The sequence below is a fragment of the Impatiens glandulifera genome, chromosome 6 (assembly GCF_907164915.1).
Source record: "Impatiens glandulifera chromosome 6, dImpGla2.1, whole genome shotgun sequence".
In the NCBI taxonomy this organism is placed as follows: Eukaryota; Viridiplantae; Streptophyta; class Magnoliopsida; order Ericales; family Balsaminaceae; genus Impatiens; species Impatiens glandulifera.
In genome coordinates this window covers 56,337,560-56,409,648 of record NC_061867.1, presented here as the reverse complement: position 1 = coordinate 56,409,648, position 72,089 = coordinate 56,337,560, and the positions used below count along the sequence as shown (strand labels likewise).

The following is a 72,089-nucleotide window of genomic DNA, read 5'->3' as shown; positions in this document are numbered from 1 at the left end:
CCCAACCCATGTTGTTGTTGTTAACGCTCTCAACAGACGAAGAACCACCCTCGCTCTTACGACTACTTTCGCTTATAGACGAACTAACAACCTTCACACTACTACTTTCGCTTATAGACGAACTAACAACCTTCACACTACTCCTCAATCGCGATCCTGCTGCTGCTGTCTACTATGAATAAGTTTCTTATCACCTAAAATCAGGACAGTTGGGGGGTTTAGGCATTGATGTTGCTTGGTCAGAGCCCTTTGATCCAGAAGATCCAATTCTTAAGCACCCTCCCCATGTTGCAGGAGTAACTGAATATTCTTACAGATCAATGGCTAAGGTTTTGTCCCTTACAAACTCAGTCCTGTCTTATTTACATTATAGTTTTTAGGCATGATTTGTATGTTAGACCCGATTCTTGTAGAAAAATCATATTCTTCATGTCTCTATCTTTCGAAGTTGGATGAGCAATCGAAAATGATTAACATTTAAACTCAATATGGGCTAATTTGCAAAACATTCTCTCAAGCATGAAATCTGAACCACACAAGATAAGATAAAGAGAGTTTAGCTTCAAATGGAAAGTGGTTTCTTTCTTATACTCTACATAAACATTATATCCTATCTCTCTTCCACCCAATTCTGAAATATAAGAAAAAAGCCAATTCCAATCTTCACTACTCTTGAACGGCGCGTCAACAAAATTTCCTCTCTTCCCATGGAAATGTATGATGTCCAAACCTCGTCTTCCTCCTAAAGACAGGATTAACACAGTAGTCACCTTCATCTCATCCCAACAGCCAATAGAACAAAACACATAAGAAGCTAAAGTGGAAGTAAAGTGAACATGAATACTTAAAAAAAAAAAATTTAAAATGACATTTATGATAGATACACTATGAGGCTGTGCTCACCTCCCTCATATATTTATGACCCAATCTCACCTTCAGAACCCCATCCATCTATATTTTAAGCTTTCCTGAAAAACACAAATATTTGCATGACAATAGGATCATCTCACAAGTAAATGAGCATACACGTTCTCCTCTCAAATGACTAAAATAAATCTTTGTTAAATCTTTTTCACCTTTATCCTTTGTAGAGTTCTTGATAAGATGGGTCTGTATATCCATATTTGAACTCATTTGCTTGCCAAACCTCAGATTGCATAATGTCTCATTTTCCCATAATGTATCAGGAGACACATTTAGGAACATGACTGATATGCTTCTCGGTGAATTTAAATATGGCTGAAACATGAGTGATATGCATAATGTCTCATATATACAAATAAATTTATTTATTTAGAAGATTCAATTTAATAACGATAATAATTTATATAAAATACCTGAAGCAGAGTTGTCAACTTAGATTCTCTAAATGGTATACATTTATCACCATTTTTAATGCCCAAGAGAACTCTATTCAAAGTGGATAAACTTTTGTTTATGTGCTGTAAACATTCAACAATTAAAAATATTATAAATTGAAGGACAATAGAATAAAATCATATTAAAAAATTGTTACCAAGGTTTCTTTCATTGTTTCTCCTATTACGCCACTTTTTTCTAATCGCTCACTTCCAGCGAGATCAATTAAGTTCAAAATTACACATGCTTGTGGTACAACAGTCTGAAAAATGAAAGTTTTAATAAATTTATATAACTATATTTTTCATAATTTAAAATAAATCATACCTCATTAACTTTATAAACATAAAGTTTTACAATGAGATGACTTCTTGAAGAGTTTTCATTGATCAGAGTCTTAGCCATTGATCAGAGTCTTAGCCATTGATCTGAAAAGATAAATATATATATATTAGTCAAAATAATGATATTTCTAACCAATTTTTTTTGGGAAGAATGCCAATTTTACACACCAAGTTATAAGAAGGTGTCAAATTTACTTATTAAGTATCAAAATTCCATTTATATGTATCAACTTGTCAAAAAGTGTCAAATACATTTAAAATAACAGAAAGATTAAACGGTGTTAAAAATTTTGCCACATGTAATATCCACATATTTTTTATTTTTTTAAATTGACATTACTTTAATTATTTTTTATTCAAACAAAATATTAAAATCTTTTCTTATTTATTTTATCTTTCTTTACCCTCACAACTTACCATTTTCTTTAAATATTTCTCTCTTCATTTCTTCATCTATGAGTAATTTTATTATTAATTGTATTACCTTGATTCGACATTGTCCGCTAATGGCGACAATAATTTAGGGTTCGACTAATGAAGATTTTGGCCACAACGTCTATGATTTAGAATCGGCCAACAAAAACTTCCACCAACGATGATGACTATTTAAAGTTCAGTTAGGGAGCATTTGGAGGTTAGAAGAAGGTAAAAATCCAAAAGAACTTGAGTTAATCAAAGAGAGAAAAATTAGAAAAAAAATGGAGAGTTGTGGAGGGATGAGAGAGAAAGTAAAAATAAGTTTTGTTTAAATGGAAAAATAATTAAAATAATGTCAATTTAAAAAAATAAAAAATAGGTGGATATTACATGTGGCAAAATTTTTAACACCGTTTAACATTTCTGTTATTTTAAATATATTTGACACTTTTTGACAAGTTCATACATATAAATGAAATTTTGATACTTAATAAGTAAATTTGACACCTTCTTACAACTTGGTGTATAAAATTGGCATTCTTCCCATTTTTTTTCCTTTTTAATAATGATATTTAAAGTAAGATGAATACCTATTTTTTAAAGCTTCGTGTACTATAGATAGCATTTCTTCCTTGTCTTTAATCAAAGACAAGTGGTCAACCGTACATATATTCTGATCAATGGCTCGAGACACTATATCTCTTACCCGATCATTATATACTTCTAATATTAAAGCCTGTAAAAGAAACGCATTAAACACAAAATTAAAAAAATGTTACTATAAAACATATGATTACCTTCAATGAATATTTATAACTATTTTGCCCGTGGGCATCGAATATTAAATCAATAGCCCGGGGAATCAGTCCCTCCTGGTTCACACTTCCCATCATGGTGTGAGTTTTCCCGGAACCTGTCTGTCCGTATGAAAAGATACAGACCTGAAATACAAAAGAAAAATTAGTTGAATGAAATAATTTAAAGTCTTTAAATTTAAATTATTCTAAAGTTATTAAAAATATTTAGACCTTGTACCTTATAACTGTCCAACGAACATCTGATTAAATCAGAAATTTCTACAAAAACTTCTTCTTGAGAAGCTTCGGGCAGGAAGACATGGTCAAAAGAGAACGAATTCTTGCGTCCTGATTAGGAAAAGATTAGCAAAACATTTAAAAACAAAATAATATTTTAAAAAAAATACAAACATAAATAAGACGAATATAGAAGAAATACCATTATTGGAATGGACTATGGTATTTACAACTGAAGTTTCAGTTGACGGAAATGTTAAGCACGATTCAGTAGAAAACATCGGCCTCACCCGACAAAACACTCTCACCTTTCCTTTCAAATTCTACATCCATAAATTAACTAAACATTAATACATTATTAATCACAAAAAAAAGAATGATAAAATTTAGAGGTATGATAAACCCAACGAAGGGTTAGCGAAAGCAAGGCCACGAATCCTACGTGGCCTTGCCAACTAGGAGAGAGAAAAAGAAAAAAAAATTCTACATTTCTGCATATCCTCTTTCACCCAATAGGGTTTCATATTTCTGCATTTCTTTCTCTCTCTGAAACGCATCATTTATTTCTCTTCTCCGGCTCCGGCTGCATTTATTTCTCTTCTCCGGCTGCATTTATTTCTCTTCTCCGGCTGCATTTATTTCTTTCTACGACAGCATTTACTTCTCCATGGTATCCTTTTTAAGGATCTTTATTTTTTTTGAATAGATCTAGGGTTTAGATTTTATAGATCTAGGGTTTAGATTTTATATAAGTATTTATGGATTTAAACTGTTTGAATTTTCAGGAAACCGAAGCACCGAACTTGAACAACCCAGTAGATGAAGAACTTAACCTGAACAGATCCACCCCTGTTGAACCCGAAAGGTACCCTGAACAGATCTAATGGTTTCGGGACAAGAAATGGTCCTTCCTTGTCCCGAAATGGTTGGTTTCGGGACAAGAAAGGGTCCTTCCTTGTCCCGAAATGGTTGGTTTCGGGACAAGAAAGGGTCCTTCCTTGTCCCGAAATGGTTGGTTTCGGGACAAGAAAGGGTCCTTCCTTGTCCCGAAATGGTTGGTTTCGGGACAAGAAAGGGTCCTTCCTTGTCCCGAAATGGTTGGTTTCGGGACAAGAAAGGGTCCTTCCTTGTCCCGAAATGGTTGGTTTCGGGACCCGAAAGGGTCCTTATATTTCCCGAAATGGGTTGTTTCGGGACCCGAAAGGTGGTTTCGGGACCCAAAATGGGTGGTTTCGGGACCCAAAATGGGTGGTTTCGGGACCCGAAATGGGTGGTTTCGGGACCCGAAATGAGTGGTTTATGGACTTTTTTTTTACGGTTTCACTTAATTTTTGCAGTCACATTCCTAATGTTGGAATAACATTTTCCTCCGAAGAACAACTTCTTGAATTCTACACATCATATGCCCACTTAACGGGATTCGGCATTATCAAATTAGGGAGAAAAAATGTAGGTGGTAAGAGGAAATACTTCAGCGTTGGTTGTGCCAAGAGTTTTCTGAAAGAATCGAAGTCAAAAAACAAGTTTCATCAGCCTAGACCAATAACGAAGACAGATTGTAAAGCAAAGATTAATGTTGTTGTTCGAAATGAAGGGGAATATGTGATAACAAGTATTTCTCTTGAGCACAACCATTCTTTAAGCCCTAAGAGAATACGTCATGTTAGATCCTACAAAGTAATTGACGAAAATGTAAAGAGAAGATTGGATACAAACGATGAAGCTGGAATAACTGTGGCCAAAACATTTCAATCACTTTTAGTTGAAGCTGGAGGGTATGAAAACATGTCTTTCGATGAGAGGACATGTAGAAATTACGTTACAGAAGCACGACGGTTGAGGTTAGGGATTGGGGATGCTGAAGCACTCACTAATTATTTCTTAAGAATGCAAACTATGAACTCAAACTTCTTCTACCTTATTGATTTGGACGAGGAATCCCGAATTAAAAACGTGTTTTGGGCAGATGGTAGGTGCAGGGCTGCCTTTGAAGATTTTCATGATGTTATCTCTTTCGATACAACATATTTGACAAATCGTTATGACATGCCTTTCGCTCCGTTTGTTGGTGTTAATCATCATGGTCAATCCATTTTGCTTGGATGTGGGTTATTGTCAAGTGAAGATTCAAATTCTTTCACATGGTTGTTTAGAACTTGGTTGGAATGTATGCATGATAGACCTCCCAATGCCATAATCACAGACCAATGTCGGTCCATGGCGATTGCAATTGAGAAGGTATTTCCTAAGACGCATCATCGATTTTGTTTGTGGCATATAATGAAGAAACTTCCTATAAAACTTGGAAGCCATACTGAATACCATCTAATAAAGAAGAGGCTGAAAAACATTGTATACAATTCTATAAATATTCAACAATGCGAAGAGGATTGGAATAGACTAATTGAAGATTATCAGTTGGAAGATAATGTTTGGTTGAAATCTTTGTATTTGGAAAGATCTAAATGGATACATGTTTATGTCAAAGGACAATTTTGGGCCGGGATGTCAACATCTCAACGGAGTGAAAGTATGAACACATTCTTTGATGACTACGTGCAGTCCAAAACATCCCTCAAACAATTTGTCGAGCAATATGATAGGGCTCTGTTGAGAAATATCGAGAGAGAAAAGAAATTGGATTTCCAATCGTTTAATTCTTTGATACCAACTGTTAGTGGATTTGCCTTCGAAAGGCAATACCAAAACTTATACACTCCAGATATATTTAGATTGGTTCAAGTAGAAGTTAGAGGTTTGATGTTGTGCGACATCTCAGCCATTGAAGAGGAAGGTTCAGTTTCTATCATGGCAGTGTTGTGTAGACATATCATGGCTGTGTTGAAAAAAATGAGGGTGAATGAGGTACCAATGTATTATATAATGGACCGGTGGCGTAAAGATATTAAGCGTGGGTATCAAAATATCACCAACATTTATGATTCAGATATGTCCGTGGAAGAAAAAAAACGTCACAATAGTCTAACTCGATTGATGCAAGAGGTTCAACAAGTTGGAGTAAAATCTGAAGTAACTTGTTCTTTTTGGATGAACGGAATAAAAAGCTTGATGGAACAGTTTATGTCACTTAATCATGGAAGCACTGAAGCATCTAAAGACCAAAGCACAGAAGCATCTCCATCTCCATTTCAATCTCCCGCTACATCCATTTTGATACACTCTCCTAAGAAAGTTAGAAGTCGAGGACGACCACCAACAAAGAGGAAACAATCTTTAATTAAAAAAATCCCCAAGACTTCGAGATCAAAAAAGAAGGGAAATTCGACCACAACATCTACAGTTTTGGATTCAACACAACAACAACAATGGAATGATCCACTTTCAACTCAATTATCCTTCACATCACTTTTGTCCTCTCAAGTATATGTCGAAGATCATGCGTGTGGTGATAACATTCAACGAAGATAGTACTTATTTTGATCATGTTATAACTTTGAATATTTTTACATTTTTATCATTCTTGTCCTTTCATTTTTAACGAAGATAGTCTAATCAAGTTAAAGCAAGTTAAAAACCAAGAGAAAACAACTTAAAAATCTAAATTTCGGGTCCCGAAACACCTTATTTCGGGTCCCGAAACCACCTTTCAGGTCCCGAAACCACATATTTCAGGTCCCGAAACCACCTTTCGGGTCCCGAAACCACATATTTCGGGTCCCGAAATCACCTTTTGGGTCTCGAAACCACATATTTCGGGTCTCGAAACCACCTTTCGGGTCTCGAAACCACCTTTCAGGTCCCGAAACACCTTATTTCGGGTCCCGAAACACCTTATATCGGGTCCCGAATAGTCAAAAAGCACACTCTGCCCAATAACCTTGGAAATATAAAGATTCTCTTCTCTAAAGAAGACAAAACTACCATTCAATGCAAACATTTTCCCTCGAGATCCACAAATAGTCAAAAAGCACACTCTGCCCAATAACCTTGGAAATATAAAGATTCTCTTCTCTAAAGAAGACAAAACTACCATTCAATGCAAACATTTTCCCTCCAAAACCGGCTCTATATAAAGAGAGCTTTCCTAATCAAAATAACACACCTCATATCTTAAACTCTCTCTCTATCTACTATCAAAATCATGCCTAGCAGAACTCTAGGAAATTTTTTGAGCATCGATTTCGAATCATGTATGGAAGAGTGGGACGGAAATCACGGAAAGAGGTTCATGTTTGAATCTTTAATTGACACCGGCCTTCGAACCTTTCTCGAAGAATCCGGTCCCATTCTCGAAGAATCCGGTCCCATTCTCATTGATGATGTCAAGACGTTCTTCAGAGCGTTTGCGTCAGGGGCAACTACATCGTCTCTACGGTAAGAGACCATACTTTCTGGCTTGATGAAGCCGAATTTGCCTCCATGTTTAACTTGCCCACAGAAGGGTTCTCTGACTTTCCAACCATGATGGGAAATGCGGAATATTATTACACACTACTCCTCTCTGGAACCACTGATCCGGTGGAAAGCTATGGGTTAAAAACCCGCCTCGCTTCTCACTTTCAACTTCTTCTTGAGATTGTGACCCGGTCCATCCTTTGCCAATCTCCAAATCAGCGGTATTCCCAGAATACTTACAATCTGATGACCCACATTGTTGGCAAATCCACCATCAATTGGTCAACAGTCATTTTCCAACACCTGAAGAATATGGTGCTAACCAAGAAACGTCTCGGTTATGCACCTCATATAAGTAAGCTAATCCTAAAGTACCGGCCAAAGTTCGGACCGGGCATACCTGCATCCTCTTCAAACATTCTTGACATGGATGCGGTGGAAGAAAGACTCTCCAACATAGTTATTACATTTTAAGTCCTTCCGTCTTATGTATGTTAGTTTTCACGTCGATTTTATCCTTTGACAATGTTCTTTCAATATTTTTACATTTTTATCATTCTTGTCCTTTCATTTTTAACGAAGATAGTCTAACCAAGTTAAAGCAAGTTAAAAACCAAGAGAAAACAAGTTAAAAATCTAAATTTCGGGTCCCGAAACACCTTATATCGGGTCCCGAAACCACATTTTCGGGTCCCGAAACACCTTATTTCGGGCTCCGAAACAACCTTTCGGGTCCCGAAACCGCCCATTTCGGGTCCCGAAACCACTTATTTTATACTTGGTTTTTAACTTGTTTTAACTTAGTTTATACTTGGTTTTTAACTTAGTTTATACTTGGTTTTTAACTAGTTTTAACTTAGTTTATACGTGGTTTTAACTAGTTTTAACTTACTTTATACAAAAAAATGTACTAAATTAATTAAGAGTTGCTCTTTTCATACAATACAACTTATATGTTTTAGGACATTCTACTTTTAAAATGTCTACAAACTTCTGTAAGATGTTCTTGATATTTTTGTTTAAGTTTGAACGGATGATCATTGTAGTGTATTTGACTCGCAATGCTTCAGGCATTCCCCTTGCCTGTAGGAAATTATAATTCAGCGGTTATTAAAGATTTGTAAAACAAATAAAATGTGAAAATATGTAACTTACATTTTCTATCGTTATACCACAATTCCAATTTGTTGTATCGCCCGTGTACCAATGAATATGTCTCATACAGTATATTCCGCAATCCGTTTTATTTGAACTGTCTTGCCAAGGTAATTTCAAAACATTGAACGGGAATTGGGCAATTTTATCCGCGATCCCTTGGTCGATAGTTTGGAAGTAGTCCACAACGTTCTGTACCTGTTTTACCAAAGAAGTTAATAAACACTTTCAAAGAAGTCAATACATTATGTGTAAAAAAGACTTCAACGTTACCAGTTGCCGAGTCGTGACATATTTATCATCCCATTCAATATCTGGGTCCAGTGGGAGGTTGTCGAGGACTTCAATTGCTTGGTTTCGCATATTGATGACAACCACATAATAGTGATTTTCATACAAAATTGGGAAAAATATCTGCAAGAATATCACCAAGATTCAGATGACACATATAATCAAAAATCAGATAATATAAAAAAGGACTTACCAGCTTAGCAGTTTTCATGTGTTCGGGAGTTAATTCGAAAATTCTCATTTCTTCAATCATTCTTTCAATGAAAAGGTCTTTCGTTCTCCAAAAGTCCTGCAAATAAAATCAACATCACAATAAGAGATAATTGGTTTAAACAACAATGAAAGATATAGAGACTTACAGAAACGACTGTCGAAAAAACTATTTTCGAGTCGGAAGTTGATTTGCAGTGAAGAGTGATCATGTTTGCCCACGCATCAATTATCCCACTTTCAACATGGCATTCATTTTTCATTGATTGAAATTGCTCTATGTTGATATTAGTAAGCTCGGATACATAGAATACTTCCTTGCTGAAACCAGATAACAAGTTAAAAATCAAACTTTCAGGTCCCGAAACCACCCTTTTCGGGTCCCGAAACACCTTATTTTGGGTCCCGAAACCACCCTTTTCGGGTCCCGAAACACCTTATTTCGGGTCCTGAAACCACCATTTTCGGGTCCCGAAACCAGATTTCGGGTCCCGAAACCACCCTTTTCGGGTCCCGAAACCACCCTTTTCGGGTCCTAAAACCAGATTTCGGGTCCCGAATCCACCTAATTCGGGTCCCGAAACCACACTTTCGGGACCATTAATTCAGCCAAACAAACATGATTTAACAAACTATGAAATCTTGATTTACCTCGCATTCGAATCAACTGCATAATTGAATCCCACAACGACTTCATCTCGGTATTCCATATTGACAAAATGATAGAACTCTATATTTCTTTGCTTGTTCTTCTTCATATATTGAGATTGAAGGCGTGCTGGAAGTTCCATCATATGTATGGGAGATTTCTTCTGTTTTTTGGAAGCAACCAATTCTTTTCCCGCGACATCATGAGTTTGAGGGGCAGGCTCGATGATCTTCGTCGGCTTGTTCTGCGTCATGTATGGAGATTTAAGGCGTGCTGGAATTTTCATATGTCGCACTTGTTTTCTCCTTCTTTTTCTTAGAGATCCATCTTTTTCAGGTACTTCATCTTCATCTTCCTCTTCGAGAACACCCTTTTGACCCACCTCAGTGTGAGCCACCTCAGTTTGTGCCACCTCAGTTTGAGCCCCCTCACTGTGAGCACGCTCAGTTTGAGCCCCCTCACTGTGAGCACGCTCAGTGTGAGCCCCCTCAGTGTGAGCGTCCTGATCGTTTACCCCATCATCCTCAGTGGGTGTTCGATCTTTGAAGTATCTGTGCATGGCATCCCTAAAAGGTTTATTACTGTCAATTGCTCTATAAATTACGTGGATGGCGTTGTCATACATTGGCGTTGCATCCCAGTCTGAAGTTAAAGATTCCAGTCTTCTCGTGGCTTTTTCAATAAACAACGTACATTTAGAAATCCACGCCAAATTCTCTGTAAAACTCAGTTTATCAACGTCCGGACCTGCCGTGTTAATAGGTGTTATATTCATAGGTGGTAGGCCTTGATTCATAGGTGTTGATTCTGACCTCCTCATTGGTGGCCTCTTCCGAGGTGGTGACCTATTCCTATGTGGTGACCTATTCCTAGGTTCTGCTGCTGCTGCCGCTGCCGCCGCCGCCTTTGGGGTCTCAGACACCACCTCCTCATCATTATCCCCCACATCATTATCCTCCTCATCGTTCTCCCCCCACATCCCCGGTAGTGGAATTCGTCCCACAACGCTTCCGCGTCCGAATCCTCCATTTTCAAACTCCGTATCCAGTCTAAACTTCAAAGTCGTGTCATTCCAACATGACAGTATTGGAAATCGACGGTCATTAACTCCTCCCAGTTGTGGGTTGCTCACCCTATACACGTAGCACAACTGAAAACAAACATATGTTAATTAAAACCAATTATTTTTGCAAACAGAGAAATTAATTAACGGATAACTTACAATAAGGAACGTCTGTGGTCCTTGGAAATGTCGTTTTTCATTCTCCTTCACTTTTGCGCATGATTGAACTAATCCTTCAAGTACAAATTTGCACCAATTGAACTTCTTGATATTATGAATATCTGAAATAGATTTCAGAATTCTATACCTGGAAGGGGAAAAAACATATTTGAGGATTTATTAACATGTCATATAAGTTGTCATGCAAATTAAATAACAAAAATGATAGTACCTTGATAGTTGACCTAGGTGATCACACCAGAGAAAGCAGCTGACAACAAATAATACGAAGTCTATCTTAAAATTGTTGTCAGCAGCTTTGTTCTCAATCATTTTCGTCGGCATAGCAGTCACTAAAGAAGCGCCATTAATAGGGTTACCCCATCGAGTCATAAATGCCTTCAGCTTGTCATCAGTCTCGTTATTCTGATATTCTACAATGTCCAACTCCCCTCTGGGGAGACCCAATACCATTTCAACATCTTCTTCTTCGATTTTCACTTCCTCGCCATTCTCTAGAGTGAAAGAACATTTATCACAGTCAAACTGCCTCACTAGATAACGAGATATCTCCCCGGGGCATTTTGAAAGTGATAATGAAAGTAGATGGCCAAAGCATATTGACTTCACAGCCTCCTTTTGATCATTAGACAGTAGTTGCAGAAGATTGAAAAGGCCAAAAGAAGATGTCCTAGTTAAAAAAAGGTTGTGTGGGGCTGCTTTGGGAGCTGCTGCTCTAGGGGATTTCGGAACTAATTTGGGAGCTGCTGCTTTTGTGGATTTGTGAACTGCTTTGGGAGATGCTGCTTCTTGGGCATTCCTTTTACGTTTATTTGCCCTACAAAAACAAAAGATAAACCTTTAAAAAACATGAAACAGATAATCAGATAAAGATAAACATTTAAAATCAAATATTTACTCATTTCGGGTCCCGAAACCACCCATTTCGGGTCCCGAAACACCTTATTTCGGGCCCCAAAACAACCTTTCAGGTCCCGAAACAACATTTCGGGTCCCGAAACCACACTTTCGGGACCCATAACAGCCAAACATTACAAAATCCGATTTATGGGTCCCGAAACCACCCATTTCGGGTCCCGAAACAACATTTCGGGTCCCGAAACCACACCCATAACAGCCAAACATTACAAAATCCGATTTATGGGTCCCGAAACCACCCATTCCGGGTCCCGAAACAACATTTCGGGTCCCGAAACCACACTTTCGGGACCCATTATAGCTAAACATTACAAAATCCGATTTATGGGTCTCGAAACCACCCATTTCGGGTCCCGAAACCACACTTTCGGGACTCATAACAGCCAAACATATCAACATTCAATTTTAGGGTCCCGAAACAACACATTTCGGGTCCCGAAACAACACTTTCGGGTCCCGAAACCACACTTTCGGGACCGTTCATCCAAAAAACATATCAAAATCAAATTTCTGGACTATATAATCATACTTTCGGGTCCCCGAAACAACACTTTCGGGACCCATAACAGCCAAACATATCAAAAATCACATAAATCATCACATAGAAGCAAATAAACACAAAATAATCAACCATTTCTATCGTTAAAATCATTAGAATCATAAAAATCCATAACCCTAACCCTAACCCTAACCGCAAAAACCTAAACGGTCTTCAAATCATCAAAATGTTTTAGGATTCTAAAGGAGATGTTATTTACCTTGTCCTTGGAGATTTTGGAGTCTTGCTTGGAGATGTACCTGGACCACCAGCCTGAAAAAGAGAAAAGATATTCACGAATGCAGACAGTGAAGTGAATGGAAATACCCGAAGGAGAAGACCTACCATTTTCGATCGAAAGAAAGAAGATGATTAAAGTTGAAGAAGTCGGGGATGCCGCCGCCGGAGAGAAAAATCGCCAGAGAAGAGAAAAATCGCCGGAAAGAATAAATGAAAAGAAGAAAGACAGAGTAAAGAAGAAGGGGGAAACTAAAAGGTTTTTCTTTTTTTCTTTTTTTTTCTTTTTTTTCTCTCTCCTAGCTGGCAAGGCCACGTAGATTCGTGGTCTTGCTTTCGCTACTCATTCGTTGAAAATATCATTTCTCTAAAATTTAATATGAAGTTGTGTACCTGAATGATGCTATTTAGTTTCTTCTTTAGATCTTCTTCTTGTTTGATCTTGACTTTTGCTTCTTCAAGTTCTTTTTTTAAATTTTGAATTGTGAGAGTATCTTCTTCTATTTTTAATTCAGCAGCCTAAAACAGACAAAAACAAAAAAAAAGTAAAAAAAGAAGAAACTAGAAGGACATAATAATTAAAAATGAAATATATATAAAAAATTACCTGAAGCTTCTTCTCGCAATTTTGAAGATTCTCTTCGCTGATTTGCAGTTTTTTCTCGCACTCCTTTATATTCTCCTCGGAGACCTTTATATTTTCCTCGATGGAGACTTGTAATTTATCTTTGAAGCTAGTGCTGAGATCCGGACTCTCTTGATTTATACTCCAGCTTAGAGCGGTTTTTAACCGCTCTATATAGTCTAATCTCTTCTCACATTTTTCCTACAAACAAACATAATTATATAATCAAAATTATTAAGAGTTTAAACTTAAAAAATCATTTATATTAAATTAGTACCGTCAAAGTGAGTTTGTTGTCGACTCGAACTTTTTCGTTTAAAAGCTGCAAAAGCTGTTCTTTGGTAAAAGAAGTGGACGTTTTAGGAGTGGCACGACTCCTAGTGTTATAAGCCATTTTACCTGTAAAAGAAAAAGAAACAAATTTCAAATAAATTATAGTTACATACAATAAAATATATCTCATCTTATTCATGTAAAAAGGAGATTAGGATAAATAATAAATATGAATGATTAAAGAGATAAGATGGTCTAGTGATTAAAGAGATGAGTTGTTTTTGTTAAAGAGATAAGGTGGTCTAGTCAAGCTGCAGGGTATCCAAGTTTTCCTTTACATTGTTTCCTTTCTTTATCATGTGTTTTCATGCAATTATAAGTTTCCCTCATGATGAGCAGGACATTTGAGGAGGAGGAACAGAAGATAGGGGATGGCGGTGGAAGCTGGACAACGGTGCAGAGGAAAGGAAAACAGTTTGTGTTGAATGGCGGGGGACAACCTTTCTACATTAATGGGTTTAACACTTATTGGCTGATGGTATTTGCAGATGATTTATCCACTAGATGGACGGTCAGTGAGACATTTCAGCAGGCATCTTCTTTGGGTCTAACCTATTTCTAAAGCATCTTGGATTCTGCAAAGGCCGGAGGCCCTGGTCAGTGAGACATTTCAGCAGGCATCTTCTTTGGGTCTAACCTATTTCTAAAGCATCTTGGATTCTGCAAAGGCCGGAGGCCCTGGGGCTACTGGACAATCTGATCACAACCTATTTCTAAAGCGGTCCAATGACAAGCTAGATGTACTATACTACTATAGTTTATGACTTTATGTTGATTCACATTATTCACACAAAATTCTGCTGCAGTTCATACTAAAAATAAAATACAAGCACAAAAGTACTAGTTCAGATAATGATGACAGTTAATCCATATTACCTTGCATATAAGTTCGCCTAAGAATCCACCAGCAACCAGTAAATTATCTTTCACAACAAGGGTGCTAACTTGGGTTTGAGTGAATCCTTCTAGCAAGCTTCCAGGATGTTTCTGGAGTATATAAATTGATAATCAGTTTATTTAAGAGGAAAAAAGAGATTTCAAGAATTTACTTGGAGAAAATGAAGACGAAATCGGGGCGGCGAGTTCTAAGCCAAATCCTCCGCTGCCTTCAGTTAGGGTTGCTAAAGATCTAATCTAAGGAGCTCGTAGGTGGGGAGTAGGCGCTGGTTTAAAACATTCAATCCCTGTGAAAAACTAGTAAATATTGGTGGTTTTTGAGCTCGCAGGTGGTGGAGACTGGTGGAGACTGGAGACTAGCTTCAATGTCGCTGCTTGTTTGAAATCCAAGTATGCATGAATGTGGGTTTATGAATGTGGGTTTTGTTTGACTAAAAAAAAATTAAAACATAGTATATAATAATTAGACCTTATTTTTTTTGTTTTATTTTTAATTAAAAATAACTATCTTAATTATTACTACTAATTTTAGAAAAAATAAATAAATTAATTTGGAAAAACAAATCTTATTTATTGTTAGATAAAATCAGACCGGTTTTAAATAAACCTAACTTAAATAAACTTTCCATGCAGGAACAAGGAACCGGACCGGATAAACCAAAAGAACCGGCTAAGAAAACCAACCGGTCAAGCTACCAAACCGATCAAGAATACTTGGAACGTGAACGCACAGAGAAAGGATCGGCCAAAGCTTAAAACCGGAATCATCAAACAGCCGATCAGCCACAAGGAAGAGAAATAACCAGAAGAAGTCCGGCTACATTACTCATACCAAAAGTCACTCGGCTAAGTCAAGCGGCCGACCAGTACAAGAAGACAATTTGGGTATCTGTTGAGAATGATACCAAAGGAACAGACTGAATACTTCCATATCCATGCAAGTCTGAGGAAAGACTGTAGGCTGCAGAAAACAGTACTACCGGATCCTTCCACTTCGGGATAAGCCAGAAAGGAAATCTTCCAAGTACAGACAACTGTCCAACAGACAGTGCCTACATCAAGTAAAAGACAAACCCGGCAGGCTTGTCTTACAAACCGGAAGAACAGACCGGCAGGTCTGAGACAGAATACCAGGTCTGAGTTTGACCATCAGGTCTGAGGAAACGACCGCAGGTCTGAAACACTGAAACACTGAATCACTGCACCTCTGCTCAGCCAATCAGATTCAAGGCAATGAAATATGACCGTTGGCATATTTCACCTATAAATGGGGCAGTTGAAGAAGAGTAAATGCGGGACATTAAGAGACACTCAGTGAGATAAGTGAAACGTTAAGAGCATTTACTACAAGTGATAAAACTGTGTTATTCTAAGAAAGCCTAAGTGCTAAATTCAAAGTGTGTATTACAATTTCGGTGTGAATTGTAAGAGTATTATCGAGCAGGAAATAAGTCTCGATCGGATTGTACTTGTATTCCTTAGTGAATATCCTTCTCGCGGTTTCGAGAGGAAGGGGTGACGTAGGAGTTTTATCTCCGAACATCCATAAAATCTGTCTTGTTATTTACTTTCTGCCGGCTTCATCATCTAACCGACTAACTTAACCACACCGCTCTAAACCGACTCTATACTAACCATACCGAATTTCCAGATTACCGAAACCGACCCACCATTCTCAAATCTCCATCATCCGAAACCGGCCTTGTTTATCAAACAAGTGTGCTGCTTCAACCTGAAAGCAAACCTCTTCCGCGCTTGAACCTAGTTCAAGGGTTTGTGACAGGTTGTGTAGTATTGAAACCCCGGTGTTAATCTCTAACCGGATTAACCACCACCCTACGAGTAAGAACCGCTAACCGGTCCAACCCCCGGTCCTCTAGCGGCTACCTAGATCCTAACATTTATATTCTATAAAAATTATTTTTAACATTATTTTAAACCAATCATATGCAACATAACAATAATAATAGTCTCAAAATTACTATTAATATAAATTCATTTATATTACTATAATTGTTATGATTACGTGAACTTGGAGTTCAAATAAATAGAACAAGCCTTCCTAAATTGCAAGGGCGGAGAGACAATTTCAAAAATTAGTTACTTGATTAATACAAGTTTAGTTTGAAAACACCAAATTGATGTATAGATTGGTTTATCTAATTCATATTCTCATAAAAAAATAAAATAAAAAAAATGTACATTTGAATAAAGAGAAACTTGAACCAAGGACACATAGATATTTCTTCATTATATTAATTTGTAGACGATGTCAAAGTGTATAAAGTTTAACTTGAAAAATGTGGAGATAATGTTAAGCTAAGTCTATACGTGACGTTTGACAAAGTTGGAACACACAATTGAGACACAACTTAAGTGATTCAAAATGAATCACAACTCGAGGTGGAGATATGTAATTAGAAATGTACACTACCAAGGGAGAATAGTCATGAGACCATTGAGATTTTTTCTAATGTTAGGGAGGAAGATGACATTATTGAAAATGTATAATTGGTCATGGATGAAGGAAAAAATGCCAGCTCAATGGTGTGACTATTGTTGTTTCAGATTCTAGTATTATTATGCTTTTTCTATCGTAGTTGTTGGAGTGAACTAATATTATTTTTTATACACGACAACTATAATATTATTTTAGCATGATTGATGTTAATTATGTTCCTATTTCAGAGTGAGATGTCATGTGAGCCTTTCCCATTGTTAACGTAGTTGATGTTTCATATGTTGGCAGCATTTAACATTGTAATGGATGTAAATGACACTTCGTCCGATCAAAACTTGACTGGAAAGGCCTAAACTAGATGTCAAGATGGGTTTGATTATTTCTCATCCATAAAATTTCAATGGATATCTTGTAATCCACCATAAGATTCTAATATCTGATACTGAATGTTTGATTATTTTCTCTTGTTCCAAGAGTTTGCAGCCTCTTCCAGTTCTACTCTAGTTATTTCAACACTAACAGATGCAATTTCCATTTATTTATAACTTTCCCTAGTCATGTGCTGCAAACTACAGGTTAGGCATAGCAGGACTTCTTCATCTTCATATGGAAATGACTTCCGTGAATTGATAGACATGTATACCCAAAAAACAATACCTGGCAAAAAGAGAGTCCTATCAGAAAATCTAGATCACGGTCTATATGACAATTCAGTCATTGTCGACAAAGAATTGGAAAGTGATGTAAATGAAGATGAATACTCAAGTTCTGATAGTGAAGATGAAGCATGTTTGATGCGTGCATCTGGATCAACTGCTTCAACTGAGAAAAAATTAACAGTTGATTTTCTTGAAGATGAATATGATATCTTTGACTGTGCAGATGATCTTGATGGTACGCTTTTGAAACTTGCAGTATGAGTCTTGTTATCCATCAGTCATTAGTTTTAGTTTTTTTGGTAAATATTTAATGTAAAGTACAAATAAGAATTGTGGCAGGATGACATTGGATTTGGTTTACCAGATTATGGATTAATAAATAAATTAAAAGAGCAGCTATTGGTAATATGGTGCATCACAAGTATTATCGATTCAAGTAATTATAGAGTATACATGATAATAGGAGATCACATGCTCATTCATTTTGTGAACGCTACTAACTCATAATTTTTGTAGTTCCCTGCAGTGAATTTGTTGCACAACCACCTCTTCCAAAGTTAGATTCCAGTGAATTGTTGGTGTACGGAACAAAGAGGAGGAGGATTTTGAAAAATGTCATATTGGACCAACAATTATTTATGTGCCCACCAGAAAGGAAACTGTAATCATTTCCAAGTTTCTTTGTAAATCCGGTTTAAAGGCAGCTCCATATAATGCAAAGGTATCCCTTTTTTTTGGAGCCGTGGGCCTTAATTTACTATACCTAAAGTGTTAGAGAGGATCTTCTTCACTTTGTTAGGTTTTCAATCTTTGATGTACTGCAGATTTATTGATTGTGGTTCATACAATACACGTCCCAATTTAAATGATCCATTTTTCCTTCATTTTCCACTTTTCAGTTATCCAAGCAACACCTTAGACGAGTACATGCGGAATTTCGCGACAACACATTGGAGGTAATGCAATTGAAATCTCGTATCCATGCCTAGCATTTCTAAAGGTTACTTTAGGAAATCCTGACCTGACATACCATCCTTTTCAGCTGCATCACAGCCTATCTTTCTCTCTTATGCTTATATTCATTGTTCTAGAAGTTGATTTGACTTAATCTCTGGTACACCTAGGTTGTCGTATCAACAATAGCTTTTGGGATGGGGATTGACAAGTCGAATGTACGAAGAATCATTCACTATGGCTGGCCACAGGTGCACTTCTTATGCCTTGTTGATGTGCTCAACTAGAAATACTTAAGAAGGCACCTGTTTAATTCTCATGAATGTTTATGTTGTTTCCACTCGCCTTTACCAAGCACAATTTTTTCCATCTCTGTTTTCTTGACTGGCATAACACAATCTTCATTTGCAAACACCTTTTCTGTGGATCCAGATGGGATCACGTTTGGTATTGAATTTAGTTTAACATAAATTCAGAAATTTATTGGCCTCTCATATTATTCAGATCTATATACAAAATCAAAAGTGTTTTCAAATAGATCCACTATTGCCTGAATACAAAAACCTTAAAGCATCATGGGAGGAAAATAGGAGATTAATTTCAATGAGGGAGAGGATTATGCAAGGAAATATATTCCTGTAAAAGTAGATATAATGCTAGTATGCTACCAGAAGTTCGGTTGTAACAGGGGACAACATGATAAGGGCGTGACCTCATATTCTATCAGTGCAAGAGGGCTACTATAGATCTAGCTCTCATGTCAACCTCCGCAGTTATGTTACATGATGACTTATGATTTTGCAATATTCTCACCACTATTTGTCATTGATAGAGCTTGGAAGCATATTACCAAGAAGCAGGCCGAGCCGGAAGGGATGGAAAATTAGCAGATTGCAGTAAGTTCAATCTATTTATTATGAAGAAAACAAATTTGGTGTTTACACATTTTTTTGAATGTTTGTATCAAATATGAATCTTTGAGTCCTTCTCAAGAAAGTGAGGGAGATCATTTAATTCATTAAAACAATAATTTTAGACTTCAGATTTTTCAAAAAAATAATTTTAGACTTCAGTTCTTAGGAGTTAGCAAAGGCTGCATCTTTTAACTTCTTTGGTTTTTCGAAGCAATTCTGTATGCAAATTTATCAAGAACTCCAACTCTTTTGCCAAGTAGAAGAAGTCAAGATCAGACAAGGAAAGCATATGAAATATTGTCTGAGTGCTTCAGGTTGGTCTAGTGTGTATGCATGTCGATGCAGTATTTCCTATCCTTTTGCTGTTTTATTTTAACTTACTATCCTCCTGCTTTTTGCAGATATGGAATGAAAAATTCTATATGTAGATCTAAACTGCTGGTAGAATACTTTGGAGAGGAGTTTAATCAAGAGTGCCACGTGTATGTTGTCATTCACTCTTTGAACCTACACTTTCTTGTAGCTATTATTGGAACCTCAACCCGTGTATATATGAATGCAAAGGCATTTGTAGGGGTGAGCAAACGGGTAAACCCAACCCGTATTACCCAACCCATATTCAACCCAAATTAAATTTACCCAACCCATAATTTAACCCATATTATTTACTAATATGGGTTGGGTATGGGTTGGGTTGAGTATGGGTTGGGTAACCCAAATTATTTTTTTTTAATTTTTTTATTTAACATGTATTTGACTCGTTTAACACATTTTTATTCGTTTAACACGTTTTTCACGTTTTTGATATTTTTAATACGTTTTTCACACGTTTAATACGTTTTTGACACGTTTAACACGTTTTTTGCACGTTTAACACGTTTTTCATGTTTTTGGCATGTTTAACACGTTTTTAACACGATTTTGACACGTTTGACACGTTTTTTTCACGTTTTCGACACGTTTAACACATTTGACACATTTTTACCACGTTTTGACACGTTCACCATATCTTTCACATTTTTGACACGTTTCACACGTTTTTGGCACGTTTTGACACGTTTAACACGTTTTCCACGTTTTTGACACGTTTTGACACATTTTCCACGTTTTTGACACGTTTTGACACGTTTAACACGTTTTCGACATGTTTAATATGTTTCTCACATTATTGACACGTTTCACACGTTTTTCACATTTTTGCCACGTTTAACACGTTTTGACACGTTTAACACGTTTTGACACGTTTAACACGTTTTGACACGTTTAACACGTTTTGACACGTTTTGTCACGTTTAACATGTTTTTACACGTTTTTCACATTTTTGGCACGTTTAACACGTTTTGACTTTTGACACATATTCCACGTTTTTGGCACGTTTTCCTCGTTTTTGGCACATTTTGATACGTTTAACGCGTTTTTGACACGTTTAACTTGTTTTTCACATTTTGACACGTTTAATACGTTTTCACACGTTTAATGTCAAACGTGTGAAAAATATATTAAACGTGTGAAAAATGCCAAAAACGTGTTAAACGTGACAAAACGTGTTAAAACTTATCAAAACGTGTTAACGTTCAAAAAAATATGTTAAACATGTCAAAAATATGTTAAATGTGTAAAACGTGTTAAAATGTCAAAAACGTGTTAAATGTGCCAAAATGTGAAAAACGTGTTAAACATGTTACAAACGTATTAAATATGTTACAAACATGTTAAACGTGTTAAGAATGTGAAAAACATGTTAAACATGTCAAAAACGTATTAAACGTACCAAAATGTGAAAAACGTGTTAATGTGTGAAAAATGTGTCAAATATGTCAAAAATGTGTTTAATATGCAAAAAACGTGAAAAACATATTAAATGTGTGAAACATGTGTTAAACATGTGAAAAACGTGTGAAAATGTGTTAAACATATCAAAAACGTGTTAAAATGTTAAAAATGTGTTAAACGTGTCAAAAACGTGAAAACCGTGTTAAACTTATCAAAAACGTGTTAACGTGTTAGTTATGTTAAAAACGTGTTAAACGTGCCAAAAACGTAAAAAAAAGACGTGTTTAATTTGTCAAAAACGCGTTAAACGTATTAAACATGTCAAAAACGTGTTAAACATGACAAAAACGTGTTATTAGTATGAAAACGTGTTAAACATGTCAAAAACTTGTCAAACGTGCCAAAAACATAAAAACGTGTTAAATGTGTGAAAAACATGTTTTAAGTTTGAAAACGTGATAAAAATATTAAAAACGTGTTAAACGTGTGAAAAACGTGTTAAACATGTCAAAAACGTGTTAAAATGTCAAAAATGTGTTAAACTCGTCAAAAACGTGAAAATTGTGTTAAACTTATCAAAAACGTGTTAAATACGTTTAAAACATGTTAAACGTGCCAAAAACGTGAAAATCGTGTTAAACTTATCAAAAACGTGTTAACATGTTAATTATGTTAAAAACGTGTTAAACGTGTCAAAAACGTAAAAAACGTAAAAAACGTGTTAAACTTGTCAAAAACGCGTTAAACGTATTAAACATGTCAAAAACGTGTTCAACGTGACAAAAACGTGTTATTAGTGTGAAAATGTGTTAAACATGTCAAAAACGTGTTAAACGTGTCAAAAACGTGAAAACGTGTCAAAAATATGAAAATGTGTGAAAAACGTGTTAAACATATTAAAAACGTGTTAAACGTGTGAAAAACGTGTTAAACGTGTGAAAAACGTGGTAAACGTGTGAAAAACATGTTATAAGTGAAACGTGTTAAAAATATTAAAAACGTGTTAAATGTGTGCAAAACGTGTTAAACGTATGAAAAATATATTAAACATGTCAAAAACGTGTTCGACATAAAGTTGGAAGATGATTAGTTTATATTGGATTAATAATAGAGAATTAAACTAAATTTATATAATTTGGGTAACCCTAATCCAACCCAAATTAAACTCAACCCATACTCAACTCAACCCATACTCAACCCAACCCAACCCATATTAACCAACCCAAATTAATATTTTGGGTTTGGGTTAGGGTTGAGTTTGGGTAAACCCATATTATGCTCACCCCTAAATTTATTTGGTCACTAAAGTAGCTGAAAATTAATATTTGAAAGTTTGAGTAGACAATTAAATGATTTAAAAGTTTGAGGGCATAATATGAATGAAAGTTGTATAAAGGAATACATTTTTTTTTTCTTCTTATTTTGTTAAAATATCTTTTCAGTAGTCTTTCTTTGTGCTTTCATTCTTTTGTTGGAACCTGGGTTCAGCCAAGGGGGACGCTATTAGCCTAGACCGACCGCCCGCCCGCCGCATGCCCACACTCTACCCATCTCCCCCAAGGACCGGAGTCCTTCCTAAGGTACGATTTCGATTTTATCTCTCTCATGACTCACGTTGAATTTTGATTCCTGTAATGACTTTCATCCTTTGATTGATCGCCTGATTGGATACAGAGCGATTTCTCTTTATGTCTATTTGGGAATTCAGTAAATTGACACTTCCCTCCTAGGGTTTTTTCGGTTCTCTGTGTAAATATGGTTGAATCGACACAGAAAGAGAGAGAGAGAGAGAGAGAGAGAGAGAGAGAGAGAGAGAGAGAGAGAGAGAGGGAACACATGGGTTGTGGGCTTTTTGGGTAATGATACTGTTCAAGATCACATCAACACTAATAGAATAGCAACTCAAACACTATAGGGCAACTTTGAGGGCCTATTAGGGTTGTCCTGTCACCCTATATGCTCGTCACCTATTGTGGTTGGTTAATTGCATTCATATCATTTGATTAGTTATGTCTCTTTTATGGGGGAAGAGGCTGATCGCTTGTTAGCTCATATACTTCAATTTGAATCTGACTAGTTAACTAAAAGTTTCTTTCATAAACATGTCTCAGTGTTAAACTCTTCAACTTTGATGAATCTCCAATGGTGTATTGTCTGTAATTTTTCACACCAAAGGCTAACCTTGATTTTAGATATATGCATTTGGCTAAGAAGAATATTTCTTTGCAATAGGATACATTTGCAGTTGCTTCTTTTGTTCCATAAACTTTCTTGATGATCTAGCCTCTAGATTGGTGTGTGCTTTGGGACATGCATACCATGAATACTGCATTTTTCATTTATTACAATGAGGCGTATTCTTCTAATAATGGTTGCAAACTGCATGTCTGGCTTGTGTGTACTAAATAATACATGTAATGATCTTAGTATTTTGTTCTTATTCTTGCTTATTGCTGCTGGGATAGCCTTTTCGACCTCAGGCCACAAGTTTTCTTGAACATCCTCAAGGCAATTCTTCCATGTCAATGCAGGTTCCAAAATTTCTTTTCAGGTTCAGTTTGCTTAATATTTTGAATTCATTTTGAAATGATGAGTGAGTAAATTTTTATTGCAGTTTCGACCTGCAGTACCCCATGCTCCTGCTATTCCACCATCCATGACTGCACAGGAAGTTGCACCTCCTGCAATTCTAACAACTCCAGTTCTATCATCTGCAGTTCCAACTCAATTAAACAATCCTTACCAATTTCAGCATGTTGGCCATGCAAACAATGGCTTACCTTCTCAGCATGGCCAGCATTTTCAATTTTCACACTCTGTGCATCAGCTCCCTGCAAGACCAGGCCAGGTGGGGCATAGTATACAGACATCAAAAGCAGCATTACCAGTTCCAGAATTCCATCCACACCCAGTTATAGCCTTGTTACCAAGGCCATTGACGAATAATCCAATTCCTAATACTAATTATGCGGCAGACCTTGGTGCTCCACATATACCTCTTTCATCATCTTATACGGTATGTCTGACAACTTATGCATTCCTTTTCTTATCATGGCAGAGAAAGTGTTTTCGTCCCTAATTGAGTACATATGCATGCATAGTTTGATTCATCAGCTGGAGCACAACTCCAAGTAAATGATGATGCATCACCCCATTACCAACCAACAACCCCTCTACAGGACTCCAGTTCCTCTATAGTGGGCCAGCCTTGGGTGCCAGCTGCAAGCCAGAGCATAACCTCCTTGACACCTGTACAGCACAGTAATGGACAATCTCCTGCCATTGCTACAGCTGCCCCAGTAATGATCTTCTCTTATGTGTTCAAATATTTTGCAATATTATCTCATAAAAAATAATGTCTCCAATGTGGCCTAGAGATATACTGATTGGAGTTCTGGAATAGATTTATACCCACATTATTCTTTCCAATTTTCAGGCAGGAATTCTGCAGCCTAGTACAAATGAAAAGCTTCAAACAGATTGGATAGAACATACGCGTAATGGAAAAAGGTACATCTTTTTACTTGTCTTTTCCTTTTTATTTATTTTGTTATTGTTTATTATGACGATAGCTTTTTACCCTTGTTTTTTATATGGCAACTTCTCTTTTAGCAGATATTAGACCCGGGACTTTGTGCAACCTATTATACAAGAACACTCATAGTTGTTTCTTGATTAAAAACCTAGTTCTGTTGAAAAGGTCTACTATGTTATTAAATTACAATTGCTTACTCTTAGAGCCTGCTTGATACAACTGAAACTAATTTTTAAAAACAAATACTAAACATGAATAACCATCAATTTTGTTTTATGATCGGGGCATAGGCTTACCGATAGACAGTGTCAAGAACGACGTTGTATCTGAGGGGGACGATTAATGGTTCCATAGGGTTTGTGGAGAGAAGTCAAAGAGGAAAGGGTGTGGCTGATAGAATTTTCGGACTGAATCACTGATAATATAACCTCAGACTTGTGTGCGAGGCACGGGACGGAACCCTAATTTTCGGACAAGAGGAGCCGCATAGGCTCCGATCCACAATTAGCGGATTAATGTCTTATTTTATGTAGTAATGGGCCCGAGGCATATTTGCCCATTTATGTAATTTCAACACTAAAACCCCATCTTGTTGTAGTCCAGAACCCAGAAATAGGTAGTATTAGTAGAGCTATGTCAAAGGAGATTAGTGTGTGTAATTTTGATTAGTCTTTGACTGGGTTCTAGTTTCTCACCCCATTCTGGTTATATCTTCTCATCCTCTTTCTGGGGCTTGGCCACTAAATTGGTTAATCTTTCCACAATTCTTGTCAATCTTTATATCATGTCTATCAGATTGTTACCTTCGAACTTGCATGTCTTTGTTGGTTAACTGCTGCTATGGAGACAGGAGGAATTATCTTCCTTCACATTGTAGTTAGTCCAAGATTATTGGGGTGTAACTCACGTTCCCTTTGTGATTTCTTGGTTTTTTTCTTGAAAGTGGATATCCTTTTTCTTAGCTGTTCTTGTTGGAGAGATTTTTTTGGATGTGCAAGAACCTACTCAGAAAGTCTGAGATCAACATCTGTTTGTTGGGGAGAATTAGTTCAGATGTCAGGTCTGGCCAATCTTTATTTGGTTTTGAATATTGAATATATTTTCCCACTCTTCTTGTTAATGATTCCACAAGCATTGGATAGTTCTTGGAGATGAATGATTCATGAATATAATTAGAATTCATAATTTATATGACTCTTCATAATTTATATATTTTTTTAAATTATGACTTCAAAATTGGAAAGTTTATAAACAAATCATGATATTCATTTTCTTCATCACTTTTTCTATTTCGTTGCCTCATTTCTCAGATATTATTACAACAAAATGACACGATTGTCTACTTGGGAGAAGCCCCATGAATTAATGACAGCTATTGAGGTGAGACTTCTTTTGGTTTCTTTATTTCCATCTAACATTGTAGACACCATCAAATCGAAATAGTACAATTTATGTAAACTTTCTGCATATATTTTCTTTGGACTAAGAATTTTGTTGCCAATTATTTTGACCCATATGTTCACATGTGTCATTTTGTTGAGTGTATGCATACTTCTTAGTCACTTTCTGCATTCTCATAATTATTGACACATCTATAGAAGAGCCCATTCTACTTGAGGCCTGAATCATTGTGTAGATGTAAGAAATCTGGAGTTTGTTTGCAACGTGTTATTCCACCTAAATGACTTCTTACTTTGGAGGTGCTTCCAGATCCCTGTTGTGCTTCCCTATAGACAGGCTGGAGATTTCATGGCTATATGCTGTTTATGATTTTATATCAGTAGAACTTATCCTTTTTTTCTTCTGAAAAGGTCAACTTTTATTATAAAGAAGAGGGTGGAGAGGAGGGAGAAAAATAAAAAAACCAGAAAACAAAGAAGAGTTAGAGGCCAATAAGATCAGAGAATTCTCAATCCGGACAAAACCCTCTTTTTCTAATAGAAGCAAAAACTTGAAATATGAAACCCTTGATTCTTCAAATGCTGAAGTTTTTTCCATGGAAAGTTTTACGGTTCCTTTCTTTCCAAATCGTCCCCCACATGATAAGAGGGATAAGTTTCCAATCGTCTGTGATGCTATTGTTCGCTCCCCAAGTAATCCATTTGTCCCAGAATTCTGCTATTTTGAACGGCATGTCCCACTGGAAATTAAGAATCTTCTGAAGAAGAGCCCACATGTCTCTGGCAAGGTCGCAGTGGAGAAAGATGTGTTGTTGCTTTCCTTGCTCTTCATGCAAAGACAACATCCGCTAGCCAAATGTATCCCCTTCCTTTTCATTTTAATCAAAACTCCCTCTTGAATAGCTTCCCAGGCAAAGAAATACATCTTAAAAGGAATTTTAGCTTTCCAGAACTTTATCCTGTGATATGAGTTTCTCGAATTCTCAATTTCTCATATATTGGGATGTATTCACTCAAGCTAGGACTATTTGTTGCTGTTCTTAATGTCATAATACATGCCTGCAAGGGTAGTTTCTCTTGCTATGGCAAGCTAAACGCCCTTCTTAACTTTAAGGTTGACAAAAGAGATACCATGTCGCGTGTCAAGAAAATCAAAATTATTTAGACATATTGTGTAACCATATAATGTTTTGTTAATGAAACTATCTTATTTCTTGACTTCATTTGATTTTATAAGTATATGATTTTATACTAACTAAAACTAATTGATCAACTAATTACTAGGCTAACTAATAGAGCTGAATAGATAAGAAACTGAATCCTATTCTGAAACCATGTTTAAAGGAAGTTGATAATTAAATTAATTTATTAATTAATTACTCTTTATCACCCTCTTCAAGCGAAACGGTGAGACACAAACCGTGAGCTTGCCACGTAAAAGAGCAAAACATATGAATGGTCACTCTTTTTGTAAGAATATCAGCAACTTGATTTTCTATAGAGATGTATTGTACGTGTAGTTGTTTACGAGAGACAGTTTCTCAATAAATTTTGTACCGGCATGAAATACTGGCTTTGCTGATAAAAAACAGCACCAATATTTTTCACACCATAGTATGAGAGCTGAAGGTAGCGAGACTCGAACTTCACTGGTAGAGATTGAATCCAACATAGATAAGCAGTTGCATCTGCATGAGCATAATCATTTATTTGTATTTAAATTTGCACTGGTTTGAGATCAAACAAAGGAAACATTTTAATATTTTCTGGTCCTTATTTGGGGATTCAGCTAATTTATTACATTAGTAGCCATGATTTCACACTCGCTAAAATGAATATCTTTAAGGACCTTTGTCTTGGAATTTTTATGTATGCACAGAAAGCTGATGCATCAACTCATTGGAAAGAATATACAAGCCCTGGTGGGAAGAAGTATGTAACTTGGCCAGATCTTTTCTTGTTTTTTTTGTTTGTTTTTTTAATGTATATTTTGTATTTTGTGTTTTATTTTCTTGGATAATGGGATAAATGTGCAGGTATTATTATAATAGGGTGACTAAGCAATCAAAGTGGCTAATCCCTGATGAACTCAAGGTTTAATTTTACTAGAATAAGTCAACTTATCCTTGCTAGTCTACTTATCATGTTCTATTTTCTAATGAATCTGCTCTGGTATTTATTCATCCAGATAGCGCGTGAGAAAGTGATATTTATGGAATTACAGCTAGGAGATAACATTGATTCTCTTTCACCTGCGTCTTTTGTGGGGGCACTATCAGTTGATGAAACAAAATTAACTTACTTATCTGATGGCGTAACATCAAGTCCTATACCTGACACAATGGATTCTGTTGGTACTGCATCAGAGCCTGCACAAACTTCTACTTTGCCAGAATTACCTCTTGAACTTTCAAGCCAAAGTAAAGACCAAATGCCATTGAGGGCTGCCACACCAATCCTTGCTTCTTCAGAGGGTGCCGAAGCTTCTGTTGCTTTTTCCAATACCAATACAGTGGAAATGTATTGCCTGCTTGATATTTTATATCATTATTTTTTATGTTATTATGTTTTTGTAATGCTAAATTGAGTTCGACTATCTTGATAGAGATTCTTCTAGGAATGATGATATTCTGGCCCCAAAAGAGGTTAACACTATTGATAGATTGTCATCAGGACAGGTTGAGGTATTTCTGAACAACTCTACTCATTGAAGACTGAGCTTTTTAAGTCTTACATGCTATAGCGATGTTGTTCATGGTAGGGTCCACAGGAAGCTCTGAAAGAGATGGCAAGTGCTGGAAATATAAAAGTTACTTCTTTGGATCATAAACCAATTATGGCTGAGCCTTTGGTGTTTGAGAATAAACGGGTATTTCAGTTTTACTCTTAGTTTCTGTTGTTACCTATGTTCTTGCAAGTTTTATTCATCTTCTTATGACTGCAAAGCTCTACTTTATTATTTGGACTCTGCTTGTTTTAGGAGGCAGTACATGCATTTAAAGCACTGCTGGAGTCTGCAAATGTGGGGTTTGATTGGACATGGGACCAGGTAACTTACTACAGACTGTAATTTTTTTTATCTTGCTGTTAGTAATTTAACAGAAATGTAATCTGTTAGGCAATGAGAGTAATTATCAACGATCCAAGATATGGTGCTCTGAGAACACTTGGAGAGAGGAAGCATGCTTTTAATGAGGTAACTCTTAGTGTGAATTGTAAAGGGCTGGCACCACATATTTCCTATATGGCAAGATGATACATTTTTTACTGCTCCAAGGCTTTCCTTGTCGTTTCAAATGTTTGTTGTGAAGTTCTCTAGAAATTCAATGATGCAGTTTGTAGGACAAAAGAAGAAACAGGAAGCAGATGACAGACGTGCCAGAAAAAAAGAAAACCAGGAAAACTTTCGGAAAATGTTGGAGGCATGCTATTATACACTCATTGACTTTGACATGGATTTTATTTTCTCTTGCATGACATTTACCTTTTCCTATATTTAATTTTTTAGGAGTCTAAAGAACTGACATCATTCCCTAGATGGAGGTTTGTGACTAATCATTTCTGATTTTGAATGAAATGTTCGAAATGCCATTTGTGCTATTTTGGCTTCTCTAATAATCGTTGAATTTTCATATGAACTCATTTCTCGACAATCTTGTAGCAAAGCTGTAGTTTTCTTTGAGAATGATGAACGCTTCAAAGCTGTAGAATGGGCTGGTGACCGTGAGGACATTTTTGAAGGTTACATGGCAGAAGTCAAGAAGAGGGTAAAAGTTTCCCCTAAAATAACACACTTAAAATCTAATTATTTCCTATTATCATGACCGATGCATTTGCTCGCATACTCTTTTTACTCAATGCACTTTTGGATTTTAAAGGTAAATTTTCAGGTTCATAGAATTCTATACAACTGCATATTTTTACATGCCGAATTATAGAATTATGTTAAACGATGGTTTGGTTTAATTCAGCGACTTATCCATTTGGTTCCACTATGGAGTGCGTTTGTGAGTAGAATTTCTAGCATATTGAATGAATGTTGTAGCAAAGAAATATTTTTTTTAAAGGTATGCCCTATATACAAATCATTCTACTCTTTATGAATAAGGAGACGATAAATAATCAAATAAAAATATTTACAGTTAATCCAATTTCCATTAATTGAAAGGATCTCGTATATCTTCTGGAATAATCCATATTTGGAATTTCAACCTCCATATTTGACACACGGGAATCTTCAACCTCCCATTTTTTCCCTATGATATTAGATTCTCTTAATTCGATTTTCGTTGTGGCGCTGAATGGAGCATATTTAGAAGTAGTTCTTAAAGCTTCATTTGCGACTGTACCATATGCTAACTCGTCCTTAAAATAGGACTGCTAATAGAAACAAGAGGAAGACAGATTTTGCTAACTTGGTTTTGTTAAACCTTGTTAGGAAAAAGAAAAGGCATTAGAAGAAAATAGGCGGAACAAAATGGAGTATTTGAACTATTTGAAATCTTGTGACTTCATTAAGGTATGTTTGCAGTTTCTGGTTGTTTTTTTATAAATCTATTAGCACACTATGAGCTTTCTTTCTGTTTCTTCAGGCCAGCAGCCAGTGGAGAAAAGTACAAGACCGCTTAGAGGCTGATGAACGATGTTCACGTCTTGAGAAAATAGACCGCTTGGATATCTTTCAGGTAATATTTCTGAGTTGGTTAAAATATCTTGTTAGGTTCTCCTAACTATCTGCTGCTATTCAGGAGTATATACGTGATCTTGAAAAAGAGGAGGATGAGCAGATAAAGATAAGAATGGTACCTGAAATGATAATTCTTTGTGGTTCAATGCTGCTTCACCAACTCGCTTTATTCTGAATTCGTGTAAATGATTCCAGGAAGAATTGAGAAGACTAGAGCGTAGAAATCGCGACGAGTTCCGGATGTTGATGGAAGAACATGTTGCTGCTGGAATTCTTACTCCTAAAACTCACTGGAGAGATTACTTTATGAAGGTAGGTTTTAGTTTTCTACACTAGATGGCTCACATCCATTGATATTACATCATTTGTAACTCTACCAAATATCTTTAGGTGAAAGACTTGCAGGAATTTCAAGCAGTATCATCAAACACGTCAGGTTCAACTGCAATGGAGCTGTTTGAAGATGTGTCCGAGGAGCTACAGAAGCAGGTAAATTCCTGAATGATCTTACATAATATAAAACATATGGTTTATTTTTATACTTTTATGAGGTATTAGACAGTTGATGTCATGTGGCTTTACTTCTGAAGTAGACAGATATAACCTTTGTGACAATATGTTATTTAGTTTAGTCATTTGATAGTTTATTTAAAAGGAGTTTCCTTTTTTTTATCACTATATCCTTATCGAACTGGTTCCTAGCCATCAGAACTCTGTTTCAGAAGGAAGTCCTTTTCAATATTGCAAAAGCCTAGATGATTCACCAATAACATTCTCTGGCAATGTACATCCACAACTGCGAAGGCCCACCAGAACCCTGAGTTAGGTTCTCCAACCAGTAGAGGTGTTAGTAGGGGTAGAGTCTTAATAGGAGTGATCAATGACTGAGGAGGTAACCAATCATAATAGAATCCATATCATGACACTATGAAGTATAAATTGAAAATTTGAAGTACAATTACAGAAACCTAGTTCTTTCTCCTCTCACTCATCTCTAATAATCTAAATCCTAGTTCTACTACCCAACTGTCACATAAAATTTCTTTTAGTATGTTCCTCAGCATAGATTCTGCTGTGTTGACAATACCTATTATGACCTATATTCTATTTCTTCTTTTCTATGAGCTGGTTCACAAGCCAATTTTGTGAATGCGTTCTTGACAATTCAAACCTGTATCTGTAAGCAGGTTGTTGATTTTCTTATAACTATTTAAGATAGAGCGCATTGTAACTTTTCTAGTGATGTTTCTAGCTGTCCATTCATAGACCAATATAAACTTCCTAGCTCCTTTGTTGGAGTTACAGGATTGTTGGGGCTAAAGCCATGATAATGCCACATTCAGAGTCCAACACTCAATAGTGAGAAGGAATGTATTGTTATTAGTTGAACTGTAAAATCTTAACTTTTTATCTTCTATTTACTTAAGTTGTGCTGGACTTGTTGCAGAATTACCCCTTACATGTTTCTATTGCAGTATCATGAAGACAAAGCACGTATCAAGAGTGCAATCAAATCAAGAAAGGTGTCATGTAGTTATTATTTAGTCTTGAACTTGAAGACCTTCTGAGAAATTTAGTAGCTTAAGCCTTTGTCTCTTCAGATCACTTTGTCATCAAATTGGACATTTGAAGACCTTAAGGCTGCAATTAACGAAAATACAAGTTCTCCACCATTGGTAGATATCAACTTGAAGGTTTGATTTCTCTCCGTCTGTTCCCTAACCCTTTTAACTTTTCTGACCTTAGTTCAAAATCTGACTTGTTAAACAATATTTTTAACCCGTTTAACCTTTTTGATATTTTCACCGTTTAACTTATTTTTTGTCGTTTAATATATATTTTTATTCATTTAATATGTTAATGACTTGACATTTTTTTTTTTGAAAAATTGACTTTTCATATTTATATATATAATAAAATAAAAAACTAGAAAACCAATAACTTTATCATAAGAATTACACTTATCCTTTGACAGTCCACATAAAGTCTAACTGAATGATATATTAAGAACAATGACTGAAAAAATTAAAAGAATAGGGTATCGGTTCGGTTCCGGTTATTTTTTCCGGCGACCCGAAATGGCCCCGAACCTAAATCCAAACTATACCCGAACCAAACGGTTCGGTTCCTTCGGGGCCCCATTGCCTTGCCTAATCTCAGTATTGATCTGAGACCAGCTTAGCTTAATTCAAGATGCTTAATGGCTTTGCTGATCCTGCATTCTTCCCCCCTCGGACCTCCCCTTGCATTAGGGTTGTAAACGAATCGAACCGAAGCGAATATTAATGTATTCGATTCGTATTCGTGAAACTATTCGAATATTCGTATTCGTATTTGAATTTTTTTCGAATAATTATTGTGATTCGTATTCGATTCGAAATTGATATTCGTATTATTCGATCCGATTCGAGTATTCGATTCGATTTTTTTTAATGTGGATTTCAAGTTTTCAATCGAAGAAATATGTATATGTACTAGAGTTTTAGAATAAATAATATTTATAAAATTAAAATTAATAAAACGGTATATATATAATCGAATATTAGCGAATACCGAATCGAATATCTTGATTTTGTATTCGTATTCGTTTATTAGTCGAACTGAATCGAATATTTTTATTCAAATTCGAATCGCAAAATTACGAATACGAATATCAAAATTCGAATACGAATACCGAATCGAATCAAAAGTATTTGATTCATTTACAACCCTACCTTGCATTCTAGCTTGGTCTATTTAGATATTTACTCTACTCTTTTTTGCAGCTTGTATTTGGGGAATTACTAAATCGAGTTAAAGACAAAGAGAAAGAAGCTAAAAGGAGGAAACATCTTGCTGATGATTTCTATGATCTTTTGTGTTCCTTAAAGGTGCCAAAACTTTTTGTTTATGAAAGTTTATTGATGCTTCAATGTCTCCATATTTGGGAAAGAAAATAACTATAGTCTGTTCCACCTTGATTGTGAACATGTTGGTTTAATGTAGGATGTAACGTCAAATTCAAAATGGGAGGAGTGGAAGCAACTCCTTGAAGATAGACAAGGGGGCTGGTATGTCTTGTTAAACCAACATCCTTGCATAGCTTTTATCTTTCTTTTTTTTTTCATTCCACTTGTGGTGTTCTCTTAAGATGTTGAGCCCCATGGTGGTTCTACCTGCACTAACATTATGAATATTCTTAACTAATGTCATCTATGCATTTTATTGCATGCTCTACTACATGGAATATCAACATAAAAATATAAAATGGTTGTCATGTTCTCTATGTGATATCATATATCCCATGTTAGAGGATGATAATTTTTTTGTGTGTAAACTAGAGTAGCATTGATCTCGTAATCCTGATTATGCTTCATCGTTCAATTGCACACCTCTTTACAGGTACAAAGGCGAGGATTCCGTCTGCAAGGAGATTTTTGAGATGTATATAACTGAACTGAGGGAGAAGGCAAAAGACAAGGAACGTGAATGGAGGGAGGATAAGGTATATGCATTAATGGACTTTTTTCACAAACATTGGCCTTCAGTTATTTCAAAGATTATCTCGATGGTTGTCTATCTTAGTTTTGGGTTCAGCAAAATTCTTGATTAAGATGCTAGTGACTACTTTTCACTTTGATCATCATTTCATACTTTAGAGTTCTCTTTTGAAACCAGTACTATTTCATCAACATTAACCTAAAGGCCCCAAACCAACTCCAGGATGACAACCTGTGAAGCTAATATATAAAATCTTGCAAAATATTTGAGATTTTCTTGTACAAGCAGTCATTTCTGGTGAATAATAAAATCCCATGAGCTAGTTCGCTTCCCCAGAAAAGAAACTGGTCTACACTTATGGTTGACTTCATTTGCTTATATCATTCAGCTTTGCACTCATGCACAATCGTTGTTGCATGTCAAAATCGTATAACCTACCTTTTGGGGGTAATAGTATAAATTCACATGTTACAGGCCAAACGAGACAGAGAGTTGAAGGAAAGAGAGAGGAAGAAGCGAAGAAGGGATAAAGAAAGAGATTATGAGGGAAAAACTTGGAGGGGACAACATAGAAAGGATGGACCACATGGAGAACGTGACAGGGCAGAACCATTTATACTTGAAGAGGAAAATAGATCTAAAAGCAAGAGTACTGAGAAACATACAAAGGAGCAGAGTTCTATGGACAATTTTAGTGCAGATGAAAATGACAAAGACCGGTCCAAGAACTCACATAGTAGGCGTAGCCATGATCGAAAGAGATCCAAAAGGGTATGGCAACTTTGTGTTTGCTGGATTTGTGTGGCATTTGTTTTTTTATAAAGAGAAAACTATATTCCTATCTATGATATTGTTGGGGGTACTAAACGAAAGTTTTGTTTTTTTGTTTTTTTTCCCTGATAGAACGATCATTGAGCAAGCAAGCAAGCAAGCCCATGTAGTTACTGAGAATAGGCACAAGAGACACAGGAGAGATCGATCATGGAAATGGGTTCCGAAAGGGATGAAATCTAGGAGGAGCTTACAGAAAGGGAACCAGATGAAGAAGAGTGAGAGAGTTTGGTAGTTTCACATGAACTGATTCCTGTTTTGTGTTCCCATCATCATAATATATAGATGATTTATTATTGGTTGATAATTTACCATGTGGTGGTCACTAGTGTGAATTTTGTACACAAGCTGAGATTTTGATGTTTTAACTAACTATTGCTAATTAAACACTGCTTGCTCAAGTTGTTCAATGTTGTCAAAATTGGAATAGTAAAACTGATTTAAACCTAAGTTTTTAGTCATATGAAAGAGACTGTAAAATATGTACACACCACACCTAGTAGACATTTAGAGAGGTATGGTTTGATAATAATAATAATAATAATAATAATAATAATAAAGCTGTATTCATAGCTGCTCCAGGATTTTATGAGCCAAGAATCTGAGATGCTCTTTTCTCCATTCCTACTCAAATATTTCTTTTGTAAATTTCAATCCAGTACATATTTCTTTTCCCTTATTTTGTGGTTGTCTTCTTAAAAAAGAAATGTACAATTTAGACTTTCTCTACTTACTTACTAAACAACGGGTTTAATAATATTTCAATTTAATAAATCATAAATTTTGTTGATTTAGGGTTGAAATGTAAGTCTAGTAGTAGTAGTAGCGTGCATTTGATAAATAAACAAAACATCACAAATTAAAAAAATATAAATATCTATATGTGGTGTGGTGGTGAAACGGCGGCCCGTCGAGGGATGATGATGCGAGCCCTATCACATCTTGTACATGTCCGACGACCGTGTCTTTTGAATCATAATCATCATAATCATCGTTCATGGCGTCGACGACGACTCACATGTTTCAGGGCATTCTCCTCCTCCTCTTCTCCTACTGCATATAAAAACCAGTCTCGCGGTGGTCTATCTCGCTTTTACTCCGAAGTCCTCCCTCTCTCTAAGGCAAACACCACTATCTCTCTTCTTCTTCTGCCCCCCCCCCCCCCCCCCCCCCCCCCCCCCCCCCCCCTTGTGTGCATATTTATTTATTTATTTATTTATTTTGAGAACCAACCCATTTCTTCTTATTAGTAATTTTAACCATTTTTCTTAAAGGTCAAATCTTTTGTTTGAGAATGCAGGGTGAACTTGTGCGTATTCAAGGAGATGAATTTAAACATATGACTAAGGTGCTTAGATTGACCACGAATGACAGGTAGTTTCTTACATATATATATATATATATATATATATATATACCAGCAGCTAAGACAATCTCTTAACTTCTCTAAATTGTCATCTAGATTGATACTTAACACAGCTTAGCTTAGATTGATGATTGTATGCTACACATATATTGTAGACTAACCATCACCACCTTTATTAAGGGTAGAGCTCGTCAATGGTAAGGGATGTCTAGTAGAAGGAGTTATCCAGTCAGTTGACCACAAGGGACTATATATTTTGTCAGACAAGGACCCAGAAGAAGTTTTGCCTCACTACACACAGTGGCGTGTATTTGCTGCCTTCGGTAAGCTGCTTCAGATGCAACAGTATAGGTTTCTTGTGTTTGTTCACAATCCTAAAGATTTCAGCGTGACTTTTCTTCTAAGGGACATTGAAGGGGGGTCGTGCTGACTGGCTCGTTGAGAAATGCACGGTATGCTTAAGACTGACTCACTGACTCACTCACTGACTGACCAATTGCTGCTTAATTATATTCTTCTGTTGGCTTCTAACTTCACAAGGCTCTGCCTTTGTTACCTTTCTCTTCTTAGGAGCTAGGAGCAAGCAGTGTGACTCCACTGTTGACTGAGCGTTCACCGTCAATTTCAGCTAATCGAGTAGATAGACTGCATCGACTCATTATGGCAGCATCTAAACAATGTAGGTAAAGAAATTATTATTAGTTGAACAGTTGTAGTTCTCATTTTTCTGAATTGAAGTCTTTCATTTCATTTCATTTCATTTATTTAGTATGCTGAGAATTTGAAAGGCAATATAGAAGTTGTTATCCCTATCAATGAATTTGATACATCCTACAGGTCAACGGCTGCATGGGATGACTTTGGATCCTCCATTGGATATTAGAGCACTTTTACCTATTGTGAGTCAACTCGTCCACGTTCATAATCGCAACTTCCTCACATATGTATTAAACCATTTTTTGAGAACCAAAAGATTAAAACTTCCTTGAAAATGAAAGAGAGACATCTTTGAGATCCTTAGATAGGAAACTGTAATCCAAAAAAATCAAATACATTAGCAGTGACATCGCACAAAAATGAATGTTACTAGGAATATAGCAGAAGATCAAGGTGGATGGGGATCATGACTATAAAAGGAAATTGTGGATTATGAAAATTTGGAGATTTATATTCTTCCATAATTTGATTATAGAAATAATAAATATACTCTACCAAAAATTTATTAAAATGTATAGAGTATTCTCCAAAATTTATTTCACTTTCATGGTGTGAGTCATCTGGGGTTCATAGTACTCGCCAACCCATACTATCATTGGTTGTCAATACAAGGTAGGCTAAGCCACTGATACAAAACTCCGACTCAGGCAAGAGGTCGGGTTAGTAAAGAACATTTATTTATAAGATATCACAAGGTAAAAGTACCCTAATTGATTGGAGTTACATAAGATTAATCTCAATCATATTGTAGATATATTATTTAAATATTATAATATGTTTATTCTAATATTTGCATAGTTTTAATGAAGTTTTTCTTTTAATTATATGTTATTCCAATATCATAATTATGTGTTTCAAATGTTAAAGTTTGTATTAATATTCGCAAGTGCGACTTCTAATAAATACAAATGATGTTTGTACCACGTCTTGAGCACGTGAGTCCATGGACTGGATGTTGTTCAATGGACAACTCATCATCCATAAGGTCATGTTGAGTTCTAATATCATAATATAGTAATTTGACATCTAATATTTCAACAGATCCTCAGAAATTGAAGTTAGTAAGTTTCTCTAATATCATAATATAATAACATTAATCTAATATTTCAACAGATCCTCAGAAACTGAAGTATTTATTAATCTTGTATTTGTGCTCTCAAGAAACATGTTTCCAATATGTAGGTTTCTCTGTCAAAGCTCTCTTTTGTTGCCACAGCTGAGGCTCCTCCTGTTCTTACTGCATTAGCTTCTTCTTCAAGGAAAGAAGCAAGTGGGATAATCATCATTGGACCAGAAGGGGGTTAATAATCTTCTTCATTCTTCTGTCATGTTTCCTTTTCCAAGAAGATCTTCTGCATTTGAACTATATATACCAACGCCTTTTGTGTTGTAGAGAACTAATGTAATGTTCTATCGGTTTCAGATTTCACTGAGAAGGAGTTGATTTCGGTCATGGAAGCAGGAGCAACTGCTGTTGGCCTGGGACAACATCGCCTACGAGTTGAAACAGCTACTCTGGCACTCTTGGCAACTGTAATGTTCTGGTCTGATTCTCCACCACTCTCAGCTACTTGATATTATTTTGAAGAATTCGCCCTCTAAGTGGCTGCTGAATCTCAATCAGGAACTTAGCAAATGAAACAAAACACTTATGCAAGTTAGGAAAACACTTATTCTATTTTTGAGGAGGGCTGTCAAATTACAGACTTGAATTGGGTTAAGTTTTTGATTAAGTTGAAGTTTTGATGTGATCTTTCACTATTTCTTAAGTTATCTAACTGGTGGATGAGGGTATTTAGAATAATTTTGTTTAAGAGAACAAAAAGTCTTTATATTCCTTCATTCACATTATTAAAATTATATTATACTAAATTAAAGTGGAGACATTACTTTTTGGGATTAATGTTAACCTAAACTTTGGTTTTAAAATTAAAAAAAAACAAAAAAAAATGTAAATCTAGAATAGAGGAAATAGGATAAATCAGTATATTTTATAATTATTTTTTTATTACTTGACTATATTTTAATTATTGATTAAGAGAATTATTATTTTAAATACTAAAATTTAACTTCTTCTTGTCACTCAAATAATACACATGATTTTTTGAACAAACATTTATTACCTTCTCTTTAAATTTTTAATTTTTAATACATGGGTTTAGAGTTGTGTCATGTGTGGCTAATACAGACATTTGTCCCAAACTCTCAGTGGAGTTAAAATAGTAAAATAATTGAACTTGAGTACAAAAGAAAAGAATATATATATAATTAAAATTGAGTTGAAATTATAAAACAGATTTTAATGAAAAAGTTATTTTTTTTAGACTTAAATTTAAATTTTTATTCTCAAATAAAGAGTTTGTATTCTCAATTTTTATATATATATATATATATATATATATATATATATATATATATATATATATATATATATATATATATATATATATATATATATATTTAAAGTCACATGCTTCTCTTTCTTATTTATTAGCCAATAAAAGGGGAAATTTGATGAAATGGGTCTAATTCCACAAGAGGACCTTGCCTAATAAATATCGTAAAAAGGGTTTTTTTGTTCTTTGAAATGTTCGTCTTACCCTTTTCGTACACATTTATCGTTCAAAGACGTGAAATATCACTCTCACGTTTTCATCTAAAACGTGTTTATGAACTCACGCGTTTTAGATTAAACGCGTGAATGATATTTCACGTTAATGGAAAGTCGTGAAATATCACTCTCGTGATTCATCTAAAATGCGTGAGTTTATAAACGCGTTTTAGATGAAAACGCAAGAGTGATATTTCACGTCTTTCATCCTATATATATATACTTAATTTGACCTAATTTTATAAACTCTTTCATTCACGACTCTCTACTCTCTCTACAACCCACGACGACTCTACTCTCCAACCCCCAAAACCCGATCCCTCCCATTGACGCGACCACGACCACGACCTCTCCGTTTGAAGACCCACGACTCTTCGTTCTCAAATGGGTATTTTGGGTTTAGGTTTCGGTTTTGGTTGAGTACAAAACAATAGGGCTATTTTGTAAATTTTTTAGAGAAAAACCGAAAGTTAAATGGAAGCTTTCGGTTTTTCTTTAAAGGGAAAAACCGAAGGTTTAATAACTCTCGGTTTTTCTTTAAAGGAAAAAACCGAAGGTTAAGCTAATAACTCTCGGTTTTTCTTTAAAGGGAAAAACCGAAGGTTAAGCTAATAACTCTCGGTTTTTCTTTAAAAGGAAAAACCGAAGGTTAAGCTAATAATTCTCGGTTTTCTTTAAAGGGAAAAACCGAAGGTTAAACTAATAACTCTCGGTTTTTCTTTAAAGGGAAAAACCGAAGGTTAAGCTAATAACTCTCGGTTTTTCTTTAAAGGAATAAAACCGAAGGTTAAACTAATAACTCTCGGGTTTTCTTCAAAGGGAAAACCGAAGGTTAAGCTAATAACTCTCGGTTTTTCTTCAAATGGAAAACCGAAGGTTAATTCAATAACTCTCAGTTTTTCTTTAAAGGGAAAAACCGAAGGTTAAGCTAATAACTCTCGGTTTATCTCATTTGAAAAAAACCCGAGAACTATAGGATATCCTTCGGTAAACGCACAATTATTTTTAACGACGGAGTCAATACCGATGGATGGCGACAGTTACCTTAACTCTCGGATTTTGGTCTATACCGAAAGTTATAGGGTCAAAACCGAGAGTTTTCACTCTCGGTTTTGACCACTTTTTTACCAGTGTATGTTTATTTTATGTTATTTGATTTGATGATTTCTTAGTTAGTGATTATGAACACTAGGTTGATTATAGTATATCTAGGTTATATTCTTAGTTACTGAGGAGGAGTTTGCTGGTAGGTTTCATAGAAATATAATGTGCTAAGAATTGTCCACAAGTTTGCTTCAATGGACCTATTGGATAGGGGGCTCCTATCCATTAGATCCATTGTAGCAAACTTGTGGGCAAATTGCTTAATTGGATTTCCATTAGACCCTACCAACAAACTCTTCCTCGGTTATGATTCATTGGATTTTCATGTGCGGCATGACATTTTCCTAAGATAATGTTGTATGAATAATTTTATTATATTGTATGAATAATTCTATTTTCCAAGTTTACTTCAAACAGTTGCTCTTAGTTTGGTTGTATGTATTTTACAGTGTTCTTATTTCTATTTGTAAAGAGATAAACAATGACTCACAAATATTACAATATGTTTAATATTCGTGAGTTATGTTGTAATATGTGTATCATTAACTTTGGAAATTACAACATAACTTACGAATATTATAATATGTGTTGGCTTCTTCTTAATATGCGTGAGTATTGATACACCATACTACAACATAACTCACGCATATTACAATATACGTGAGTTATGTTGTAATATGCGTGATTATTGATACACCATATTACAACATAACTCACGCATATTACAATATACGTGAGTTATGTTGTAATATGCGTGAGTATTGATACACCATACCACAACATAACTCACACATATTACAATATACGTGAGTTATGTGAGTTATATTGTAATATGTGTGAGTATTGCGTGAGTATTGATACACCATACTACAACATAACTCACGCATATTATAATATATGTGAGTTATGTTGTAATATGCGTGAGTATTGATACACCATACTACAACATAACTCACGCATATTATAATATATGTGAGTTATGTTGTAATATGCGTGAGTATTGATACACCATACTACAAAATAACTCACGCATATTACAATATACGTGAGTTATGTTGTAATATGCGTGAGTATTGATACACCATACTACAACATAACTCACGCATATTACAATATACGTGAGTTATGTTGTAATATGCGTGAGTATTGATACACCATACTACAACATAACTCACGCATATTACAATATACGTGAGTTATGTTGTAATATGCGTGAGTATTGATACACCATACTACAACATAACTCACGCATATTACAATATACGTGAGTTATGTTGTAATATGCGTGAGTATTGATACACCATACTACAACATAACTCACGCATATTACAATATACGTGAGTTATGTTGTAATATGCGTGAGTATTGATACACCATACTACAACATAACTCACGCATATTACAATATACGTGAGTCACTGTTTGTTTTTGAACACTAAAAGGCAAAATAATAACACTGTAATAATATGCTTATCATCCATATAAAGGTTTTCACCAAACTAAGAGTCACTGTTTGAAGTAAACTTAGAACATTATGTTTCATACAATACAATTATTCATACAACATTATCTTAACGAGGGAAATGTCACACATGAAAATAGAATTATTCAACATGCTGTTGAGATGATGGCTGATGCTGAGATGATGTTCTTGCAGTAGATGGTGCAGACATCACTGATTTGCATGTTGCTCTGTTTTGACCTTGACCACCACATGAACTGCATCGTCTCTGGACCTTACGAGTCTCACATTGGGATGACCTACGATTTGTTGTTGGCCGTCCTTTCTTCACCTTAATAGGTGGTTTTAGGCAAACGCATTGTTTGATAATTTCCGGAATATCCCATTCTTCTTCATCACTAACAGGATAACATGTCTCTGCATATGCATGCAACCACATTTCAGTTGAGTAATATCTGAAAAGGATAACGATTAAACATGATAGATTAAAGATAACGATTAAACATGTGAGTAATTGTTACCTTGAGCAGAAGTCATAAGGATCCAATTTTCGTGTACGAGCAGCAGTCAGGGCATGAGTACAAGGAAAACCAGATACATCAAATACCCTACAACTACAAGTCATTTCGTGTAAGTTAACTTTAAAATGAGATTCACCGTCATGCACATAAGACTCGAATCGGTTAAGTGAATTGACGTTATATAGTCTGGTCTTCTCAGTTTGCTCACGTAAGAATTTTTCATAATATTGAGATAAACGTTTTTGTGATTATCCGTTTTTTCTCTTCTATTATGAAATCATTGTTGTATTGTGAATCTTAAATAGTCAACTAAGGTTGATATAAGATACTTTCTAGCTTCCCTACTCTGACTATTAAAACTCTCGGTGTAATTGTTTGTCATTTGATTGTATCGTTTACTAGGGAAAAAGACACGACTCCATCTCTCCATCCCAATATCTACTAAATAAACAACTATACGAGGGTCCTTAATCCTGATCTTGTCAAAAAAATCGATTAAACATTGGGATGGTGTATGCACGAGAAGCAATTCAAATTCTGCGTGGCAGTGATCATTTTTAAATTTGGTCATTATATTCATTTTGATGTGGTATGTGCATGCACCGTGATATGCTTTTAGAAAAACTAAGCACAATGCATTGACAATACATGAGTGTCTATCGGATATGAAGACGAGATCCTATAGACTGATCCAATTTCCACTCTTAGTTGTTGCATTAAATATGTCCAGGAGTTATTATTCTCTGAATTAACGACGCAAAAAACAACAGGATATAGTTGCTCATTTGCATCCAATGCTATAACCACCAATAATTGACCTCCAACCTTGTGCTTAAGAAAACTAACATTAACGCACAATATATTACGAAAACTGGTTCTGAAACTCCTAATTGAGAGACCTAGGGATATGAACATATACCTGAAATGGTCATGCTCATTCGTCTGGATGTCTGTTATGGTACCCGGATTATTCATCTCCAACATGTAGAGGTATGATGACAATTCACCATAGGAATCATCTACAGTCCTCACACCGACATTATAGTCTTTTCTCTAGACCTTCAAGCCTTATTATAACTCATCTTTATTCCAAAACTTCTATGCATGTCTTCCATTATTTTCTTAGACATGTGGTCATAGTGATGGTCCATGTACTTGTTCTTCATACACTTCTCAATAACCCATGATGATGTTTGTCTTTCATTCTCTCGTCCCGTCACAATTGAACATGTATGATCTTTTACAAATTTCCGAATCTCAAACATTTCCGAGGATTTTTCTTTCACAGCACGCAATCTTCACTTGCAATTATGATCCAAACATTTCACCGCTCAATATCTTTTTTTGACTTTGCCACTTTGAATTCAAAATGATTAGCCATTGCATATTTATGTAACCTCAATTGAAGTTTTTTTATTCTCAAACAACGAACTGACTTCGATTTCGCAAGGTAATGCCTCAAGTATCAAATTTTCATTGTTTGGTATGTTACTAACAACTCAATCACTGCAGCTTGGTTGGAGCCCAATCCTAGGAACCCAAGCACTACTTGAATTGGTACTAGCAACCCAAGCACTACTTGGATTGGTACTAGCAACCCAATGACTGCTTGGTTGGGTAATAGGAACCCAAGCAACACTACTTGGTTGGGTAATAGGAAATTAATCATCATCCCCTCATTCAGACGCAAACATGGTTCATCTTCAATATTATTTTGAGTTTCAAAGACAACCTCTCGCTGTTGAAATTTCGTGAATACATTAGGATCATGAATTTCTAGAACCACTACACTTTCTTGAGTTGGGTTTGTGGGATTTCTAGGTAGTGAATTCTCTACTAAAGATACACACAGTGAAGTGCGGTTGTGGACTAACACTACTTCATGTATAAAGAAGCCCACATGCACATTTTGTTTGATATCAGTTATATAAGAAAATTTGACATCCATACCCAGAGTATTATACTTGGCTTGAAACAATAAATTATATATAGATTTGTCAACATTAGTAACATAATAGATTAGATCAACTAATTGGGCATATGTAGAATTTCGGGAAACATTCAAACCTTTGTTTGACTTTGTAGCAAAATGAGTAACACCATCCGTAGTTTTTTCCACTCTCCATCAAAGTAATTAATTACTTGAGCTTGAGCTGCAATTGAAAACAGTTCAACAATAAATAAATAACCGATAAGGAGTTTGCTGGTAGAGTTTTATGGAAATCCAATGAAGCAACTTGCCCACAAATTTGTTGCAGTGGATCTAATGGATAGGAGTCTCATATCCAATAGATCCATTGCAACAAACTTGTGGGCAATTCTTGGCACATTGTATTTCCATGAAACCTACCCGCAAATTTCTCTTGAGTGAGTATTACGCGTGAGTGTAAAACAATACGCGTGAGTGAGCAAAATACACGTGAGTCACATCTGTCTTTGTTCAACAGAGTATTCATTCACATTTATGAGTTATCGAATCACTAACTAAGAATACAATCTAGATATTCTATAACTAACCTAGTGTTCATAATCACTAAATAACATAAAATAAACATACCCATTTTGAGAACGAAGAGAAGTGGGTCTTCAAACGGAGAGGTCATGGTCGTAGTCATGGTCGTCAACTGCTGGTCGTGGTCGTGGTCAGCTGCTGCTGCTTATCGAATCACTAACTAAGGGAGCGGGAGGGAGGGATAGAGTTTGAGAGTAGAGTCGGGGAGAGAGGGTAAGTCGTCAAATTTTAGATGAAAACGCGTGAATTCATAAACGCGTTTTAGATGAAAACGCGAGAATGATAATTCACGTCTTTGAATGGTAAATGAGTGCGAGAGGGACAAGACGAACCTTTCGCAGGACGAAAAAATCATTTTTACAAGGTTTATCGGGCGGGATCCTTTTGTGGAATTAGACTCTTTATTAGGACCATTTCATCAAATTTCCCAATAAAAGGAGATGTTTTATGTATAATTAATTATTTTATTAAAAAACTAAACAATATAAGAAAAGAGGACTACTTAAATAAAATTTTAACATATAAGTTTTGAGAGAGAATACATGTAAGTATTTTATTTTCTCAATGATTCTTTTATTTTTTCTAAAAATAATTCAGTAGGGTAGGGACCGTATGGTTACTTGGGGGAAATTGGACTAAATGACCCTAAAGATAGGGGTATTTACCTCCGTGGTCACCATATAATTAAAATTGATCTGGTGACCACTTTATTTTTTTTAGACGAAATTACCCTTTTCGCGTAACGCGAAGGGACTTCGCGAAACGCGAAGTGACTTCGCGAAACGCGAAGTGAATTAGGTTAATATAAATACTTAAAATTTTCATTTCCTTCATTTTGTTTCTCTCTCTTCTCTCTCTTCTCTCTCTTCTTTCTTTGTTCTTGTTCGGCGGCGGCGGCGAAAACTTCGGCGACGGCGACTACGACTATTCCCCATTAATCTACAAAGATAAGAAACCTTAACCTGAATCGATGTTTATAATACAGATTTATGTTCTTATTTCCATATTTCCATTTCAAACCCTAACCCTAACCCAAATCGATTTATGTTCATATTTCCAGTATCTCAATCTGAAAACCCTAAATCAATTTATGTTTTTATTGTCTATTATCTTCATTTCAAACTATTTATGTTGTTCTTAATCAAACTCTAACTCTTAATCAATGAAATATGTTCATATTAGTTTATATTGGTTTATATTGGTTCATATTTGTTCATATTGGTTCATGTTGGTTCATACTGGTTCATATTGATTCATATTGGTTCATTTTTTTGTTCATCTTATTGTTCTTATGTCGATGATGATATTTGCAGATCATATGGGTTCTGTTTTGCGAAGGGCTTCTCGTTACGCGAAGGGCTTCTCGTTACGCGAAGGGCTTCTCGTTACGCGAAGGGCTTCTCGTTACGCGAAGGGCTTCTCGTTACGCGAAGGGCTTCTCGTTTCGCGAAGGGTTGGAGGTGAAGATGTAAATAAAAAACAATTGGGGAGGTAATTGATTAGGATGTCTTTTACTTTCACAAGCCTCTTTAGAAACTCTATGTGAATTTTTTCTTTATATGTTACCTTCTCAATGTATTTGCTGAACAACTTGAGTTAAATTTTGAAGAGGAAAGAATGCAATGATGGTTGTATATCTAATAGAGCTTGCATCCACTACCTATAACAAGTAGACAATATGAGATCTTTTAATCTGCATAATTTTTATAATTTTCTTCACTTTCATTTCCCATCATGTGTAGGGAAAAATCCCGTGAAAATGGAAGAGATAGAGAGGGTGATAGGGAGAAATCTCGTGAGCGATCTTATGAGAAGCCAACGGATCGTGATGAACCGGAGGATGAAGTGGAGGGATTGTATGAACATGAATGTCGTCAACGACACCATTTCCTCCATTTTTTGTTTTTTTATAGCTATATGTATGATAACTCTCTAGTCTAGTTTGAAACTTCTTGGTGAGTATGAATGATAAAAACATTCCATTTTGGTGAGTTTTATCTTAAATTTCTATCCCAAATTGTAAATAACAAAAATATGTTTATCATTTAATTTCTTTAGGTGACAGGATGAAAGTATAATATTACATTAATAATTAGAAAAGTTTCATATATATCTGATTATAAAAATAAAACAGACAAAAGAAATGAAGCTTCCTTTTAATTAGAGTATCTAAGGAAATGAAGCTTATTTTAATTTCCATTAGGATTAGGTTTAATAATGCAAATTGGATTAAAGTCCCTTAATATGAAGGGAAATTTATCCAAGTCCAATCTCAATTTCTCTATGTCTCCCCCTATCAAAATGCAATTCTACAAACAAATCCTTTAACATATAATTATAGAACACCTAAATGAAAACAACTCAATTGTATTGACTATTGAGAAAACCCTTCATCCATAACGTCGGCACTTAGCCAGTTTTCGTCTTGCTGTAAGTACTTCTTCACTGAATTCCGACCCATTTCTTTCAATATCTTCGCCCAAGATTAGATTCGTGAAGCCTTCGCGAAACGAGAAGCCTTCGCGTAACGAGAAGCCCTTCGCGTAACGAGAAGCCCTTCGCGTAACGAGAAGCCCTTCGCGTAACGAGAAGCCCTTCACGTAACGAGAAGCCCTTCGTGAAACGGAACCCATATGATCTGCAAATATCATCATCGACATAAGAACAATAAGATGAACAAAAAATGAACCAATATGAACCAATATGAACCAGTATGAACCAATATTAACAAATATGAACAAATATGAACCAATATTAACAGATTTAATTGATTTAGGGTTAGGGTTTCATTAAAAAGAACATAAATCGTTTGAAATAAAGATAATAGACAATAAGAACATAAATTGATTTAGGGTTTTAGATAAAGATACTGGAAACATGAAAATAAAACCATTTGGGTTAGGGTTAGGGTTTGAAATTAAGATATGAAAATAAGAGCATAAATCTGTATTATAAACATCGATTCAGGGTTAAGGTTTCTTATCTTTGTAGATTCAAGGCATAACCGAAGTCGCTGTCGCCGAAGTTTCGCCGCCGCCGCCGTTCGCCGCCGCCGACGAACAAGAGCAGAGAGAGAAGAGAGAGAAACGAAATGAAGAAAATGAAAAAATTTGAGTATATATATTCACACTATTTCACTTCGCGTTTCGCGAAATCCCTTCGCGTTACGCGAAAAGGGTAATTTCGTCTAAAAAAAATAAAGTGGTCACCAGGTCAATTTTATTATTGGGTGACCACGGAGACAAATAACTCCATTTTTAGGGTCATTTCGTCTAATTTCCCTTACTTGGTGGGGTTAGTTCTTAAGGGAATATTATTACAATCTGTCCGAAAATCAGCGAATCTAGAAAAGATGGAAGTTTGAACTCACTTCCCGATTAGCAAGAGAGAATTGAATTGAGGAGATGAGAGGATCTTATCCACTGGAGGAGGACGGCGATGGAGCGCGAGTTGGCGGCGGCGGCGGCGGCGGGGGAGGGGTAACCGTCGGTGGCGCGTTGCGGAAGAAGGCGACGGGCGTGCGGACCTGGCTCCTGTTAGATTCCAATGGCCATGCTCAGGTCGTAGAAGCAGGAAAGCACAGCATCATGCGGCGGACTGGCCTGCCTGCCCGAGATCTTCGGATCCTAGACCCGCTTCTCTCGTATCCTTCTACCTTGTTGGGAAGAGAGAAAGCAATTGTGATCAATCTGGAGCACATCAAAGCGATAATAACGGCTCAGGAAGTTCTTTTGCTCAATTCCAGAGACCCCTCTGTGGCTCCATTCGTTGAGGAGCTTCAAAGGCGTATCTTGCGTCATCACCATGCCACTAAATCTCTCGTACTCTCTCTCTCTCTGTCTCTCTCTCACTTGATATCAAGATCAATTTGGGGATTCAACTTCCAATTGGATAGTTTTTTATGAGATGCCCAGGGTGTGGCTAAATTGACGTTGTTGTTGTTCATGTTTACTACATCAGACTTTGACCTAGACACAAATGTTTACCTAGGGAAAAATAACAAAATCCTAATCTGACTAATACCTTTGATTCGAATGGTCGGTTTTGTATAAACTAGAATGTGTTCATCATATCATCAATTTGCTTATTCCATTATTATTTTAGAGAAAAATGTACAACTCATCATCACAAGCCACGTGTTATAAATCAATATTGTATGAAAATTGAGTGAAAGTCTTTCAGTTTGTGATGGGAAAATTCAAATATTTGATTCAGATGCTGATCGGAAGATGAGCTCATATTAAAATGCAAAGTGCTAAGAGTATGGATATTTCAAATGCTATGTCCATTGTTAATCCTAATATGCCTGATTTTCTATCTTTCATGGGGCATCCATCTGTAAAGGAGGGAGTGGTTGATGGAGATCAAATGGACTGGAGGGATATATATGATCTAGAAGAACCACATCCAATGGCTGATAGACCTCAAAACAACAATGGAGGGTTTCCACCAAAAAATGAAGGAAAAACAGACGTTAAACCAGTTCTTGAGAACCAGGAGGGATTGAAAAATCTTCCATTTGAATTTATAGCATTGGAAGCATGCCTTGAGGCTGCTTGCAGTTGCCTGGACCATGAAGTAAGAACACTACAAAAGTGTAATGTAATATAGTTTCTTGTTTCCTATATGTTTTTCTTCCTTAATTCCCATCTATCTTCTTCTTTGGGATTCCCAACTAGGCAAGGACATTGGAGCAAGAAGCTCATCCAGCTTTAGACAAGCTGACATCCAAGATCAGTACATTAAACCTTGAACGTGTCCGTCAAATAAAAAGCCGCTTAGTCGCAATTACTGGACGTGTACAAAAGGTTGATAAAAGCTCTATCTTGTCATTGCAGGATCTCTTGTTTTTTATATATATATATATATATATATATATATATATATATATATATGGCTTCGAATCCCAAAACATACAAATTTAGATTTTCAAAAAAATATATCTATATACACACGCCCACATGGTTTCTATGGGTCAAACTTTCAGACTGTTTGGAAATAGTCGTCATGGCTTGGTATTCAGCTGACTCTTTTTGTGTTCTGCCAGCATTAACTCTTTGGGAGTACAAGCCTGTTTTCCTAGTCAAAAGAAGAAAATAAAAATTGTCTACACTATTGACTGAAAGATTCATTTGAGCTATGTATGGAAGAAAAAAAAAATTACTTACCCATTGTTGTAACTAACTTTGGTGCCTATTTCGATATTTTAGTCAACTCATCCCCTCTTCTATCCTAACGACAACAAGAGGTGGATATCCCTAGCCTCCCTGAGGTCTTGGGTTCGAGCCGCGACAGATTCTGCGCCGGGTTAAATAGTCAAGTGTGTCTGTGCGGACTATGTGTTTAACCCGGAATTAGTCGCACTTCATAGGAGAAGTGTAACCCAGCGTTCTAAAAAAATAATTTTCTTCACACCAAGAGTTCCCTTTGTTTTTGTTATCAGGTAAGGGATGAATTGGAGCATCTGTTAGATGATGATGAAGATATGGCTGAGATGTATCTTACAGAAAAAGTGATGGAAAATCTTGAAAACTCTTCTCAATCATCTGTGGACAATGAAAATGGTATGGAGGATGAAGTTATTCGATCGGACATAGATGACAGGCATGATATACTTGCCTCTCTCTATTATATATGTTTCCTCTCAATCATCTGTTTTTGTGCTTGCTGATCTCATTCAACGGAAATTTTGTTGCAATGCATCAGAGCTCCTCCTCCTCCTACTACAGAGATCATCTCATTGGCAGGTGGTGGTAATGGAGGAGGTTTCAATGGTTATGAAGCTGATGTACAGAATGATGATGAGTCCCCCGACCAATTGTATGCAGTGAGTGGTAACGTAATAAGTAGGGATAACTACGGAACTCGCACTACTAGTGCCTCCCATTCTTCTTCGGTGAGCAAGCACCTTGATGTGGAGGAGCTTGAGATGCTTCTAGAGGCTTATTTTGTCCAGGTTGATGGCACACTTAACAAACTATCTACAGTAAGTAATAACAACATAAGAGATTACTTTAGTAGTTATTACTTCAGTTAGTTATTAGTGGTTATATATATATATATATATATATCTTTTAAATGCCTTCATTCCTAATTTTGACTAGTTGAGGAGGAGGTTAGCTACTCCAAAATCGAGTCCATTAGGAATTAGGTGTGTAAGTAATTATACGGCAAGCAATTGCATGATTGTTGTGTTTGGTGGTAGCTTAGGGAATATGTTGATGACACGGAGGACTACATCAACATAATGCTGGATGACAAACAAAATCATCTTCTCCAAATGGGCGTGATGCTAACAACAGCGACCTTAGTAGTAAGTGCATTTGTGGTGGTTGCAGGCATCTTTGGGATGAACATCAGAATTGAACTATTTAATGATCAAAAAGATGGGATGCACAATTTCCTGTGGACAGTCTGTGGTGGTACCACAGGTAGCATATTCCTCTATGTAATTGCTATTGCCTGGTGCAAGCATCGACGTCTGCTCGAGTGACCGCACACTCTAGCTGCTCTCTACTCTACTGTACTACTCACTTCTTTCTTGTATGTGTAATAATGTATTATTAACCTTTGATGCATATAGGGAGACAAAATTGTTCATAATGTAAAAATATGTATTGCATGCATCATGGATTGTAGTGCAATAATGACCATGATTTTTTTTTTTTCTATTATGAGTTTTGACAACGGACCAGGTTTCATGGGAAAGGGGATGGATTCTTTGAAAACCCTTTTTTTTTAGAACCATAACCAAAAACATTTGCAACAAATGCGTTGGTATTGTCTACCTCATCATAAAAATGCAACCTGTATGAATTTCTTTATTAATTTCTCCCATTTCACTCATTTATTTTGCTTTATTTTTCTCTCTTTCATTTTCACTCATTTTAAAATATATACTCATGTATTTTGTATTATTTAATTAATTATGTATTTTTAAAATGAATAATAATAAAAAAGTAATCTCTAATTATAATATATATAATATATATGTCAAATTGTAATGTTTGAACGCCTTTTGTTTATTATATATATATATATGCCAACTTATAAATTAAAAATATGTATCAACTTTCTTACAGAAATGTTTGACGAAGTTATCCTGATAAATCTTTAATGGAATATATATTATGTTTTAGGAATCTATAATATATATATAATGATGTTAATATTTAAAATGTCCGGATTGTCGGGTCGAGAGCTGTGGTTAATTTGGATACTTGGGTCGGATTGTAAGTTGACCCGCCTTTAAATTTAAAACGGTTAAAAATAAAATTAAAAATGCTAGAGGTATGTTTCGAACTTGAAACCTAACAAAACAAGTACAACTCTTTAACCAACTAGGCTACAAAGACTTTATATTTTAAATTAAACACCAAATTTGATAAACGCGGGACGTTTTAATATTAATATAAGTTCAACTTTTTAACTTGTTAATCTATATATATATAATGATGCTTAATTTTTAAATTATTCGGATTGCCGGGTCGAGAGTTGTGGTTAATTTGGATACTTGAGTCGGATTGTGGGCTGACCCGCCTTTAAATTTAAAACGGTTAAAATAAAATTAAAAATGCTAGAGGTATGTTTCGAACTTGCAACCTAACAAAACAAGTACAACTCTTTAACCAACTAGGCTACAAAAACTTCATAGTTTATATTCAACACCAAATTTGATAAACGTGGGACGTTTTAATATTAATATAAATTCAATTTTTTAACTAACTAATATATATATATATATATATATATATATATATATATATATATATATATATATATATATATATATATAATGATGCTTAATTTTTAAAGTGTTCGGATTGCCGGGTCGAGAGTTGTGGTTAATTTGGATACTTGAGTCGGATTGTGGGTTGACCCGCCTTTAAATTTAAAACGGTTAAAAATAAAATTAAAAATGCTAGAGGTATGTTTCGAACTTGCAACATAACAAAACAAGTACAACTCTTTAACCAACTAGGCTACAAAAAATTTATATTTTAAATTCAACACCAAATTTGATAAACGCGGAACGTTTTAATATTAATATAAGTTCAACTTTTTAACTTGTTAATCTATATATATATATAATGATGCTTAATTTTTTAAGTGTCCGGATTGCCGGGTCGAGAGCTGTGGTTAATTTGGATACTTGGGTCGTTAATTTGGATATTTGGGCCGGATTGTGGGTTGACCCGCCTTTAAATTTAAAACGGTTGAAAATAAAATTAAAAATGCTAGAGGTATGTTTCAAAATTGCAACCTAACAAAACAAGTACAACTCTTTAACCAACTAGGCTACAAAGACTTTATATTTTAAATTCAACACCAAATTTGAAAAACGCGGGACGTTTTAATATTAATATAAGTTTAACTTTTTAACTAACTAATCTATATATATATAATGATGCTTAATTTGTAAAGTGTCCGGATTGCCGGGTCGAGAGCTGTGGTTAATTTGGATACTTGAGTCGGATTGTGGGTTGACCCGCCTTTAAATTTAAAACGGTTAAAAATAAAATTAAAAATGCTAGAGGTATGTTTCGAACTTGCAACCTAACAAAACAAGTACAACTCTTTAACCAACTAGGCTACAAAGACTTTATATTTTATATTAAACACCAAATTTGATAAACGCGGGACGTTTTAATATTAATATAAGTTCAACTTTTTAACTTGTTAATCTATATATATATATAATGATGCTTAATTTTTAAATTGTTCGGATTGTCGGGTCGAGAGCTGTGGTTAATTTGGATACTTGAGTCAGATTGTGGGTTGACCCGACTTTAAATTTAAAACGGTTAAAATAAAATTAAAAATGCTAGAGGTATGTTTCGAACTTGTAACCTAACAAAACAAGTACAACTTTTTAACCAACTAGGCTACAAAGACTTTATATTTTAAATTAAACACCAAATTTGATAAACGCGGGATGTTTTAATATTAATATAAGTTCAACTTTTTAACTTGTTAATCTATATATATATAATGATGCTTAATTTTTAAATTGTTCGAATTGCCGGGTCGAGAGCTGTGGTTAATTTGGATACTTGAGTCGGATTGTGGGTTGACCCGCCTTTAAATTTAAAACGGTTAAAATAAAATTAAAAATGCTAGAGGTATGTTTCGAACTTGCAACCTAACAAAACAAGTACAACTCTTTAACCAACTAGGCTACAAAGACTTCGTATTTTATATTCAACACCAAATTTGATAAACGTGGGACGTTTTAATATTAATATAAGTTCAACTTTTTAACTAACTAATCTATATATATATATATAATGATGCTTAATTTTAAAAGTGTTCGGATTGTCGGGTCGAGAGTTGTGGTTAATTTGGATACTTGAGTCGGATTGTGGGTTGACCCGCCTTTAAATTTAAAACGGTTAAAAATAAAATTAAAAATGCTAGAGGTATGTTTCGAACTTGCAACCTAACAAAACAAGTACAAATCTTTAACCAACAAAGCTACAAAGACTTTATATTTTAAATTCAACACCAAATTTGATAAACGCGGGACGTTTTAATATTAATATAAGTTCAACTTTTTAACTTGTTAATCTATATATATATAATGATGCTTAATTTTTTAAGTGTCCGGATTGCCGGGTCGAGAGCTGTGGTTAATTTGGATACTTGGGTCGTTAATTTGGATATTTGGGTCGGATTTGGGTTGACCCGCCTTTAAATTTAAAACGGTTGAAAATAAAATTAAAAATGCTAGAGGTATGTTTCGAAATTGCAACCTAACAAAACAAGTACAACTCTTTAACCAACTAGGCTACAAAGATTTTATATTTTAAATTCAACACCAAATTTGATAAACGCGGGACGTATTAATATTAATATAAGTTCAACTTTTTAACTAACTAATCTATATATATATATATAATGATGCTTAATTTGTAAAGTGTCCGGATTGCCGGGTCGAGAGCTGTGGTTAATTTGGATACTTGAGTCGGATTGTGGGTTGACTACCTTTAAATTTAAAACGGTTAAAAATAAAATTAAAAATGCTAGAGGTATGTTTCGAACTTGCAACCTAACAAAACAAGTACAACTCTTTAACCAACTAGGCTACAAAGACTTTATATTTTAAATTAAACACCAAATTTGATAAACGCGGGACGTTTTAATATTAATATAAGTTCAACTTTTTAACTTGTTAATCTATATATATATATAATGATGCTTAATTTTTAAATTGTTCGAATTTCCGGGTCGAGAGCTGTGGTTAATTTGGATACTTGAGTCGGATTGTGGGTTGACCCGCCTTTAAATTTAAAACGGTTGAAAATAAAATTAAAAATGCTAGAGGTATGTTTCGAAATTTCAACATAACTAAACAAGTACAACTCTTTAACCAACTATGCTACAAAGACTTTATATTTTAAATTCAACACCAAATTTGATAAACGCGGGACGTTTTAATATTAATATAAGTTCAACTTTTTAACTAACTAATCTATATATATAATGATGCTTAATTTGTAAAGTGTCCGGATTGCCGGGTCGAGAGTTGTGGTTAATTTGGATACTTGAGTCGGATTGTGGGTTGACCCGCCTTTAAATTTAAAACGGTTAAAAATAAAATTAAAAATGCTAGAGATATGTTTCGAACTTGCAACCTAACAAAACAAGTACAACTCTTTAACCAACTAGGCTACAAAGACTTTATATTTTATATTAAACACCAAATTTGATAAACGCGGGACGTTTTAATATTAATATAAGTTCAACTTTTTAACTTGTTAATCTATATATATATATAATGATGCTTAATTTTTAAAATGTTCGGATTGCCGGGTCGAGAGCTGTGGTTAATTTGGATACTTGAGTCGGATTGTGGGTTGACCCGCCTTTAAATTTAAAACGGTTAAAATAAAATTAAAAATGCTAGAGGTATGTTTCGAACTTGCAACCTAACAAAACAAGTACAACTCTTTAACCAACTAGGCTACAAAGACTTCATATTTTATATTCAACACCAAATTTGATAATCGTGGGACGTTTTAATATTAATATAAGTTCAACTTTTTAACTAACTAATCTATATATATATATATATAATGATGCTTAATTTTTAAAGTGTTCGGATTGCCGGGTCGAGAGTTGTGGTTAATTTGGATACTTGAGTCGGATTGTGGGTTGACCCGCCTTTAAATTTAAAACGGTTAAAAATAAAATTAAAAATGCTAGAGGTATGTTTCGAACTTGCAACCTAACAAAACAAGTACAACTCTTAACCAACTAGGCTACAAAGACTTTATATTTTAAATTCAACACCAAATTTGATAAACGCGGTCGTTTTAATATTAATATAAGTTCAACTTTTTAACTTGTTAATCTCTATATATATAATGATGCTTAATTTTTAAATTGTTCGGATTGCCGGGTCGAGAGCTGTGGTTAATTTGGATACTTGAGTCGGATTGTGGGTTGACCCACCTTTAAATTTAAAACGGTTAAAATAAAATTAAAAATGCTAGAGGTATGTTTCGAACTTGCAACCTAACAAAACAAGTACAACTCTTTAACCAACTAGGCTACAAAGACTTTATATTTTAAATTCAACACCAAATTTGATAAACGCGGGACGTTTTAATATTAATATAAGTTCAACTTTTTAACTTGTTAATCTATATATATATAATGATGCTTAATTTTTTAAGTGTCCGGATTGCCGGGTCGAGAGCTGTGGTTAATTTGGATACTTGGGTCGTTAATTTGGATATTTGGGTCGGATTGTGGGTTGACCCGCCTTTAAATTTAAAACGGTTAAAAATAAAATTAAAAATGCTAGAGGTATGTTTCGAACTTGCAACCTAACAAAACAAGTACAACTCTTTAACCAACTAGGCTACAAAGACTTTATATTTTAAATTAAACACCAAATTTGATAAACGCGGGACGTTTTAATATTAATATAAGTTCAACTTTTTAACTTGTTAATCTATATATATATATAATGATGCTTAATTTTTAAATTGTTCGGATTGTCGGGTCGAGAGCTGTGGTTAATTTGGATACTTGAGTCAGATTGTGGGTTGACCCGCCTTTAAATTTAAAACGGTTAAAAATAAAATTAAAAATGCTAGAGATATGTTTCGAACTTGCAACCTAACAAAACAAGTACAACTCTTTAACCAACTAGGCTACAAAGACTTTATATTTTATATTAAACACCAAATGTGATAAACGCGGGACGTTTTAATATTAATATAAGTTCAACTTTTTAACTTGTTAATCTATATATATATATAATGATGCTTAATTTTTAAAATGTTCGGATTGCCGGGTCGAGAGCTGTGGTTAATTTGGATACTTGAGTCGGATTGTGGGTTGACCCCCCTTTAAATTTAAAACGGTTAAAATAAAATTAAAAATGCTAGAGGTATGTTTCGAACTTGCAACCTAACAAAACAAGTACAACTCTTTAACCAACTAGGCTACAAAGACTTTATATTTTAAATTCAACACCAAATTTGATAAACGCGTGACGTTTTAATATTAATATAAGTTCAACTTTTTAACTTGTTAATCTATATATATATAATGATGCTTAATTTTTTAAGTGTCCGGATTGCCGGGTCGAGAGCTGTGGTTAATTTGGATACTTGGGTCGTTAATTTGGATATTTGGGTCGGATTGTGGGTTGACCCGCCTTTAAATTTAAAACGGTTGAAAATAAAATTAAATATGCTAGAGGTATGTTTCGAAATTGCAACCTAACAAAACAAGTACAACTCTTTAACCAACTAGGCTACAAAGACTTTATATTTTAAATTCAATACCAAATTTGATAAACGCGGGACGTTTTAATATTAATATAAGTTCAACTTTTTAACTAACTAATCTATATATATATATATAATGATGCTTAAATTGTAAAGTGTCCGGATTGCCGGGTCGAGAGCTGTGGTTAATTTGGATACTTGAGTCGGATTGTGGGTTGACCCCCCTTTAAATTTAAAACGGTTAAAAATAAAATTAAAAATGCTAGAGGTATGTTTCGAACTTGCAACCTAACAAAACAAGTACAACTCTTTAACCAACTATGCTACAAAGACTTCATATTTTATATTCAACACCAAATTTGATAAACATGGGACGTTTTAATATTAATATAAGTTCAAGTTTTTAACTTGTTAATCTCTATATATATAATGATGCTTAATTTTTAAATTGTTCGGATTGCCGGGTCGAGAGCTGTGGTTAATTTGGATACTTGAGTCGGATTGTGGGTTGACCCCCCTTTAAATTTAAAACGGTTAAAATAAAATTAAAAATGCTAGAGGTATGTTTCGAACTTGCAACCTAACAAAACAAGTACAACTCTTTAACCAACTAGGCTACAAAGACTTTATATTTTAAATTCAACACCAAATTTGATAAACGCGGGACGTTTTAATATTAATATAAGTTCAACTTTTTAACTTGTTAATCTATATATATATAATGATGCTTAATTTTTTAAGTGTTCGGATTGCCGGGTCGAGAGCTGTGGTTAATTTGGATACTTGGGTCGTTAATTTGGATATTTTGGTCGGATTGTGGGTTGACCCGCCTTTAAATTTAAAACGGTTGAAAATAAAATTAAAAATGCTAGAGGTATGTTTCGAAATTGCAACCTAACAAAACAAGTACAACTCTTTAACCAACTAGGCTACAAAGACTTTATATTTTAAATTCAATACCAAATTTGATAAACGCGGGACGTTTTAATATTAATATAAGTTCAACTTTTTAACTAACTAATATATATATATATTTATAATGATGCTTAATTTGTAAAGTGTCCGGATTGCCGGGTCGAGAGCTGTGGTTAATTTGGATACTTGAGTCGGATTGTGAGTTGACCCCCCTTTAAATTTAAAACGGTTAAAAATAAAATTAAAAATGCTAGAGGTATGTTTCGAACTTGCAACCTAACAAAACAAGTACAACTCTTTAACCAACTATGCTACAAAGACTTCATATTTTATATTCAACACCAAATTTGATAAACGTGGGACGTTTTAATATTAATATAAGTTCAACTTTTTAACTAACTAATCTATATATATATATAATGATGCTTAATTTTTAAAGTGTTCGGATTGCGGGTCGAGAGTTGTGGTTAATTTGGATACTTGAGTCGGATTGTGGGTTGACCCGCCTTTAAATTTAAAACGGTTAAAAATAAAATTAAAAATGCCAGAGGTATGTTTCGAACTTGCAACCTAACAAAACAAGTACAACTCTTTAACCAACAAGGCTACAAATACTTTATATTTTAAATTCAACACCAAATTTGATAAACGCGGGACGTTTTAATATTAATATAAGTTCAACCTTTTAACTTGTTAATCTATATATATATATATAATGATGCTTAATTTTTTAAGTGTCCGGATTGCCGGGTCGAGAGCTGTGGTTAATTTGGATACTTGGGTCGTTAATTTGGATATTTGGGTCGGATTGTGGGTTGACCTGCCTTTAAATTTAAAACGGTTGAAAATAAAATTAAAAATGCTAGAGGTATGTTTTGAAATTGCAACCTAACAAAACAAGTACAACTCTTTAACCAACTAGGCTACAAAGACTTTATATTTTAAATTCAATACCAAATTTGATAAACGTGGGACGTTTTAATATTAATATAAGTTCAACTTTTTAACTAACTAATCTATATATATATATAATGATGCTTAATTTTTAAATTGTTCGGATTGCCGGGTCGAGAGTTGTGGTTAATTTGGATACTTGAGTCGGATTGTGGGTTGACCCGCCTTTAAATTTAAAACGGTTAAAAATAAAATTAAAAATGCTAGAGGTATGTTTCGAACTTGCAACCTAACAAAACAAGTACAACTCTTTAACCAACAAGGCTACAAAGACTTTATATTTTAAATTCAACACCAAATTTGATAAACGCGGGACGTTTTAATATTAATATAAGTTCAACTTTTTAACTTGTTAATCTATATATATATAATGATGCTTAATTTTTTAAGTGTCCGGATTGCCGGGTCGAGAGCTGTGGTTAATTTGGATACTTGGGTCGTTAATTTGGATATTTGGGTCGGATTGTGGGTTGACCCGCCTTTAAATTTAAAACGGTTGAAAAATAAAATTAAAAATGCTAGAGGTATGTTTTGAAATTGCAACCTAACAAAACAAGTACAACTCTTTAACCAACTAGGCTACAAAGACTTTATATTTTAAATTCAATACCAAATTTGATAAACGCGGGACGTTTTAATATTAATATAAGTTCAACTTTTTAACTAACTAATATATATATATAATGATGCTTAATTTGTAAAGTGTCCGGATTGCCGGGTCGAGAGCTGTGGTTAATTTGGATACTTGAGTCGGATTGTGGGTTGACCCCCCTTTAAATTTAAAACGGTTAAAAATAAAATTAAAAATGCTAGAGGTATGTTTCGAACTTACAACCTAACAAAACAAGTACAACTCTTTAACAAACTAGGCTACAAAGACTTTATATTTTAAATTAAACACCAAATTTGATAAACGCGGGACGTTTTAATATTAATATAAGTTCAACTTTTTAACTTGTTAATCTATATATATATAATGATGCTTAATTTTTAAATTGTTCGGATTGCCGGGTCGAGAGCTGTGGTTATTTTGGATACTTGAGTCGGACTGTGGGTTGACCCGCCTTTAAATTTAAAACGGTTCAAATAAAATTAAAAATGCTAGAGGTATGTTTCGAACTTGCAACCTAACAAAACAAGTACAACTCTTTAACCAACTAGGCTACAAAGACTTCATATTTTATATTCAACACCAAATTTGATAATCGTGGGACGTTTTAATATTAATATAAGTTCAACTTTTTAACTAACTAATCTATATATATATATATAATTATGCTTAATTTTTAAAGTGTTCGGATTGCCGGGTCGAGAGTTGTGGTTAATTTGGATACTTGAGTCGGATTGTGGGTTGACCCGCCTTTAAATTTAAAACGGTTAAAAATAAAATTAAAAATTCTAGAGGTATGTTTCGAACTTCCAACCTAACAAAACAAGTACAACTCTTTAACCAACTAGGCTACAAAGACTTCATATTTTATATTCAACACCAAATTTGATAAACGCGGGACGTTTTAATATTAATATAAGTTCAACTTTTTAACTTGTTAATCTCTATATATATAATGATGCTTAATTTTTAAATTGTTCGGATTGCCGGGTCGAGAGCTGTGGTTAATTTGGATACTTGAGTCGGATTGTGGGTTGACACCCTTTAAATTTAAAACGGTTAAAATAAAATTAAAAATGCTAGAGGTATGTTTCGAATTTCAACCTAACAAAACAAGTACAACTCTTTAACCAACTAGGCTACAAAGACTTTATATTTTAAATTCAACACCAAATTTGATAAACGCGGGACGTTTTAATATTAATATAAGTTCAACTTTTTAACTTGTTAATCTATATATATATATAATGATGCTTAATTTTTTAAGTGTCCGGATTGCCGGGTCGAGAGCTGTGGTTAATTTGGATACTTGGGTCGTTAATTTGGATATTTGGGTCGGATTGTGGGTTGACCCGCCTTTAAATTTAAAACGGTTGAAAATAAAATTAAAAATGCTAGAGGTATGTTTCGAAATTGCAACCTAACAAAACAAGTACAACTCTTTAACCAACTAGGCTACAAAGACTTTATATTTTAAATTCAACACCAAATTTGATAAACGCGGGACGTTTTAATATTAATATAAGTTCAACTTTTTAACTAACTAATCTATATATATATAATGATGCTTAATTTTTAAAGTGTCCGGATTGCCGGGTCAAGAGCTGTGGTTAATTTGGATACTTGAGTCGGATTATGGATTGACCCGCCTTTAAATTTAAAACGGTTAAAATAAAATTAAAAATGCTAGAGGTATGTTTCGAACTTGCAACCTAACAAAACAAGTACAACTCTTTAACCAACTAGGCTACAAAGACTTCATATTTTATATTCAACACCAAATTTGATAATCGTGAGACGTTTTAATATTAATATAAGTTCAACTTTTTAACTAACTAATCTATATATATATATATAATTATGCTTAATTTTTAAAGTGTCCGGATTGCCGGGTCGAGAGCTGTGTGCTTAATTTGGATACTTGGGTCGGATTGTGGGTTGACCCGCCTTTAAATTTAAAACGGTTGAAAATAAAATTAAAAATGCTAGAGGTATGTTTCGAACTTGCAACCTAACAAAACAAATATAACTTTTTAACCAACTAGGCTACAAAGACTTTATATTTTAAATTCAACACCAAATTTGATAAACGTGGGACGTTTTCATATTAATATAAGTTCAACTTTTTAACTAACTAATCTATATATATATAATGATGCTTAATTTGTAAAGTGTCCTGATTGCCGGGTCGAGAGCTGCGGTTAATTTGGATACTTGAGTCGGATTGTGGGTTGACCCGCCTTTAAATTTAAAACGGTTAAAAATAAAATTAAAAATGCTAGAGGTATATTTCGAACTTGCAACCTAACAAAACAAGTACAACGCTTTAATCAACTAGGCTACAAAGACTTTATATTTTAAATTAAACACCAAATTTGATAAACGCGGGACGTTTTAATATTAATATAAGTTCAACTTTTTAACTTGTTAATCTATATATATATATAATGATGCTTAATTTTTAAAGTGTTCGGATTGCCGGGTCGAGAGCTGTGGTTAATTTGGATACTTGAGTCGGATTGTCGGTTGACCCGCCTTTAAATTTAAAATGGTTAAAATAAAATTAAAAATGCTAGAGGTATGTTTCGAACTTGCAACCTAACAAAACAAGTACAACTCTTTAACCAACTAGGCTACAAAGACTTCATATTTTATATTCAACACCAAATTTGATAATCGTGGGACGTTTTAATATTAATATAAGTTCAACTTTTTAACTAACTAATCTATATATATATATAATGATGCTTAATTTTTAAAGTGTTCGGATTGCCGGGTCGAGAGTTGTGGTTAATTTGGATACTTGAGTCGGATTGTGGGTTGACCCGCCTTTAATTTTAAAACGGTTAAAAATAAAATTAAAAATGCTAGAGGTATGTTTCGAACTTGCAACCTAACAAAACAATTACAATTCTTTAACCAACTAGGCTACAAAGACTTTTTATTTTAAATTCAACACCAAATTTGATAAACGCGGGACGTTTTAATATTAATATAAGTTTAACTTTTTAACTAACTAATCTATATATATATATATAATGATGCTTAATTTTTAAAGTGTTCGGATTGCCGGGTCGAGAGTTGTGGTTAATTTGGATACTTTAGTCGGATTGTGGGTTGACCCGCCTTTAAATTTAAAACGGTTAAAAATAAAATTAAAAATGATAGAGGTATGTTTCGAACTTGCAACCTAACAAAACAAGTATAACTCTTTAACCAACAAGGCTACAAAGACTTTATATTTTAAATTCAACACCAAATTTGATAAACGCGGGACGTTTTAATAATATAAGTTCAACTTTTTAACTTGTTAATCTATATATATATAATGATGCTTTATTTTTTAAGTGTCCGGATTGCCGGGTCGAGAGCTGTGGTTAATTTGAATACTTGGGTCGTTAATTTGGATATTTGGGTCGGATTGCGGGTTGACCCGCCTTTAAATTTAAAACGGTTGAAAATAAAATTAAAAATGCTAGAGGTATGTTTTGAAATTGCAACCTAACAAAACAAGTACAACTCTTTAACCAACTAGGCTACAAAGACTTTATATTTTAAATTCAATACCAAATTTGATAAACGCGGGACGTTTTAATATTAATATAAGTTTAACTTTTTAACTAACTAATTTATATATATATAATGATGCTTAATTTGTAAAGCGTCCGGATTGCCGGGTCGAGAGCTGTGGTTAATTTGGATACTTGAGTCAGATTGTGGGTTGACCCCCCTTTAAATTTAAAACGGTTAAAAATAAAATAAAAAATGCTAGAGGTATGTTTCGAACTTGCAACCTAACAAAACAAGTACAACTCTTTAACCAACTAGGCTACAAAGACTTTATATTTTAAATTAAACACCAAATTTGATAAACGCGGGACGTTTTAATATTAATATAAGTTCAACTTTTTAACTTGTTAATCTATATATATATAATGATGCTTAATTTTTAAATTGTTCGGATTGTCGGGTCGAGAGCTGTGGTTAATTTGGATACTTGAGTCGGATTGTGGGTTGACCTGCCTTTAAATTTAAAACGGTTAAAATAAAATTAAAAATGCTAGAGGTATGTTTCGAACTTGTAACCTAACAAAACAAGTACAACTCTTTAACCAACTAGGCTACAAAGACTTCATATTTTATATTCAACACCAAATTTGATAAACGTGGGACGTTTTAATATTAATATAAGTTCAACTTTTTAACTAACTAATCTATATATATATATATATATATATATATAATGATGCTTAATTTTTAAAGTGTCCGGATTGCCGGGTCGAGAGCTGTGGTTAATTTGGATACTTGAGTCGGATTGTGGGTTGACCCGCCTTTAAATTTAAAACGGTTAAAAATAAAATTAAAAATGATAGAGGTATGTTTCGAACTTGCAACCTAACAAAACAAGTATAACTCTTTAACCAACAAGGCTACAAAGACTTTATATTTTAAATTCAACACCAAATTTGATAAACGCGGGACGTTTTAATAATATAAGTTCAACTTTTTAACTTGTTAATCTATATATATATAATGATGCTTTATTTTTTAAGTGTCCGGATTGCCGGGTCGAGAGCTGTGGTTAATTTGAATACTTGGGTCGTTAATTTGGATATTTGGGTCGGATTGTGGGTTGACCCGCCTTTAAATTTAAAACGGTTGAAAATAAAATTAAAAATGCTAGAGGTATGTTTTGAAATTGCAACCTAACAAAACAAGTACAACTCTTTAACCAACTAGGCTACAAAGACTTTATATTTTAAATTCAATACCAAATTTGATAAACGCGGGACGTTTTAATATTAATATAAGTTTAACTTTTTAACTAACTAATCTATATATATATATAATGATGCTTAATTTGTAAAGCGTCCGGATTGCCGGGTCGAGAGCTGTGGTTAATTTGGATACTTGAGTCAGATTGTGGGTTGACCCCCTTTTAAATTTAAAACGGTTAAAAATAAAATTAAAAATGCTAGAGGTATGTTTCGAACTTGCAACCTAACAAAACAAGTACAACTCTTTAACCAACTAGGCTACAAAGACTTTATATTTTAAATTAAACACCAAATTTGATAAACGCGGGACGTTTTAATATTAATATAAGTTCAACTTTTTAACTTGTTAATCTATATATATATAATGATGCTTAATTTTTAAATTGTTCGGATTGTCGGGTCGAGAGCTGTGGTTAATTTGGATACTTGAGTCGGATTGTGGGTTGACCTGCCTTTAAATTTAAAACGGTTAAAATAAAATTAAAAATGCTAGAGGTATGTTTCGAACTTGTAACCTAACAAAACAAGTACAACTCTTTAACCAACTAGGCTACAAAGACTTCATATTTTATATTCAACACCAAATTTGATAAACGTGGGACGTTTTAATATTAATATAAGTTCAACTTTTTAACTAACTAATCTATATATATATATATAATGATGCTTAATTTTTAAAGTGTCCGGATTGCCGGGTCGAGAGCTGTGGTTAATTTGGATACTTGAGTCGGATTGTGGGTTGACCCGCCTTTAAATTTAAAACGGTTAAAAATAAAATTAAAAATGCTAGAGGTATGTTTCGAACTTGCAACCTAACAAAACAAGTACAACTCTTTAACCAACTAGGCTACAAAGACTTTATATTTTAAATTAAACACCAAATTTGATAAACGCGGGACGTTTTAATATTAATATAAGTTCTCTCTATATATATAATGATGCTTAATTTTTAAAATGTCCGGATTGCCGGGTCGAGAGTTGTGGTTAATTTGGATACTTGAGTCGGATTGTGGGTTGACCCGCCTTTAAATTTAAAACGGTTAAAAATAAAATTAAAAATGCTAGAGGTATGTTACGAACTTGTAACCTAACAAAACAAATACAACTCTTTAACCAACTAGGCTACAAAGACTTTATATTTTAAATTCAACACTAAAGTTGATAAACGCGGGACGTTTTAATATTAATATAAGTTCAACTTTTTAACTAACTAATCTATATATATATAATGATGCTTAATTTTTAAAGTGTCCGGATTGCCGGGTCAAGAGCTGTGGTTAATTTGGATACTTGAGTCGGATTATGGATTGACCCGCCTTTAAATTTAAAACGGTTAAAAATAAAATTAAAAATGCTAGAGGTATGTTTCGAACTTGCAACCTAACAAAACAAGTACAACTCTTTAACCAACTAGGCTACAAAGACTTTATATTTTAAATTAAACACCAAATTTGATAAACGCGGGACGTTTTAATATTAATATAAGTTCAACTTTTTAACTTGTTAATCTATATATATATAATGATGCTTAATTTGTAAATTGTTCGGATTGCCTGGTCGAGAGCTGTGGTTAATTTGGATACTTGAGTCGGATTGTGGGTTGACCCCCCTTTAAATTTAAAACGGTTAAAAATAAAATTAAAAATGCTAGAGGTATGTTTCGAACTTGCAACCTAACAAAACAAGTACAACTCTTTAACCAACTAGGCTACAAAGACTTTATATTTTAAATTAAACACCAAATTTGATAAACGCGGAACGTTTTAATATTAATATAAGTTCAACTTTTTAACTTGTTAATCTATATATATATAATGATGTTTAATTTTTAAAGTGTCCGGATTGCCGGGTCGAGAGCTGTGGTTAATTTCGATACTTGGGTCGTTAATTTAGATACTTGGGTCGGATTGTGGGTTGACCCGCCTTTAAATTTAAAACGGTTGAAAATAAAATTAAAAATGCTAGAGGTATGTTTCGAACTTGCAACCTAACAAAACAAGTACAACTTTTTAACCAACTAGGCTACAAAGACTTTATATTTTAAATTTAACACCAAATTTGATAAACGCGGGACGTTTTAATATTAATATAAGTTCAACTTTTTAACTAACTAATCTATATATATATAATGATGCTTAATTTGTAAAGTGTCCTGATTGCCGGGTCGAGAGCTGTGGTTAATTTGGATACTTGAGTCGGATTGTGGGTTGACCCGCCTTTAAATTTAAAACGGTTAAAAATAAAATTAAAAATGCTAGAGGTATATTTCGAACTTGCAACCTAACAAAACAAGTACAACTCTTTAATCAACTAGGCTACAAAGACTTTATATTTTAAATTAAACACCAAATTTGATAAACGCGGGACGTTTTAATATTAATATAAGTTCAACTTTTTAACTTGTTAATCTATATATATATAATGATGCTTAATTTTTAAAGTGTTCGGATTGCCGGGTCGAGAGCTGTGGTTAATTTGGATACTTGAGTCGGATTGTCGGTTGACCCGCCTTTAAATTTAAAACGGTTAAAATAAAATTAAAAATGCTAGAGGTATGTTTCGAATTTGCAACTTAACAAAACAAGTACAACCTTTTAACCAATTAGGCTACAAAGACTTTATATTTTAAATTTAACACCAAATTTGATAAACGCGGGACGTTTTAATATTAATATAAGTTCAACTTTTTAACTAACTAATCTATATATATATATATATAATGATGCTTAATTTTTAAAATGTCCTGATTGCCGGGTCGAGAGCTGTGGTTAATTTGGATACTTGAGTCGGATTGTGGGTTGACTCGCCTTTAAATTTAAAACGGTTAAAAATAAAATTAAAAATGCTAGAGGTATGTTTCGAACTTGCAACCTAACAAAACAAGTACAATTCTTTAACCAACTAGGCTACAAAGACTTTATATTTTAAATTTAACACCAAATTTGATAAACGCGGGACGTTTTAATATCAATATAAGTTCAACTTTTTAACTAACTAATCTATATATATAATGATGTTGAGTAAATGGATATACTTGAGTCGGATTGTGGGTTGACCCACCCATAAACTTAAAACGGTTAAAAATAAAATTAAAAATATTATCCGTAATTTTTTTTCACGGTTTTTTATATTATTAATCGTGCAAATGCACGGGCTAAATGCTAGTTATTGTTTATTACATAATCATGTTATTTTTATTAAATTATATGCTGTTTATAGGTTTTGTTGAAACTATATCAAGTTTGGGGGTGTCAATATGTTGATTATGAAAAAAAATGGTTGAATAGCGATTAATAACTTGTAATTATATTATGTAATCTTATATACATTAATTTTTTATAATCAACACAATTCACAATCTTATATATAAATTAAAAACAAAAATATAATTAGTAATAAACAATTTTAAAACATATTTATAAAACTTATACTATATACCAAACACAAAATTATAAATTATATACAAGTTATATCAAACCTTTGAATAGAGAAATCTAAGCCTCCGTCAAAATTGTTAAACCTGAACTTTTGATGTTCTTGAGGACCGAAAGATCTGACCGAGAAACTTAGTTTAGGATCGAGAGGTCCGAACGATGTTTTTCAGCTAGGCCTGAGAGGTCCGACCGATAATTTTTACATCTGACCGAGATTAGACCTAGGACCAAGAACTCCCGAACTTAGGACCGATGGCTTCCATATAGGACCGAGAGGTAAAACCTAGGACCGAGAAATCTCGACCCTGACTGAGAATTCTCAAACCTATGACCGATAAAGGTTAGCCAAAGTTTAACCCAAGACTGATGATTTTTATACCCGACCGATAATCCCAGCCAAGGACCGAGAGTCCTTAGCAACTCGATTGATGCTTCTTAGCCCGGACCGATGGGTCCGACTGAGAGACCCGAACCCCGACTGATGAAAACGAATCCAAGGCCTATGACATCGGTTCTAAGGCCTGTCTGGTTCCCCTTTTCAAAATTTTAAAATATTTTTGTACTTTTGGAATTTCAAACCATTTTCTAAAATCCCGAAAAATTAGAAAATAATTTCAAAATATTTTTGAGAGATTAACACAAAAAATACATTGATACACTAGTAAAAAATACCATATACCGATCAATATTAACCTCCATACCGATCGTTATAGGCCTATAGCGATTGGTCATATACCAATCGCTTTCAATCGGTAGAAGCCTTCTTGTCTAATAACCAATAGATATTACCCATTAGTCTATAACGATTGGTCTAATAACCAATTTCTATTACCCATTAGTCTATAACGATTGGTCTAATAACCAATTGCTATTACTCATTAGTCTATAGTGATTGGTCTAATAACCAATAGTTATTACCCATTATCCTATAGCGATTAATCTAACAAACCAATCGTTACATGCTAATATTAATAAAAATATTTAATTTAATAATATTACAATACCTAATATAAAACCGAAAATTTAACTATAATCATAATTAAACCATAAACACCAAACCCTCAATTGAACCAAAATCATAACTAATGTTATTAAACAAACACACAACCAAAGTATTACACCAACATTAACCAAAATCATAACAAAAGAGTTCTTAACATAAACACATAATCAAAGTACTACACCAACATTTGAAATCTAACCAAAATCATAACAAAAGTTTATACTTAATTCGTGTCTTCCCTAGAATCATAACAAAAGTTCTTACTTAATTTGCGTCTTCCTCAGAATCATCGTCGTCTTGTTGTTGGGGCTGCACGGGTGAAATTGTTGTTGATGACCCTTGACCCGATGATGAACCGCCAATACTAGTAAATTGGGTAAATAATGTAGGATCTATCGATCCACCGCAAGACATAAATTGTGACATAAGACGTATCATCTCGGTTCTCTCTATCCTCATCCTCTCTTCCATTTGAGCTTTCTCCATCCTCATCCTCTCTTCCATTTGAGACTTTAAAAACCATAGAGTATCTAAGGAAGCGGGGGTGAGGTGGTGCCAATGGACTGTGCAGTGTGGAATAATATTAGTCTCTCGAACAATGACCACCAAATGCCGACTCCACATGCCCCTATTTTTGTAGCACTACTTTCTATCAATTGGGTTGAATGTGACTCGCATCTTTTCTCCATTAACCGTCAATTTGGCCAATTCAAAGTTTTTGTTGCTACTTCGCCTTCTCTAGGAGCTGGAAGACTCTGTATTTGTGCTTTCATCAGTCAATTGTGTGGACTCGTCTAGATTTGCACATCATCATTAGTGGATAGTTGTGTGGGATCAACAAGATTTTGCTCCTCAGGGAGATCCTCCATTAGAGAATGCGATGAAGAGTCACCCAAATTTCTTTTTTTCTTTCTAAGGAAATTGAGTTGTGATTGCAAAAATCTTGATTGAAAGCTCTTTGGAGGTGCCATTTTTTCTATGTCAATGTCAAAACCTAAATCAATGTCTATCCAAACCTAAATCAATATCTATCAAAACCTAAATCCAATATCAAAGCATGCACATAATCTTTATTAGCAATTTCAACTATGACCTAATAATTTAAGTTTAAATACCTGGATTCAAGGAAAAACTCCGGTCTCAAATGAAAAAAAAACTCAAGTCGCGTGAGGAAGAACACGTCTTCAACAACTCCTGGATCTAACATTCAACTAAAAAGAAATAAAATTAAAGCACACATTTAAATCATGTCGATCTAAATTAAGCTAGACATTGATCAACAAAATCACAATATTATCAAATAAACTCACAAACACCAATTAGTTTGACATTTTTCAAAACCAATAACATATATATAACATTTAACCAAACACCTTATGAGCATGATTTCAAACGACAATAAGACACTCATTACTCTTTACACCAATCACTATTATTGCTCGTCATTACCCCTATTTTTACTAGTGATAAATGCTCGTTTGAGATTTATGTTTAAACCTTAATGTCTTTAAATGATTGATATTTCCGAATATTTCCCCCCTAAGTTATCATCATAAATATGTACCAACATTTAAATATTTGTTTTTATAATTATATAAATAACGCACAAATCTTATACATGTTTAGGACCAGAAGAATAATTGGTAAAATGAAACGTTATACAATCGATTTTCAAAATCTAACTTTATAAGTAGAGACCATTTTTAAAACGGGTACGAATGATGAAGCGTGAAAAAACTCTCACAAATATCACCAAACTACGAATTAAAAGAAACTCTAGACAATACATATGTATACGTATGCCATTTTTTTTATTGATTTATAAAAACAATTGACGTTATGTTTCAAAATAAATAATCTTTTAAATTAATTATTTTTAATTAATTTAAACAACAGATTTCTAGAAAGATCAAATTATAATTTGATTATTGCAAATTTCAGATTATTTAAAATTAAAACTCAAATTAATTATTTTTAATTAAATAGAGATATTAGGAATTATTTGAAAAAATAATCTTTTAAAATAATGTTTTATTTTTAGAAAGAAGATTTCTGATA

General features: G+C 34.3%; 5 protein-coding genes across 11 annotated transcripts; 4 read left to right on the top strand and 1 right to left on the bottom strand.

The window, feature by feature from the left end:
* Window positions 1-18,862: 18,862 nt before the first annotated feature.
* Window positions 18,863-22,880, top strand: LOC124943967 (ATP-dependent DNA helicase Q-like SIM). The gene is made up of 5 exons (XM_047484421.1): window positions 18,863-18,931; window positions 19,513-19,576; window positions 19,809-19,908; window positions 19,996-20,182; window positions 22,857-22,880. The coding sequence occupies exons 1-5, from the start codon at window positions 18,878-18,880 to the stop codon at window positions 22,878-22,880; spliced, it is 429 nt and encodes a 142-aa protein (XP_047340377.1). The 5' UTR covers window positions 18,863-18,877.
* LOC124942384 (pre-mRNA-processing protein 40A-like) lies at window positions 22,798-35,671 on the top strand. Of its 5 annotated transcripts, none has more exons than XM_047482878.1 (28): window positions 22,798-22,948; window positions 23,834-23,899; window positions 23,983-24,384; window positions 24,470-24,667; window positions 24,805-24,878; window positions 26,214-26,283; window positions 28,183-28,235; window positions 28,340-28,397; window positions 28,492-28,823; window positions 28,921-28,987; window positions 29,074-29,172; window positions 29,284-29,352; window positions 29,422-29,499; window positions 29,639-29,725; window positions 29,812-29,846; window positions 29,965-30,070; window positions 30,742-30,822; window positions 30,896-30,988; window positions 31,052-31,105; window positions 31,186-31,302; window positions 31,381-31,479; window positions 32,466-32,513; window positions 32,592-32,684; window positions 33,756-33,860; window positions 33,976-34,040; window positions 34,372-34,474; window positions 34,945-35,241; window positions 35,374-35,671. In XM_047482878.1, exons 1-28 carry the CDS (start codon window positions 22,901-22,903, stop codon window positions 35,383-35,385), a joined length of 3,009 nt encoding a protein of 1,002 aa, XP_047338834.1. In that variant the 5' UTR covers window positions 22,798-22,900; the 3' UTR covers window positions 35,386-35,671. The 5 variants fall into 5 exon arrangements, with proteins under 5 accessions (XP_047338834.1, XP_047338833.1, XP_047338831.1 ...); XM_047482877.1 differs by having other exon boundaries at window positions 29,065-29,172; XM_047482875.1 differs by having other exon boundaries at window positions 28,909-28,981; window positions 29,065-29,172.
* A 491-nt stretch (window positions 35,672-36,162) lies between these two features.
* LOC124942385 (ribosomal RNA small subunit methyltransferase E) lies at window positions 36,163-39,135 on the top strand. 2 transcript variants are annotated; one of them, XM_047482879.1, is made up of 8 exons: window positions 36,163-36,422; window positions 36,602-36,675; window positions 36,848-36,990; window positions 37,073-37,119; window positions 37,238-37,346; window positions 37,505-37,566; window positions 38,567-38,684; window positions 38,808-39,135. In XM_047482879.1, exons 1-8 carry the CDS (start codon window positions 36,183-36,185, stop codon window positions 38,957-38,959), a joined length of 945 nt encoding a protein of 314 aa, XP_047338835.1. In that variant the 5' UTR covers window positions 36,163-36,182; the 3' UTR covers window positions 38,960-39,135. The 2 variants fall into 2 exon arrangements, with proteins under 2 accessions (XP_047338835.1, XP_047338836.1); XM_047482880.1 differs by having other exon boundaries at window positions 36,354-36,422; window positions 36,853-36,990.
* A 3,568-nt stretch (window positions 39,136-42,703) lies between these two features.
* On the bottom strand, window positions 42,704-43,186 carry LOC124943966. Its single transcript, XM_047484420.1, has 2 exons — window positions 43,083-43,186; window positions 42,704-43,016 (listed from the first exon to the last, which is right to left on the bottom strand). Exons 1-2 carry the CDS (start codon window positions 43,184-43,186, stop codon window positions 42,704-42,706), a joined length of 417 nt encoding a protein of 138 aa, XP_047340376.1.
* A 5,797-nt stretch (window positions 43,187-48,983) lies between these two features.
* On the top strand, window positions 48,984-52,258 carry LOC124941729 (magnesium transporter MRS2-3). Of its 2 annotated transcripts, none has more exons than XM_047482077.1 (6): window positions 48,984-49,415; window positions 49,939-50,172; window positions 50,274-50,402; window positions 51,038-51,198; window positions 51,301-51,580; window positions 51,800-52,258. In XM_047482077.1, the coding sequence occupies exons 1-6, from the start codon at window positions 48,999-49,001 to the stop codon at window positions 52,085-52,087; spliced, it is 1,509 nt and encodes a 502-aa protein (XP_047338033.1). In that variant the 5' UTR covers window positions 48,984-48,998; the 3' UTR covers window positions 52,088-52,258. The 2 variants fall into 2 exon arrangements, with proteins under 2 accessions (XP_047338033.1, XP_047338034.1); XM_047482078.1 differs by having other exon boundaries at window positions 51,805-51,929.
* The last annotated feature ends 19,831 nt before the right edge of the window (window positions 52,259-72,089 follow it).

Coding starts and splice junctions, on each gene's coding strand:
- LOC124943967 (XM_047484421.1), top strand. CDS start 18,878: ATGGGGATTGACAAGTCGAATGTACGAAGAATCATTCACTATGGCTGG. Junction 19,909..19,995: donor ATATTGTCTGAGTGCTTCAG/GTTGGTCTAGTG, acceptor TGCTTTTTGCAG/ATATGGAATGAAAAATTCTA. Junction 20,183..22,856: donor TTGTAGGGGTGAGCAAACGG/GTAAACCCAACC, acceptor ACCTGGGTTCAG/CCAAGGGGGACGCTATTAGC.
- LOC124943966 (XM_047484420.1), bottom strand. CDS start 43,186: ATGACTTGTAGTTGTAGGGTATTTGATGTATCTGGTTTTCCTTGTACT. Junction 43,017..43,082: donor CCTTATGACTTCTGCTCAAG/GTAACAATTACT, acceptor TATCCTTTTCAG/ATATTACTCAACTGAAATGT.
- LOC124941729 (XM_047482077.1), top strand. CDS start 48,999: ATGAGAGGATCTTATCCACTGGAGGAGGACGGCGATGGAGCGCGAGTT. Junction 50,173..50,273: donor GCAGTTGCCTGGACCATGAA/GTAAGAACACTA, acceptor ATTCCCAACTAG/GCAAGGACATTGGAGCAAGA. Junction 51,581..51,799: donor CACTTAACAAACTATCTACA/GTAAGTAATAAC, acceptor GTTTGGTGGTAG/CTTAGGGAATATGTTGATGA.
- LOC124942384 (XM_047482874.1), top strand. CDS start 22,901: ATGCCCACACTCTACCCATCTCCCCCAAGGACCGGAGTCCTTCCTAAG. Junction 26,284..28,182: donor AATTAATGACAGCTATTGAG/GTGAGACTTCTT, acceptor ATGTATGCACAG/AAAGCTGATGCATCAACTCA. Junction 32,685..33,755: donor TGGTAGATATCAACTTGAAG/GTTTGATTTCTC, acceptor TCTTTTTTGCAG/CTTGTATTTGGGGAATTACT.
- LOC124942385 (XM_047482879.1), top strand. CDS start 36,183: ATGTGGTGTGGTGGTGAAACGGCGGCCCGTCGAGGGATGATGATGCGA. Junction 36,423..36,601: donor AAGTCCTCCCTCTCTCTAAG/GCAAACACCACT, acceptor TTGAGAATGCAG/GGTGAACTTGTGCGTATTCA. Junction 37,567..38,566: donor TTAGAGCACTTTTACCTATT/GTGAGTCAACTC, acceptor TCCAATATGTAG/GTTTCTCTGTCAAAGCTCTC.